The sequence below is a fragment of the Miscanthus floridulus genome, chromosome 1, assembly GCF_019320115.1.
Source record: "Miscanthus floridulus cultivar M001 chromosome 1, ASM1932011v1, whole genome shotgun sequence".
Lineage (NCBI taxonomy): Eukaryota > Viridiplantae > Streptophyta > Magnoliopsida > Poales > Poaceae > Miscanthus > Miscanthus floridulus.
In genome coordinates this window covers 31474099-31546040 of record NC_089580.1, presented here as the reverse complement: position 1 = coordinate 31546040, position 71942 = coordinate 31474099, and the positions used below count along the sequence as shown (strand labels likewise).

The following is a 71942-nucleotide window of genomic DNA, read 5'->3' as shown; positions in this document are numbered from 1 at the left end:
GGTTTATTGACACATTACATTATATTTGCTAAAAGTTGTCTCATGGAGACAATGCTGATGTCCCAAAATGTTACTAACTTGTCACCGAAGGAAGTATTGGACACACTCTCTCTTCTAGGATATAAATCATTTATGATTCACGTCGTTCAAACTTTTATAGCTTTGATCATCAAGAAGAAGAAAGCTCATAATGATTACTCCCTCCATTTAAAATTATAAGATATTTTGGCTTTTCTATATACATAATTTTTCAATGCACTTAGATATATACTATGTCTAGATACATAGTAAAAACAACGTATCTAAAAAAATCAAAATATCTTATAAATTAGAATGGAGGGTGTAATAGAGTATCATTGATGACATTAGACTCATCATGTAAAATACTCTCAAACATGTTTTTTTTTCTCAAGATATATAGTGCATTTTTACTAAAATTAATAGCCAAGGTGCCATTTAAAAAAAAATGTATCACCTTTTTAGACTATATATGCCAATGTTACAAACAAGGAATACTCGTTTTACAATACTTGGCAACTTTGATTTTACTGTTTAATATTTCACCATTCCTACGCTTCACATGCCTGAGAAAACGATTGGGATTCAGGCGACGGTTTCACACGTGCTCCATGCATGCGCCACCGTGTGTCCGTCCCCAGCGAGACATGTATTCCGGATCACAGGTATGCATGCAAGCGCAGGGCACACGCACCCAACAGTTCGGATAAGAAAACGACGGCAGGTGTATGAGAACACACAGCTACGTATGTACGTACTAGGCGGCCGGCCGGTATGGATTGTCTGTTGTCAAGTTTGTGATGATTTGTTAATTGTTTTTATGTTATAAAATATTAAAGTTTTGTCCTTGTCTTATACAATAGAAATAATTATAAATGATTAATTGTCTTTGTGCCAACAAAAAATAGATTTTGTCAGGTCTGTGGTTTTGTCTAACATGATTTTATTCTTGAACAAAAAATTACAGATTATGTCTATATAAATTGCAAAGAACAAACGCTACAATTTTAGCATAAAATATGTGCAATAAACGTCGTCTGAAAAAGCTAAAATTTCAGGCACCTGAATTTTAGCAAGCCCCTTAATATTTGACCGCTGGTCTGTTATATGAATACTTGAACAAATAGCCAGAAATACATGACATGTTTATAGTACTTTTGGCAAACCTCCGCTGTCCTGGTATAGGACAATCGTATAGGAAGTGTCTGTATGAGCTGTGCTTACCACGGGATTCAAAGTATCTACCATGAAACTTTAGGTGGTTGAAGAATGGAACAGCTTGATACAGATCATCATCTTCCGTTAGTCAAGTCAATTGGAGAAACAATTTAATTTTTTTGAAAAAAGCTTACCTTCTCCTTTTATAGTACTCTCAAATCACTCTGTATATGTGGTATTTTTGGATCCTCACCAAGGCATTGATGATTTTGCCTTCTTTTTGCCTACTTCTAAAAGCTTATGTGGAACTCAGGTAGGGATGAATATAAAAACATATTTGCATTGCATATATTGTAAAGTCAAAACAAGGATTCAAGGAGAAAGATGCCATACTATTAGATTAAGATGTGCATGTGTGTGGATATGTATATGATGGCTAACCTAATTCTACTATGCTCCTTGAAACATATATCTCTTGATTGAAACTTGGAAAACACTTTGCAAGGAAACATGGACTATCTTATTCATCTCTTTTTTTCTCTCTTCTTTTTTTAGGTGGGCATCTGAGTACCCATTGTTTTCAATATCTCGGACACTTGTATATTTTTTTAATAATTTTTCTTTGAATAACTTTTGCATAGCCACATGCCCCTTTTCTGGAATCGGAACTTTTCAAGAAAGACATTTACAATAACTTAGAGCATTTATCCTATCAAACATATTTTTGTGTCTATTCCCAGTGTAGGAGTAGTACATTTTTTTGGTGGATGAAAAACATGGTGTTGCGTACCCCCAGTGTAGGAGCAGCAGATATATGTGGCGTGCATGTGATCTTGATCTTAGGAGCATGATAAGTTTCTCAACAAGGGTCACAAGGCTTGACCAAACTCAATACAATGACAAGTAGTATATGTAGAAGGTTTTTCTAGTCTATCATATTTGGCTCTGGTGGGATATTGCTTACCTCAAAGGAGAAGTGCAGCTATTCTTTTTAACTTTTTGAAATAAAATTCTCTAATAACGAGACATCAAGAATCAAGTTCTCATTATTCTACTATATCTTATTCCACAACAACTTAAGCAACATGAGGTCCCTAACAAAAAGTTCCCAACAGTAGCATGACATTTTGAAAAAGTATTATGTGAGTTTACCCTTAAGTCATGACTGAAATAATCTTTCCTCAGGTTTTAAAGTTGTTAATTAATGGATTTTCAAATTGGTTTGAAACGGAAAGCGAAACATATAAAAACAGAGTGTATTGGGCTCATACCTGACCGTGGACGAAGTGCGAGGTGAGGTGGCACTGTGGTGGGCTAGGAGGCCCATGTAGGAGGCTGGGCAGCTCGCTCTCAGGCCCGTCTCGATCCAACTTTGGCGAGCGCGGTTCTAAGTCCATTGCTTTCTGAATTTCATGATTTTTGCTGTCGGATTTTGTCTTATTGTCGCGGTGTGTCTCCCCCACACTTGTTTTTCTGTATACCTTTATGCACAACATGTGGAGACAAACACATATCCAAAAGAAATATTGAGCAGGTAATAATACGACTTCATAATATGACTCTATAATAAGGCACTTTATTACACAGACACACATATTAAGCATAAACTTTTACTGACCTAACACAAACTTCATTATTCTAACTATCTGAGCTAAACGATAAACCTAAACACACGATAATACTTAACCTAATTACTCATGCCTTATTAAAATGACTACCTAATTCTCACTTCTTCATTTTAACGACAAAATGATTTAAAGCATTAAGATCGTGTTGTAGGCTCTAGCGATAGACATGTTGAAAGCTCTAGTTTGGTTTTGGTGAATTGATGAAACCCTAAGTGCTAACCTAGTTTATCAAGTGATCATGAGATAGGTAGCACACTCCAAGTGTTGAAGCAAATGAAGATCATAGCATGATGATAATGATGCCATGATGATGATCAAGTGCTTGGACTTGGAAAGAAGAAAGAGAAAAATAAAAAGCTCAAGGCAAATGTATAAACCATAGGAGCTATTTTGTTTTGGTGATCAAGACACTTAGAGAGTGCGATCACATTTAGGTTTGATAGCCGTACTATTAAGAGGGGTGAAACTCGTATCAGAATGCAGTTATCAAAGTGCCACTAGATGCTCTAACTCATTGCACATGCATTTAGGATCTAGTGGAGTGCTAACACCCTTAAAAATGTTTGTGAAAATATGCTAACACATGTGCACAAGGTGATACACTTGGTGGTTGGCACATTTGAGCAAGGGTGAAGAAGTTAGAGGTGAAAAGGAGTTAGTCTTGCTGGTCACAAGGTGACCGGACGTTGGTCTTAGAGGGACCGGTGCGTCCGGTCAAGTGTGGCAGTGAAGACGCCAGTGTCGGTCTCTGACCGGACGCTGGGTCTTGGACTAACCAGACGCTAAGGTCTAGTGTCCGATCGTGTTGTCGGGCAGCGTAGCAAGAAGTCACAGTGTGGCCGGACGCTGGCTGTGTCCGGTCAAGCATGACCGGACGCGTCCAGTCGAAGAAATTCATTTCTAGAACCTTACTGGAAACGACCGAATGCTGGAGGCTCAGCGTCCGGTCAGTTTGTGCGCTGTGTCCGGTCAACAAATGAATGTTGAAATCTGACGAACAGTATTTGAAGCAGGGGACATGTGGTGTGAATCACATGACCGGACGCTGAGGGCCACCGTCCGGTCGATCGGACCGGAGCGTCCGGTCACCCCATGTTGTGCCCAGTGAAGGGGTACAACGGCTCTATTTCATGGGGGCTTCTATTTAAGCCCCATGTCCGGTTGAAGCTCATACCTTTGGCCATTTTCATTGACATAGCAACCTTATGAGCTTAGCCAAAGCCCTCTCACTCATCTCCATCATTGATTCATCATCTTTGTGAGATTGGGAGAGAATCCAAGTGTATTGCTTGAGTGCTTGCATCTAGAGGCACTTGGTGTTCGTGTTTCACCGCATGATTCGCTTATTACTCTTGGTGGTTGCCACCACCTAGATGGCTTGGAGCAGCGAGGATCGTTGAGCGGAGGGTGGTGTTTGTCTCCGGCTCCGATCATGGTGATTGTGAGGGGTTCTTGACCTTTCCCCGGTGGAGAGCCAAAAGGTACTTGTCGGTGTTTTGGACCGGTGAATCCTCAACCAACTAGTGAAAGTGTACTGCGTGCCCCTGATCTCGGATGGTGATGCAAAGAGACACAAGGTTTATACTGGTTCGGGCAATAAGTGCCCTACGTCCAGTCTGAGAGAGCGATCTTGTATTCCTTGCACCGAGGTGCTTGTAGTAGGGGTTTACAAGCTGGCGAGAGAGGGAGCTTGTCCCATGTCTCTGCGTGGAGCGGCGTGGGTTTCTTGAGATGTTGATCTCAGGCAGCGGGGGAGCGTGCGTATTATAGAGTGTTGAGCGTTGCTGGAGCATGTGTGTCTGAGTCTACGTGAGTCTGTCTGTGCGTGAGCGTGTGCCTCTCCTAGAAACGGCCTCAGTCACTCACTTTTATAGTTGAAGGGGGGACAGGGGTGATACATATGTTCGCTACATGACGTTTTGTGAGTGGAGGCGGTATGTCCGAGCCCTATACTTGTCACTGTGGCGGCATGGTCGACTGGAGCGACGCGCTGGTCACGCCCAATCTTGTGTGACGTGGGGGCTCCTATGATAGCTTGACGCAGGGCATGGCGCAGACTGTGGATGACATGCCGGTCGCTGTATGTCGACAGCGTAGAGAGCCGAGGCCCCGTCGGTGCAGAGGCTGAACCATCATGGGGGGGGGGCTCGGTGGGCGTGAGTTCCGAGGCTACAGGGGTGTGGAGGCAGGTAGTCGAGGCTCGGAGGTAGCAGTTGGTCTTTTATGCTGATTCCGAGGCTACAGGGACATGGACATGATTCTCCACGCCGCACTATCCTCGGAGCAGGTGGGGTTAGGCAGCACAGTGCCGCATGGGTGTCAGTCGTGGGCATAGTGCCGAGCACAGCAGCCGGTAACCCCTGCCCCATCCTGTCTTGGATGGCATGGCGTTGATGCGACCCCCATCTCGTTGGTCACTCCGCTATGTCAAGCCGTCGTTCGGCTAATGTCGCAGGAGCAGTTGGTCGCGTTAGTTGGACGTGACGTCTCGGTCGAGGTGGTGGTGATGGGGTAGCTGCCGAGCCGGCCTTGAGCGAGGCGGAGAATCGGCACCTCGTCCGAGGCCTTATGGGCGGGGCCTCGAGCGAGGCGGAGAATCGGCACCTCATCCGAGGCCTTACAGGCGGGGCCTCGGGCGAGGCGAAGAATCGGTACCTCGTCCGAGGCCTTACGGTTGGGGTCTCGAGCGAGGCGGAGAATCGGTACCTCGTCCGAGGCCTTACGGTTGGGGTCTCGAGTGAGGCAGAGAATCGGCACCTCGTCTGAGGCCTTACGTGTGGGGCCTCGAGCGATGCGGAGAATTTGTACCTCGTCCGAGGCCTTGCGTGCGGGGCCTCGGGCGAGGCGGGATACTGTCCGAGGTGGGCCGGGTGATCCAGCCGAGCCTTGGATAAGGTGGGGGTTGGCTGGTGATTGTCTCTTGGCTTCGATTTTTACAAGGTCTAAGCGATTTTTTTGGTTCTTGCTTAGGGGACCCCTTTTTATGATACCCGACAGTAGCCCCCGAGCCTCGGGGGGAGCATGAGCGCTCTCCCTGAGGTTTTGACGAGACTTGGCTCACGATAGCTCCTGGTGGGATGGTGTTTCGTACTCGAGGCTTTGGTGGGTGCGAGCGAGCGCACCCACCGAGTGTAGCCCCCGAGGCCCTGGAGGAGTGGGTTTACTCCTCCAGGGGCTTTTTCCCTGTCGAGCGGGGGGGTTTTGTAGTGTTTGCTGAGCCCACGAGTGCAAGTTAGGGTCGCTGGGTTTTGGCGTGTATGCAGGAAGAGCCCCCGAGCCTCTGCTCGGTGCAAGAGGGCGATCAGGAGTTTCCCTGTCTTTTTTGTGTGGCCCTCATGCATCCTTTTCGTTCAGAAGGAGGGGTGGAGTATGCCAGGCTACCCTTGGTGGGCGCGAGCAGTGACACCTTTGATGAGCTGTTATCAGGTAAGTCCAAGTGGAGGCCCATGCCCCATTCGATAGGGGTCGGCTGGTGGTCCAGAGACACACTCCAAATGTACTAGAGGGCTTCTCCAGTGGGTCCCAGGGCTGTTCGACTGGCCCTGGGGGCTCAGTGCCTCCCTGCGGTGGGATCCCATTCAGAGACTTCCCTGCCGATCTTGGACATGACTTAGGGCATCCCAAGCAGTCGCTTGCTTGGGCCTTGGCCATGTATGGGCTCGCCCATAGTTATCCCTGACTCTGTTTGTCCTGGGGCGGCTATCGAGACCTTCGGGGGCCCAGCCTTCGAACCCCTGGACAGTAACGGGTTCGGTGCTTTTTATCGTGTTTGACGAGCCCCCGAATGCGAGTTCGGGTTGCTGGGCCATGGCTTGTTTGTAGGAAGAGCCCCCGAGCCTCTGCGCGGAGCAAGAGGGCGATCAGGAGTTTCCCTGTCTTTTTGGTGCGGCCCTCGCACATCCTTTTCATTCGGAAGGAGGGGTTGTTTGCCGAACCCCCGAGTGCGAGTTTGGGTCGCTGGGTCTCGGCTTGGTTGCAGGAAGTGCCCCTGAGCCTCTACGCAGAGCAAGAGGGCGATCAGGAGTTTCCCTGTCTTTTTTTGTGTGGCCCTCGCGCATCCTTTTCGTTCGAAAGGAGGGGTTATTTGTCGATCCCCCGAGTGCGAGTTTGGGTTGCTGGGTCTCGGCTTGGTTGCAGGAAGTGCCCCCGAGCCTCTGCGCAGAGCAAGAGGGCGATCGGGAGTTCCCTGTCTTTTTTGTGCAGCCCTCTCGTATCCTTTTCGTTCAGAAGGAGGGGTGGAGTATGCCAGGCTACCCTTGGTGGGCGCGAGCTGTGACATCTCTGGTGAGCTGTTATCGGGTAAGTCCAAGTGGAGGCCCATGCCCCATTCGATAGGGGTTGGCTGGTGGTCCAGAGACACAGTCCAAAAATACTAGAGGGCTTCTCTAGTGGGTCCTAGGGCCGTTCGATTGGCCCCGGGGGCTCGGTGCCTCCCTGCGGTGGGATCCCATTCAGAGACCTCCCTGTTGATCTCGGACACGACTTAGGACATCCCAAGCAGTCGCTTGCTTGGGCCTCAGCCATGTATGGGCTCACCCATAGTCATCCCTAACTCTATTTGTCCTGGGGCGGCTGTCGAGACCCTCGGGGGCCCAGCCTTCGAACCCCTAGACCGTAACGGGCTCGGTGCCCAGTTCCTTAGTCTGAAAGGAATCAGGTGGGGGATATTCCCCTCCCATCGGCTGACAACGGCGGGTGCACCTTTTGAGGCGGTTTCTTGGGGAGACAGAACGGCGCCTGCCGTTGCTCTAGTCGGACGCGACGCGATGTCTGTGGATGGGACATTACTGTGCGTGTGCAGTTAATAAGGAGAAGGTGGACGCGTGGGCGGTTTAATCGGATCCGGATTAACTACGCCAGATCTGAGGGAAACTTCCCCGGTTTCATCGCTCGTCCGTTTCACCCCCTTCCCTCATAAATACGTGATGAGCCTTGCCCCTCCCCTCCTTACATTGCATGCATACGTTCGACCTTTCAGCCCTCGAGCGGTTGCTAAGAACAGAGAGCGCCGGGGAGAAGAAGGGAGAAGGGGGGAGGAAGAGAGCGAGAGAGAGAGAGATAGCGAGAGCTCGCCTTACCGCTGTAGCCGCGTTCTCCACCGCACCCATGGCCGACAGCGCTGTTGTCGTTCAGGTGGATCCTTGGGGTCCGTCCGACGTGTCTGCGGTGACGCTGCAGTCGCTCGTCGATGATGGCCTCCTCCACCCGGTTACTGACCCCACCAGGCCGGAGTGGATTGCTCTGGGGGCCAAGCCAGAGCCGAGGCCATGCGATGGCTACATTGTGAGCTTCGTGGCCTTCCACGAGCACGGTCTCGGCCTGCCGGTGGACCGGTTCATGCGGGCGCTCCTGCACTACTACGGCGTGGAGCTCCACAACTTTAACCCCAACTCCATCGCACAGGCGGTCATCTTCGTCACAATCTGCGAGGGGTACCTGGGCATTGCCCCCCACTGGGAGCTATGGCTCCACCTCTTTCGGGCGGGGCTCACCACCAAGCCAGCGGGCACGGCGGGCACGGGGAAGACAATGAGGGCCGGCGGCTGCACTCTCCAAGTGCGCCAAGACCAGCAGCTCCTCTACATCCTGACCCAGCTCACGTCGTCCAACCGCCACTGGTACAACAGTTGGTTCTACCTCCGCAATGACGACGGCGGACTTCCCCCCTATATTGGGCGGATTGTGGAGAGCCAGCCGGAGAAGTGGAGGTACGGTGTCCCGATGGTTGATCAGCCCAAGCTGCGGCCGCTTCTGGAGGCGCTGGAGAGGCTACGTAGCCGCGGCCTTATGGTGGCTATGGTCGTGGTGGCCTTCCATCACCAGAGGGTGCTACCGCTGATGGCTCGGCGGCAGTGCCTATTCGAGATGACACCAGACGAGCCGATCGATGGCGTCTGGATGTCCGTCGTCGCCCTCTCCGATGAGGAGATTCTACGTCGGGTGAGAGAGACGGTGGAGGGGCAGCTGAGGAGCAGTGGTCTGTCCCCATTCCCGATGCGCCCGTCATAGGGGTACCTCTCTCTGGTAGGTCATGCGCTGCTACGGCCCCTGGGGCCTCCTTGTTCCTTATGGTTTCCTATTCCCTTATTTGCGTTCGCCGTTCCTACAGGGGATGAGGGATGTGCGAGCCTCCCCACCGCCCGTTCCCGAGGACGTAGAGTGGCGAGCGGTGAAAAGGGCGCATGCCGAGGCATAGAAGAAGCAGAAGGACGCCGAGGAGGCAAGGCACAAGAGGAAGAACCTTGAGCGTGACGAGCTGGAGAAACGTTGCCGGCAGCAGAGGCATGATGGTCTCCCGGTGGAACCGTCCCCGTCACCGTCGTTGTCGGATTCCTCAAGCGATGACGACGAGGGCGAGGTGGGGCAGGGCACCTTGGACCATCTCCCTGATGTTAGGGGGACGGCGCCCGGGGCATCGGCGAGCAGCCCGGCATTTCCAGGAGGAGGAGGAGAGGATGCCTCGGGGCCGGTGATCGCCCGCCCTAGGGCCGAGGCCAAGACGCCTGAGGCACGGGCGTTAGGGGAGCGCGCCGTCAGCCCGGTGGGCTCGACGGTGGAGGTGGAGCAGGCGGCGGCGGGGGCGATGCAACCACCTCCACAGAGGGTCGAGGGGGCACCGGAGTCTGGCGAGGGCCGGCCGGCACCGGCGGACACGGAGGTCGTGCCACTGCCGCCACCACTGCTATTGCAGAGGACAAGGGATGCAGTGCGGAAGCGGTTGTGTCCTCGTTTGAGGTAAGTGTTTTGTCAGTGGAGTTGCAGCATTTCCCGCTCGTTCTTTGGCCGTATGCTAACCCCGTGAGTGCTTTGTTTTCAGCCAGAAGCGTCAGATGGAAGCATCTGCCTTGGCGCCATGTAAGGCACTCAAGGTGAGCACCAGCTCCCCTGCCCAATGGGTGGTGGAGGCACAAGCTGCCATAGAGCATGGCGCGGCGTCGGCCAAGGCCGACCTGAAGGAGCCGGTCGCCCAAGGAGGGGCTGCCAAGGCAGCCACGAAGCAAGCGGGGGAGGAGGCACCTACGCCCCGCGAGGCCGAGGCCCACGTGTTAGATGAAGCTGAGGCGCCCCCCGTCGTTGAGGCCACCGAGGGTGAGGCCGAGGCCCCTAGGACCTCCAAGGCTGAAGTGACAGAGGCTGGGTCTCCCAGGACCACCGAGGCCGAGGTGGCGGAGGCTGGTGTCGGCGCGGCGAAGCCGGTGGCCCAGGATATGGAGATGGAGGCGGGGCCAGCTTCAGTACCGCCCCTAGTCCAAGACCAGCCACCGTCGCAAGGAAGCACCCAGGAGGTGGAGGTCCATTCAGTCTCCTTCAATGATACTTCCTGGGGGAAGGAGGTGGCGGACGCTGAGGTGGCCAGCACCGCGGAGCAGCTAGCTCTGACCTCTGGCGAGGGGAGCTCGGCCCTCGTTCGGGTACAACTCGAGCCCCACGGGTGGGATAGCCCGTGTGTCTTGTGGCGGAGCTGGGACGACCCTGAGGGGGAGCCTCTGTTCGCCCTCGAGGACATGGCCGAGGGGGTGCTAGAGCTCCTTCGAGCAATTCCGCCACCTGGCGGAGCGGTCGCTGCGGACAGCGCTGTCCGTCATGGCTGACGATCTACCAGGCATTGCCTCGGGGCGCGCTTTCTTTCCTTGTGCTATATCATCTTTTCTCGAGTTTTCTCATAGTGCTTGACGTTTGTTCTGCCTATCCAAGAGCTCGAGGCCTGGTCCCTTAGGAAGTCGTTGTTCCTTCGGCAGGAGAGGGGTGTCTAGGACCAGCTCCGGCAGCAGAAGGACTTGCTCACTAATGCCAACGAGCTTCTATCGACGCGTAGCATGGAGGTGGAGGACCTTCGCCTTCGTTGTGCTGACATGAAGGCCAAGGCAGCCACGGCTCGGGAGCAGGCTGCCCCTTTGGCGGCGTGAATCAAGGAGCTAGAGGAGGAGTTGACCTGGGTGGCCGGCGAGCAGGACACCTTCAGGTCCCGGGCCAAGCAAGTGGAGGTCTCTACCAAGGCCATCACCGAGCAGCTAAGGGCGGAGTAGGGCGTGCACCTGCTGACGAAAGGTGCCTTGGCGGAGGCCCTCAAGGTGGCCGAGGCTTCTCGGGCCGAGGCTTTAGCCTGGAAGAAAAAGGCTGAGGGTGAGTCCTGTTCCCCTTGTTTTATTTGTTTTTCTTGCGTTCGAGGTGGAGAAGGAGGCTTCCAGGGTGGCCGAGGCCTCTCGGGTTGAGGTCCAAAGCTAGAAAGAGAAAGCTAAGGGTGAGTCCCGTAGGCCTTCACCCCTGTTTGGCTTATTTCCTTTTGTGCTTAACCCCATCCCGCTTGTCTTGGCGCAGGGTTGGAGAAGGAGGTCTCCTGGGCTTCTGAGGCCTCCGTTGAGGTGCAGGCAGTGCTCGAGGCCGAGATCCGGGAGCACAACACGCTGCAGAGCGCCACCCATACCGCTTGCGAGGCCCTAGAGGTTGGGGGGTCGAATTGGGTAGCTCCCTCGGGAGCCGCTTGATCGCGTTGAGCGGCCGAGTCCACGAGTGGCTCCAGGGGGCGCTGCATACGAGCGTCAAGCGTGCCTTGGACGTCGTCTCCTCGCACTACGCCAGCGTCGACCTCAAGGCCGTCAGCGACGGTTACGTCATGGCTGAGGATGACGAGGAGGCCGACGAGGAGGTCATGAAGCTGATGGAGGTGGCTGAGGCCCCTAGCACGGCGCTGGCCAAGCTATTCGAAGAGGAGGTGGTTCCTCCTGCACCGACCGCCGATGCTGGTGACCCTAAGCTCTGACCTGGGCCAAAGGGGCCATGTTAATAGATTAGGATTATTATTGTACCGTAACGCTTGTGGCCGTCGAGGCCTTTTTTAAAGTACTTATGTGTCTACGCTTTTTAATCGTTTTTATTGTATTTCCGAGCCTCTGCCCTCTGTCTGGTCTTTGAACATATCACTTGCAAAAAACTTCCTTGGAGCCTAAGCTGCCCCTCGGGCAAAAGGTGGTGAGGGAGTTGCCGTAGCCCAGAGGCGTAGGCCGTCTCGTGGCTCGGCCGGCCTTTTGGCCCTGAGACAGACTTTCGGTCCTTAAGTTTTTTACAATCGATTTGTCAGAGAGCGTGAGAGAGTTTGGCATAGAAATTTTTTCGGAAAACGACTAAAAAATGGTGCCTGGGACTTAGGGGGGTCCCCCTTCTAGCCCCTGAGGGAGGCTCGGTTCTATAGAGGCAGAGCTGAGTCTTGTTTGAGCCCCGTGGTGGGCACCTCTACAGAGGCAGAGCCGAGTCTCCCTTGTAGCGTTATCATAACGTTGTTCCCCCATCGATAGGTTCGGGGGGTTTCTAAAAAAATTAGAATAACTAAAGAACACTTCTTTATTGTATTTCGAGAAACAATGTATACAATGCTTGTAAATTTAGAGGTAGAAGCGACGTAGCTGTTCTATGTTCCAAGCGTTGGTGAGGATTTCACCCTTCTCGTTGGCTAGCTTGTAGGTCCCGGGCTTCAGCACTTGGGCGACGATGTATGGTCCTTCCCACGGCGGGGTGAGCTTGTGGCGGCCCTTGTTGCTCTGCCTTAGCCTCAGCACCAGGTCGCCCACCTTCAGGTCTCGGCTTCGAATGCGTCGGGCTTGATAGCATCGCAGGACTTGCTGGTACTTGGCCGAATGTAGCAGCGCAACGTCTTGGGCTTCCTCCAGTTGGTCGAGGGCATCTTCGCGGGTGGTGCGGTTGCTTTGCTCGTTGTAAGCCTGTAGCCTTAGGGAACCGTATTCCAAGTCAGTGGGGAGGATGGCCTCGGCTCCATAGACCAAGAAGAACGGTGTGAACCCCGTGGCTCGGCTCGGGGTGTTCCTCAGACTCCAGATGACCGAAGGGAGTTCGGCAAGCCATTTTTTGCCAAATTTCTTCAACCGGTTGTATATTCTTGGCTTGAAGCCTTGTAGGATCATGCCATTGGCACGCTCTACTTGGCCGTTTGTCCTAGGGTGTCCTACGGCCGACCAGGCCACACGGATGTTGTGGTCGTCGTAGAACATCAGAAATTTTTGGCTGGTGAATTGTGTCCCATTGTCAGTGATGATGGTGTTTGGAACCCCGAACCTGTGGATGATATCAGTGAAGAACAGCACCACTTGCTCGGATTTGATTCGATTAATTGGACAAGCCTCGATCCACTTGGAGAACTTATCGATTGCTACCAGCAAATGGGTATAGCCCCCGAGGGCCTTCTACAGAGGCCCAACCATGTCGAGCCCCCACACGGTGAATGGCCATGTAATGGGGATGGTTTGGAGGGCTTGGGCTGGGAGGTCCGTCTATCGCGCATAGTACTCACATCCCTCGTAGGAGCGTACCAGCTTGGTGGCGTCAGCAACCGCCGTTGGCCAGTAGAACCCTTGGTGGAAGGCATTTTCGACGAGCGTCCGAGGCACTGCATGGTGCCCGTAGGCTCCTGCGTGCAAGTCCCAAAGTAGGGCTTGGCCTGCCTCGGTGGTGATGCATCGTTGGAGGATGCCAGATGGGCTTCACCTGTACAACTCGCCGTTGCTGAGGATGTAAGTTTTGGCTCGTCGCGCAAGCCTTTGAGCTTTGGTCCTGTCTGTAGGAAGCTCTCCTCGAACGAGGTAATCAAGGAACGGGACTCGCCAGTCCATGCCCTAGTTGGCCTTGGGAGGGTCCGCGTTGGTTTCCATGACCTCGGGCTCGGCAAAAGGGGTCTCGGTGACAGAGGGGGCCTCGGGCCCTGAGGTGGGCTTGACCGGTGGGCCCTCTTCCGCCACCGATGCATAGTCGATGGAAGGCTTGTGGAGGTCTCTGGTGAAGATGTTCGGGGGGACCGAGGCCCACGCTGACGCTATCTTTGCCAGTTCGTCCGTGGCCTCATTGAATTTTTGCGCAATGTGATTGAGTTCGAGACCGTCGAACTTGTCTTCTAGGCGATGCACCAACTTGCAGTACGCCTCCATTTTGGGGTCATGGTAGTTCGACTCCTTCATCACTTGATCGACGACGAGCTGCGAATCGCCTCGTATGTCGAGACGCCATACTCCAAGTTCAATGGCGATCTGCAAGCCGTTGATGAGGGCTTCGTACTCGGCTGCGTTGTTGGAGGTAGTGAAGTGGAGCCGAATCATGTAGCGCACATATACTCCGAGGGGTGAGATGAAGAGCAGACCCATGCCTACCCCGGTCTTCATCAGAGACCCATCAAAGTACATGGTCCAGCATTCCACTTGGATTTGAGCAGGTGGCAGTTGGGTGTCGGTCCACTCAGCCACAAAATTGGCCAAGACCTGGGATTTAATTACTTTCCGAGGCGCAAAAGACAGGGCTTCCCCCATGAGTTCTACGACCCACTTGGCTATTCTACCTGAGGCCTCCCGGTTCTGGATTATCTCTCCTAGGGAAAAAGACAACACCATGGTCACTGGGTGGGACTCAAAGTAGTGATGCAGCTTGCGTCGAGCCAAGACTATGGCATAGATCAACTTCTGGATGTGGGGGTAGCGTGTCTTAGCCTCGGAGAGCACCTCGCTGATGAAGTAAATAGGTCATTGGACGGGTAAGGCATGCCCCTCTTCCTGTCTCTCGACCACTACGGCCGCGCTGACCACTTGGGTCGTTGCGGCAACGTAGAGCAAGAGGGCCTCACCCTTGGTTGGTGGCACCAGGACGGGAGGATTGGAGAGCAGTGTCTTAAGCTTGGTGAGGGCTTCTTCGGCCTCGGGAGTCCATGAAGCGGCGCATGGCTTCAGGGTCGTGAAGCCTGGAGAAGTCTGCTCCAGCCCATGCCTCGTCCTCCTCCGAGGAGTCAGCGTGGGTGTGGGTCGAGGTCGTGGCGAAGAGGTTGAGGGCGAAGCGTTGGTGGCGTCCTGGGGGCTCCGCATGAGCGGAAGCGTAGGCAGAAGCATAGGCGGTGGTGGTATTGCCCAACCCAAAGGGGTATAGGGATGGTGCCATCGCCGGGCGCTGCTCCACCGGAGTTGATTCCTCAGGAGGTAGCGGGGCAGAGCTTGATGATGGGGCGTCGCTGCATGCCACCGGCGTCTTTCTCTTGCCCAGGCTTAAGCTGGATAGGTCCCCAACCAGGGACCCTATACTAACAACCGGGCATGGGGTACCAGTGGAGCGCAGTGCGTCGCCCTGAGCTTGTGCGGTGTCGAGGTGGTCCCACCCGTGTCGTGCCTGGCGAGCGTGACGAGAGCGGCGGCCCAGGCGCCGCCTGCGCCTAGGCTGCTGGGGCGTGATGTCGTCATCGGTCGGTGGGGTTCTGGGTGTGAGGAGTACCATATCGTACTCGCATCCTAGAGACATGAACTCTAGGCTCCCGAACCAGATCATCGTGCCGAGACGCAGTGGCCGCACGGGGTCTACCATCTGGAACTCATTGGGATGACGAAGCTGACACGTAGTACGGCCCCTACCTGGCGCGCCAACTGTCGGTGTTTTGGACCGGTGAATCCTCAACCAACTAGTGAAAGTGTACTGCGTGCCTCTGATCCCGGATGGTGATGCAAAGAGACATAAGGTTTATACTGGTTCGGGCAATAAGTGCCCTACGTCCTGTCTAAGAGAGCGATCTTGTATTCTTTGCACTGAGGTGCTTGTAGTAGGGGTTTACAAGTTGGCGAGAGAGGGAGCTTGTCCTAGGTCTCTGCGTGGAGCGGCGTGGGTTGCTTGAGATGTTGATCTTAGGCAGTGGGGGAGCGTGCATATTATAGAGTGTTGAGCGTTGCTGGAGCATGTGTGTCTGAGTCTACGTGAGTCTGTATGTGCGTGAGCGTGTGCCTCTCCTAGAAACAGCCCCGGTCACTCCCTTTTATAGTTGAAGGGGGGGACAGGGGTGATATATGTGTTCGCTACATGGCGTTTTGTGAGCGGAGGCGGTATGTCTGAGCCCTATACTTGTCACTGTGGCGGCATGGTCGACGGAGCGGTCTTGTCCTCGGTGCACTGGAGCGACGCGCCGGTCACGCCCGATCTTGTGCGACGTGGGGGCTCCTGTGATGGCTTGACGCAGGGCATGGCGTAGACTGTGGACGATGTGACGGTCGCTGTATGTCGATAGCATAGAGAGCTGAGGCCCCGTCGGTGCCGAGGCTGAACCATCATGGGGGGGCTTAGTGGGCGCGAGTTCCAAGGCTACAGGGGTGTGGAGGCAGGTAGTCGAGGCTCGGAGGGAGCAGTTGGTCTTTTATGCTGATTCCGAGGCTACAGGGACCCAGACATGACTCTCCATGTCGCACTGTCCTCGGAGCAGGTGGGGTTAGGCAGCATAGTGCTGCATGGGTGTCAGTCGTGGGCATAGTGCCGAGCACAGCGGCCGGTAACCCCTGCCCCGTCCTGTCCCGGATGGCATGGCATTGATGTGACCCCCATCTTGTTGGTCACTCCGCTATGTCGAGCCATCGTTTGGCTGATGTCGTAGGAGCGGTTGGTCACGTTAATTGGACGTGACGTCCCGATCGAGGCGGTGGTGATGGGGTAGCTACCGAGCCAGCCTCGAGCGAGGTGGAGAATCGGCACCTCGTCCGAGGCCTTACGAGCGGGGCCTCGAGCAAGGCGGAGAATCAGCACCTCGTCCGAGGCCTTACGGGCAGGGCCTCGGGCAAGGCAGAGAATTGGTACCTCATTCGAGGCCTTACAGTTGGGGCCTCGAGCGAGGCAGAGAATTGGTACCTCGTCCGAGGCCTTACGGTTGGGGCCTCGAGCGAGGCGGAGAATCGGCATCTCGTCCGAGGCCTTACGTGTGGGGCCTCGAGTGAGGTGGAGAATCTATACCTCATCCGAGGCCTTGCGTGCGGGGCCTCGGGCGAGGTGGGATACTATCCGAGGTGGGCCAGGTGATCCAGCCGAGCCTCGGATAAGGTGGGGGTTTGCTGGTGATTGTCTCTTGGCTTCGATGTTTACAAGGTCTAAGCCATTTTTTCGGTTCTTGCTTAGGGGGCCCCTTTTTATGATACCCAATAGTACTCTAGTAGATTGCTCATGGCTTATGTGATCCTTATCTTGTATTGGTTGTGGGGCACCCTATTGAGGGTTTGGCATGTGAAACAAATTAGCATGTGAACCTCCAAGTGAGTGAATCGCCACAACGAGGACTAGCTTGCCGGCAAGCAAGTGAACCTTGGTAAAAAAAATCATTGTGTTCATCATTGATTCTGAGGTGATTGGACTTCATTGTTATTCATCTTTGTGATTGATTGGTTCCTTCATCTACACGAAGGTATAACCTTCTTGATCACTCTCTTTACATTACCGCAAACTAGTTGTCAAGCTCTTTAGTGTAGCTAGTTGTGAGAGCTTGCTTGCTTGGTTGGTGTGGCTCTTTAGTTAGCCTTTGAGAGCACACTAACATAGGATAGTGTCATAGCTATTGTGTGAATAGATACTATCTAAACTAGAATTGTGGTAGGTGGCTTGCATTTTGAGTAGGCTAGCGCAACACTTGCTTTACCTCATAATTGTCTAACCATTTTGTTAAGTGTTGTTGTAGAAATTTTTATTAGGCTATTCACCCCCCTCTAGCCATTAGGACCTTTCACATGTTCTTCATCGATCCTTTGCTCTAAGGTATAAATAACATCGCTCAGATCTTCAATCTTCTTCTCTAAGAGGGCAATGGTTGTCCTTGGATGCTTCTCAACCTCTAGAATAGGTGGTGATGTTGCCTTCCTCTTGGGAGGAACAACCTTGATCTGCTTTGGCATAGCCCGGACTCCATCAATAGTGGTACGAGGGGTGATTGACTTATATTTTGCACAAGTAACATTTCCAAATTTATTGAGTCTTTAGTCTAATCAGCACCTCATGGTCCTTCGACGCAAGACGGTTGATTTCCTTTGTCACCTTGAAAAGCTTGTGGGCGTCTAGCTTTGGCTCTTGTTGGAGAGGCTTTCCTTCAAGACGTAGCAGCAGCGGTGGCGAAGCAATCAGTAGGCGGCGAATGGCTTGGGCATAGTAGGATTGATTTGAGCAAATAGGAGTGACCTCTAGAGGAACGGTGGTTAGCGCAAGCGCGTCGGGCTTCTTGTTGAGATCGGCTCCATTGGGGATGGTTTGCTTGTCGGCCATGGGAATTAGAGAGGAGGAGAGCTTGGTTGTTGTTGGAAGAAGAAAGCTTTGATGGGATGGCAATGGAGGCAGGCAGGGGCTCATTTATATAGGGGGTTTCAACTTGCAGTAGGGGTCAAGATCTATCCATAAGGGGTCTCGTAACAAGGAAAAAATAGATTGTGTTGAAAAACTACAGGATTATGAAGAGGAAAGATCTAGAAAACACGAGAGAGTGGACGGGACGCGAGGGACGCTGGCAGTGGGCTGGACGGCCTTTAGGTGGGGCCGACCGACTCCACATGTCGGGGTCTTGGGGTGATTTTTCTCATGGTGGTTTCTAACTCCTATCAAATCCCGAAAAGTATATTTTCGCGTTACGAAACGTTACGGAGGATGGCAATGGTATAAATTATGGTAAAATCAAAAAAATCAACCTCATCTAAATCCTTCGGTGGCTTTTTAGGCTCTAGAAAGATCTTAAGACGGTGACCATTTACCTTGAATAACATACCTTTGTTATTTTGGAAGTGTTACTGCTCCATGCGACGAAGTGCTTATCACCTTGAATGGTCCTTCCCATTTGCTTTGAAGTTTTTCGTGCCCGAATAATTTAACCCTAGAATTAATAAGTAATGCCTTATCTCTGGGGGTGAACTCCTTCTTCTTGATCCTCTTGTCATGCAATCTTTTCGTTCTCTCCTTGTAAATCTTGGAATTATGATATGCTTTTTCATGACATTCATCAAACTCAGAGAATTGCATCTTCCTCTTAGTTCATGCGGCTTCAAAGTCCATGTTCCATCGCTTGATAGCCCAGTGAGCTTTGAATTCTAGCTCAAAGGGTAGATGATAGGTCTTCCCATAGACCAATTGATATGGTGACATCCCAAGTGGTGTTTTATAGGCCGTTCTATAGGTCCATAATGCATCAGGTAATCAATCTTTCCATGCAGTTCCCATCTTGTTGATCGTCTTCTGCAGAATGTTCTTGATTTGTTTATTCGATGTTTCTGCTTGGCCAGTTGTCTGAGGGTGATACGGAGTAGCGACATTGTAACGGATCCCATGCCTTGACAAGTAATTGTGAAAATTCTTGTCAATGAAGTGCGTGCCTCCATCACTAATCACCATTCTTGGAACTCCAAATCTTAGAAATATTATCTCTTCAAACATCCTCCTAGAGTGTTTTACATCAGCAGTCTGCATGGCATGACTTTAACCCACTTGGAGACATAGTCAACTTCCACCAAAATGTATTCATAGTGCTTTGACTTCGGAAACGGTCCCATGTAATCGATTCTCTAGACATTGAAGAGCTTGATCTGGAGGTTGTTGGTGAGTGGCATGGCATCTCTTGAATTAATATTCTCGTGCCTCTGACACACTCCACACCTTTGGATGAAGTCCTTCGTGTCTTCATACATGGTTGGCCAAAAGAATCCACTTTGCTAGATCTTAGAATGCGTGCGGAATGCCCCATAATGTCCTCCATATGGTGATGAGTGGCATTATTCAATAATCTTGATGCCTTCCTCTGCCGATACACATCTTCTGAGCAAGCCGTCAGAGCAGACTCTGAAGAGGTACGGTTCATCCCATATGTGGAGACGACTTTCATAGATAAGCTTCCGTTTATTCTTCCCTAGGGGTACATAACCTGCAACCATAAAGTTAACAATATTTGTGTATCAGGGGTCAGATTTGGAGACCTTGTAGAGCATGTTGTCCCATAGAGAATCATTGATGGGTAGATCCTGTGAATTCCCAAACTGCATTCTAGATAAGTGATTGGCAAAAGAGTTTTCTACTCCCTTTTTATCTTGTATTTCTAAGTCAAATTCTTGGAGTAACAAAATCCATCCTATTAATTGTGGTTTAGCGTCTTTCTTAGTGAGCAAGTATTTTAAAGTAGCATGATCAGTATAAATAATCACCTTAGCTTTTACTAAGTTAGATCTAAACTTATCAATAGCAAAAACAACAGCCAAGAGTTCTTTTTCAGTTGTTGCATAATTAAGTTGAGGTCCTGTCAGAGTTTTACTAGCATAAGCATTTGCATGATGCTTTTTATCTTTAGTTTGTCCCAACACTGCCCCCACAGCATAATCACTAGCATCACACATTATTTCAAAAGGTAGCGACCAATCAGGGGTTGAATGATTGGTGCAGAGATAGTGCTTTCTTAAGAATGTTAAAAGATTTCAAACATGCATCATCAAATTCAAAGGGAATGTCCTTAGCCAAAAGATTAGTAAGAGGTCTAGCAATATATGAAAAATCGTTTATAAAGCAGCGATAAAAACCAGCATGACCAAGGAAATTATGGATCCCTCTGATATTTACTGGGGGAGGTAACTGTTCAATTACTTCAATTTTAGCTCTATCTACCTCTATCCCTCTTTCGGACACCAAGTGTCCAAGCACTATGCCTTCTCTAACCATAAAATGACATTTCTCCCAATTAAGGACTAAGTGCTTTTCTTCACATCTTTGCAAAACCTTATCTAAATTTTCAAGACAATCATTAAAAGTTTTTTCATAAACAGAAAAGTCGTCCATGAAAACTTCCATGATTTCCTCAATCATATCAGAAAATATAGACATCATGCATCTTTGAAAATAAGCTAGAGCATTACATAATCCAAAAGACATTCTACGATAAGCATAAGTTCCATATGGACATGTAAAGGTGGTTTTGCTTTGGTCATCTAGATGGATCAGAATCTGGTGGTAGCCTAAATACCCACTAAGAAAACAAAAGAAAGAGTGGTTCGCTAGTCGCTCTAATATTTCATCAATGAAGGGCAACGGAAAGTGATATTTCTTTGTTGCCTTGTTAAGTTTTCGGTAATCTATGCACATCCGCCATCCAGTGACGGTTCTTTGGGCGATTAATTCATTCTTTTTATTTTTAACAACAATCATGCCTCCCTTTTTAGGCATAACTTGAACAGGGCTTACCCACTCACTATGTGGCACAGGTGTTGATGCAAAAGTAGATCTGCAAACACAAAGGGCTAATACCCGAATCGATATCCAAAGCGTGCCAGTCGATTTGACCTGCTAATCGACAAGGATGAAGATACGAACACTTTGGTCCTGACAACAGCGATACGCCCGGAAGTCACGGCCAAGAGGTGTTCACGCGGAACTCGAGAATCGCCGAAGGTCGTACTGAAACGATGCAGCTCGCCGAATCAATGAGAACTCGTAAAAAGAAAGAAAATATGCAAATTGACGAAGTCGCCGAAAAGTAAGTAGATGCAAACAGGAGTAAAACTTGGTTTTGATATTGATTGATATATCCTTACATTGCCCCTTACTCCTATTTATACCCTGATCTAAAGAGACACAACCAAACACAATTAGGATACCAATCCCATATCTAAAGAAACACGTGACTCTTACATGAATCATACTCTAACTAATATATATAAAAAAGGAAATCAACTTCTATCTATCTCCCTGTCCGCCTCAATTACGATGGAAATCTCACCGTCCTCCTTCCCATCGGCATACTCCCTATCTCATCGGCAGTAGTCTTCAAGCCTTCCTTCATCGGCATATTCCTTGTTTCATCGGCAGTAGTCTTCAAATCTCCTCTCATCGGCATCGACAATAACACCTCTAACTTCATCGGCAACGCCCGAATCCAAACCAACCTTTCCATCGACCATCACCAGCTATCGGCAACTATCTTTACAAGCTGGCTTCCATCGGCTATCAAAGTACACAGTAACCTTCCCCTCACCGATTAATCCACCCCGATTACCATCACGTACAAAAAACGGTGTCAACACATGCCCCCCAATTTCGGAATATAAAACCATTAATGTTCCGAAATTTACTCCAGATAACACTTGCCTTTGCCCGATTATCGCAACTCATTCTCCAAGCCAAAACTTGATTTGTTATCAAATCCAATCAAATCTAATCTTGATTTACGCATTTCAGTAAATATCGCACAATCGCCAACCACTCTTGCCTTGATTATGGTTAAGATACCGAAACAATAACCCATCGGTAAGATCTTAACATGATAATGCTGCCATTTTCAGAATTAAAATATCCTGTATCGATATCCCTTCTAAGTCACGATTACTTGTCATCAACTCATCTGTACAATCCCCTGATTATCGCGCGAACAGTTACTATATCCTTCTGAACTGTCTCGACCTATATGCGCGCGACATAGAGATAAGTCCAAAATACCCTCACTCCGGGCGGCTTATAAATAGATTTCTCCGGAACCCTCATTTTCTACCTTCAGCCTCCAATCCTTGGCATTTTCTCTCTCCGGCGGCGACTCCGACGAACAACCGCGCGACCTCAACCAAGAAGAACTCTTCTCCGGTGCTAACTTCAAGTTTCCTCAAGACCATGGCCATCAACTTCAACGTCCCCGCGGTTCGCTCCACTTCCATTACCCTTTACTTTGATCTTTTCACAAATTCATTCAGTTGGTGATTTTCCCTTTTTTTCTATTCTCTGGATTCTATAACCTTAGGAACTGCGCAACAAATTAATTATCCCAACCGATCAGCCGCACGTCCAATGCCTCGGACCAATGGGCAACCCAGATCCAACCGATCTGATCAATGCAGAGGTTAACAGAATCCCCTTTAGAGCCCAAAATTTCTCTCTGAATTTGTGGAAAGACACATTCCGATCTTGGCCCAAAACCACCAAGGGGTGGAAAGACTGGTACTTGAGAGTTAATAACTCGATGCAAGTATACTGGGCAGAACGAAGATTAGACCAATGTATCAGGCTCTCTATTGCCGATATGCAGAAAAATGAATCAATGATAATTGCAGCTGCTTATTTCTGGTCAGATACAACCAATACTTTTATGTTTGGACATGGCCCAGCTACTCCTACCCTTGCCGATGTCCACATGCTTACTGGCTTGGACATCTCAACTACCGACGAAGGCTCCATCTATGGTAGAAAGCCTGAATATAGAGTGAATACCCGTAACATCGGCGGTTGGACAGGATATATTCAAGAATACCAGAAAACCGGGACACCTAGCCAGAGGGAACATGCCACATTCCTGAATATGTGGTTAGAAAAATTTATCTTCTGTGGTCGATCAGTAGGACCAACCAACGCCTTCCTCCCTGCAGCTGAACTTCTAGCTAATGGCGCAAGGTTTCCTCTTGGCCGATACCTTCTGAGCTCCACTTATCATCTTCTTCACCAAGTGTCTCAGAAGCTTCTGCTTGGCGAACCCATCGGCAACCTGGGAGGCCCGTGGTGGTTTATCAACATGTGGCTGAATGCCCATATGCACAAACGTTTGCAATGGGACTTTTTTGCTCAACAATTCCCACGAGAAATTGCTGAAGATTATGTGCTCGGGGATGATGAATCGGCAACACGCTCACCCCTCAATTTTGGTGAAGCCATAATCGTCCTCCCTGGAACAGAAGCCAACGAAGACCAAATCGGCAGATTCTTTCAAAGCTTCTATAATGGTCTTTCTCGTGATCATAGGGCCTGGGTACCTTATATCGATGAAGAAAACAGATTCCCCCTTCTTTTCAACTTTGCCGATGACACTCTGAATCAAGATAATGAGCTTATGATGGCTATCATCACTCCCAGGGCAATTCCAGTAAACACATTCGGCAGCGGGAAAAACACCAACATTACATATGAATTTTACAACCCATCGGCAGTATCCCGCCAATTGGCTTTTGGGCAACTGCCAATCAAACTCTGCTTTGCCGATGTGATCAAACCCAGGGAAACAATCACCTGCGGAACAGACTGGAACAAGGTAGTACAACTTTCTCCTGATGCCGATACCACAGATGTCGATATATCCACCTGGACACCAATATCTTTCATCACCGAGTCATACAAGCAATGGTGGCGAGAGTGGAAAGAGCAACTGTTCGCGACTTCTGTTCACACATATCGGCACATGATCGATTCTGAATATGCCATCCCTAACGACGCGGTAAGTTTCCTTTGAACTCCCTTCTGCTTTTCCTTTCATTTATCAGTAACTGATTCCCTTGTAACAGGTTAATAACCCAGCACCATCGGTGAGCAAAAGTGGGAAACCCTTCAACCTCCGGCCTGTTTCCCCAACATCGCCGATCGGCTACAACGCTCCCACCTTAGCCGCTTTGACCCACCAGAAGATTCGTACTAAGACCATCACTTCTAAGTCCAAATTGGCTACATCCAGGGCTACCCCATCGGCCGCTGCCACAACCTTGGTCAAAGCCTTTAAGGTAACAACTTTGTTTATTTTCACTTATGCCGATCACAAACTATATTAACCTTAATCATCAGGGGGTAAGAGCTGCTACGGGATCGTCATCGGCAATTCCGCCGATATCAAGCACCACTCCTTCAGAGGTAGCTTCTTGACTTTACATTTTATCTGTTAAATATCATATCTTACACTTGTTTTGCAGCAACAATTGGGTACATCGGCAAACGTACCAGATGCCCAAGCTTCACAATCAAGTGTCGATGCCCCCCAGCCAATCGTTGCCGATGTCCAAGCAAAGCGCAAAGCTTCAACAGATACTGAAGCACAGCCAAAACGACAAAGGTCTATGCCGATCCCTACATCCGCCCCAATGTCATCGGTCATCATACCTCAAGAGCCCACCACCGATGAAGTCATAGAGGATATCCCATCGGCAAGCTCAGCTGATCCACACGACATACTCCAGGTTGCTTCCTCCAGTCAAGCACAGGAAATTGCCTTGAAACAGGTAAACCGATTAACCTATCTGATTTTACAATACTCATACCTACCCCTGATTGATCTCCTTGTCTTTCTTTCAGGAACAAGATTCTCCGAACAGCCTATTTTCCTTTGCCATTGACATTTCTGACGACGATGGAGAGGAAACAAGTTCTTCCCTTGCACTAGGAACAATATCGGCAGAGACTAAATCCAAGTTGGAAACCCTCCTGAACTTGCTACAGCAAAGTACCGCCCAACTGGTAGATGACTCGGACCCCGCAAAGGCAATTTTCAAAACAATTCGTGGCCAGGTCCCTGCCGATGTTGAAGAAATACTCTTCCCAGCAGCTCACTTAGAAAGCCGTCAACTGCAATATCAACGGGCTGCTCAGCGCATTGCCGATAGAGCAGCTCAAGCTCAACTTAAAGGAGAGATGCTACAACTGAAACAAATCGCTGATGAGAAGCACAAGGGCATCGTCAACTTGCAGACTTCGGGTGCTGCACTTAAGCAGAAAATCTTGGATCTATCGGCAAGGAAGGCAGCTCTATTGGTTGAATTGAAAGAAATCGATGCAGCCTTAACTCATGCTCAACAAGAAGAAAGCCAGCTACCCAATGCCGTCAAAGCCCTTCAGCAAGAAAGAGATATCCAAGCTCGCAAAGCTTTAGCCATGAAGAAGAAACTCAAGCCTGTGGAGGGTGCTGCCGATGACGATATCAAAGAAATGGAAGAAGCCGACCAGATTCGCCTGCGTGCGATATTAGCTATCCAATCCTTGCTGAACGTGTAATCTTATTTATTGTATCGGCACTTTATAAGACATTGATACTCTTGCATAATTCCAGCCGATAGTACTGTTATCGGCACTTATACTCTTATGCATCTGTCCAGATACTAGGGTAATATTTCTTTAAATATTTTCCATTTAACGCTCTGGGAAACACAACCCCTTCGAGGGTTTCTAAAATATATGCATTACCAGGAATAGACTGATTTATCCGATATGGACCTTCCCAATTAGGAGACCACTTTCCAAACTTTGAACTTTTAGTCCCAATCGGTAAAATCAATTTCCAGACCAGATCTCCATCGGCAAACTCTTTTACTTTCACCTTCTTGTCATACCATCTAGCTACTCTTTTCTTATTTTCTTCAATACTAACTAAAGCCCTTAACCGATGACCCGCCACATCTTCCAACTCATCTTTCATAAGAGTATTATACTCATCGGCTGTCAGCTGATTTTGAGAACGTATTCGTCTAGAGCCAACCTTAATTTCCCAAGGCAACACTGCATCGTGTCCATATACTAACTGATAAGGCGTTACTTTGGTTGCACCATGGCATGACATCCGATATGACCACAAGGCTTCATTTAATACTGTATGCCACCTCCTAGGATTTTCTTCAATTTTGCGCTTAATGAGTTTGATGATCCCTTTGTTAGAAGCCTCAGCTTGACCATTAGCTTGAGCATAATATGGAGAAGAATTTAAAATTTTAATTCCCATACCCACAGCAAACTCATCAAATTCTCCTGATGTAAACATAGTGCCCTGATCGGTAGTGATAGTCTGAGGAATACCAAATCGGTAAACAATATGCTCTTTCACAAAATCAATCATATTGACCGATGTCACCTTTTTTAAAGGAATTGCTTCAACCCACTTTGTAAAATAATCGGTAGCAACCAAGATAAATTTATGTCCCTTACTCGATGGCGGATAAATCTGACCAATGAGATCAATAGCCCATCCCCGGAACGGCCATGGTTTGATTATAGGATTCATAGCCGACGCAGGCGCTCTTTGAATATTACCAAACCTTTGACACCCCTGGCATCCCTTAAAATATTTAAAACAATCTTCAAGAATAGTCGGCCAATAGTACCCATTCCTTCTGATCATCCATTTCATCTTGAAAGCCGATTGATGTGCCCCACATACTCCTTCATGAATTTCACCCATCAAGCTTTTCGATTCATCATTGTTAACACATCTGAGTAAAACTCCATCTATAGTTCGATAATATAATTCATCATCGAGGAGCACATATTTGGTAGCTTGGAACCTTATACGTCTCTCAACCTTTCTACCTGGATCCTTTAAATAATCGACAATCTCTTTCCTCCAGTCATCGGTATCAACTGCCGATGTTAGCACTTCCTGAATAGGCTGATACCCTGAAGCATGCTGAGCTAGTCGATTAGCTTCCTCATTATGCAATCGAGAGATATGTTCAAGACGAAAATCTCTAAATCCTTTCAATAATTGCAAACACCTTTCATAATACGAAATCAAGGCTTCACTTCGGCATTCATAACTTCCAGCCAATTGATTTATAACTAGCATAGAATCACCAAAGATTTCAACAACATCGGCACGTATCTCCTTCAACAATTCTAACCCTTTTATCAAGGCTTGATATTCAGCTTGATTGTTTGTTGCTGTAGCAACAATCGGCAATGAAAACTCATACTTCTTCCCTTGAGGTGAAATTAACACAATGCCGATACCTGCTCCTTCACCACATGTGGACCCATCGAAGAAAAGTGTCCAGGGAGCAATCCCCAGAGAATCCACCGTGTTACAATGCTGAGTGACAAAATCAGCCATCACTTGCCCTTTAACTGCCTTAGTTGACTTGTAGCGTAGTTCAAATTCTGATAATGCTAAAATCCACTTGCCGATCCTACCACTTAATATCGGCATCGACAACATATACTTGACCACATCGTCTTTGCATATGACCGTACATTCGGCAGATAACAAATAATGCCTTAATTTGATACAAGAAAAGTATAAGCACAGACACAATTTCTCGATAGCCGAATACCTTGTCTCAGCATCCACTAATCTTCTGCTCAAATAATAAATAACACGTTCTTTCCCTTCAAATTCTTGAATAAGAGCTGAACCGATAACTGCATCATCAGCTGACAAATATAACCTGAAAGGCTTCCCATGTTGAGGTGGAACTAGCACTGGAGGATTTGATAAATATTTCTTAATTTCATCAAGGGCTAATTGCTGTTCAACTCCCCATACAAATTCCTGATCAGCTTTCAATCTAAGTAATGGGCTGAAAGCCTTGATCTTACCCGACAGATTAGATATGAATCTTCTAATGAAATTAATCTTACCGATCAAAGATTGTAATTCAGTCTTATTGGCAGGAGCAATCACCTTGTTAATTGCATCAATAGACTTCCTACTGATTTCAATGCCCCGCTGATGCACCATAAAACCCAAGAATTGTCCTGCCGATACACCGAATGCACATTTATTAGGATTCATCTTCAATCCATGCTTCCTTGTGCACTCTAGTATCTTTCGCAGATCGGCTAAATGTGCTGTGATATCTCCAGACTTAATTACTACATCATCAATGTAGATCTCCACTAATGTGCCGATGTACTCATGAAAAATAAAGTTCATAGCCCTTTGATAAGTAGCACCGGCATTTTTCAAACCAAACGTCATGACTATCCACTCGAACAACCCCACATGTCCTGGACATCTGAAAGCAGTCTTGGGAATATCCTCCTCAGCCATGAATATTTGATTGTAACCTGCATTACCATCCATGAAGCTAATAATTTGATGTCCAGCCGCAGCATCAATCAACAAATCAGCAATCGGCATTGGATAACCATCCATTGGTGTGGCTCTGTTGAGATTCCTGAAATCAATACAAACACGAAGTTTTCCATTTTTCTTATAAACAGGAACCACATTAGAGATCCACTCTGCGTATCGACATTGCCGAATAAACTTTGCTTCAATTAATTTAGTTATTTCGGCCTTAATGTCAGGAAGTACATTAGGGTTGCATCGGCGCGCTGGCTGCTGATGTGGCCGAAATCCAGATTTGATAGGTAACCGATGTTCAACTATCGATCGGTCTAATCCAGGCATCTCAGTATAATCCCAAGCAAAACAATCTTTATATTCTTTTAATAAATCTGTTACTCGCTGCTTACACTTGGAATCTAACTTAGCACTAATAAAAGTAGGTCTTGACCTATTACCATCACCAATATCTACTTCTACTAAATCATCTGCCGATGTGAACCCTTGACCTAATTTCCCATCATCGGCAAACCTATCCATTAAAACTCCTCTTCAGAACCGACTGCTTGGATCGGTGGAATTTCATAATCAGCAACTCTAAGGAACTCTTTTTCCCAAGCTTCTCCTGATATGCATTTAGTTCGCTCATAAGTATCTGATTCTGCCGATGCGATGATATAAGAAGAATCACCAGGGACGATCTCAATCTTATCCCCAATCCACTGTACGAGGCATTGATGCATTGTAGAAGGAACACAACAATTAGCATGAATCCAATCCCTCCCTAGAAGGAGATTATATGCACCCTTGCCGTTGATAACAAAGAACGTCGTTGGCAAGGTTTTGCTGCCGATGGTCAATTCCACGCACACTGCCCCTTTAGCCGGTGACACATTGCCTTCAAAATCTTTCAACATCATATCGGTTTTGGTCAAGTCTTGATCCCCCTTACCAAGTTTCCGATACATCACATAAGGCATAATATTAATCGCAGCCCCTCCATCAATAAGTACCTTAGACACAGGCTGCCCATCAACTCTGCCCTTCACAAATAAAGCCTTAAGATGCTGTCTTTCGTCATCGGTAGGTTTCTCAAAAACGGCCATCATTGGATCTAGTGTTAACTGAGCTACTTGATCAGAGAGAACAACTTCTTCCTCATTATCAGATAGTGCCAAAAACTCCATCGGCAACATGAATACCATATTAACATCTGCCGATGGACCCTTATTTTTGTGTTTTACCTGCCACTGCTGATGACCAGGCTTTTCATTGGAGGAATTTTCCTCCTGGTATAAATCCTCCTGACGCTCACGTTGCATCCTCCTCCTCTGCGTCTTTGTCAGACCCTCTGGGCACCATCGAGGAAACTTGGTTTTCCAAACCGGCTGATAACAAGTCCTAGTTAGTTCTACGCGACGTATATTAGGGTCCCTGTAGAATATCTCCTCATCGGGAACTCTTGCGTTTGCCATCTCCTCAAGCTCCTCTTGATTCCTTGGAAAATATCCAGCACGTTTACCAAGCCTCTCATGTACACTAAATCTGCCCCCCAGCCGATCATGCACTGATGCTCTGTCTCTGATCGGTTCATTGATAGACAAACCCTGATTACCACGTTGAAACATCCTTTCTGAACGATTGACTCCGTAATAACCATTACACTCAGGGCAATTTTCAACAGTTGGCAATTTTATACCTTCTTCCCAGCAATGGATGAAGAACGGACATCTCCAATGATCTTTATGTCGATTCCACTCTTCCTGACGTCTCATTTCTTGCTGTTGCCGATATCGGTCATTACGTTGACGCCAACCCTCCTGCTGCCTTCGATGAGTAATCACAATGCCAGGTCGAGGAGGTTTTTTGGAACTACTGCTTTCCCCTAGCAAACCCTTACTCTTTGCATCATCGGTAGTTATCCGATGTTGGGGGTCTACTGACGCGTTTTTCTCAGCAGCTTCTGATGTCAATACCTTGGTCTTTCCTTTGGCATCCAACATATTTGCTGGAAAAGGGTGTTGATCAATTTTCATCGGCTTCTGGGTCTTGGAAGTACCAAACTTAATTCTCCCAGATTCAATAGCCGATTGTAACTGTTGCCTGAATACCTTGCACTCATTTGTACTGTGTGAAGTTGCATTGTGCCATTTGCAGTACAAAATCTTCTTCAACTCTTCTGCCGATGGAATCACGTGATTAGGTGACAGCTTAATTTGGCCCTCTTGAAGCAGAAGATCAAATATTTTATCGGCCTTGGTGATATCAAAGGTAAACTTTTCTGGCTCTTTTTGACCAAAGGGACATGATATCGGCTTTTTATTCTTAACCCACTCAGCTAAGCCGATAACTGGTTCTTCATCAGAGTCAGAATCTCCTACCTCTTCAACAAATGATACCTTTTTACTCCAGTTCTTTTTAGGTTCAAAAACCCTAGTGTCCTGATCAGAGATCCTTTGCACAAGATGACTGAGACTTTCAAACTCCTGAGAAGCATATCTGTCCTTAATATGTGGCAATAACCCCTGGAAAGCCAAATCGGCAAGCTGCCGATCATCCAGCACCAGGCTGTAGCACTTATTTTTTACATCTCGTAGCCTTTGTACAAAGCTTTCTACCGATTCATCATTACGCTGTCTCAATTTTACTAAATCGGTAAGCTTCTTTTCATGGATTCCAGCAAAGAAGTACTTATGGAATTGTTTTTCTAGATCAACCCAAGTAATAATAGAATTTGGTGGTAATGAAATGAACCATGTAAATGCTGATCCAGACAAAGATGATGAAAATAATCGAACTCTTAATTCATCTCTGTTAGCTGCCTCTCCACATTGAATAATGAAGCGATTGACATGTTCCATTGTTGATGTATCATCTTGCCCAGAGAATTTAGTGAAATCCGGTACCTTGTACCGATTTGGGAGAGGAATTAAATCGTATGCAGGAGGGTACGGAGTCCGATAAGAATACGTATTGACCTTGGGCTTTATCCCAAACTGATCCTTCATAATTTCTGCTATCTTATCGGCCCAAAAAGCATCAGCTTCCTGCTGACGAACTGGTTGAACTTCTACCGGAGGTACCTGCTGACATCCCTCCACATATCTTTGTGGCCCACGATCTCCAGCAATCGGCATATTTGCCGTTACTTGTGGTCCATTAGCCTGTTGGAAAGGATTCATCGGCTGAGCTGCCGATGCTTGATTCTGGAAACCAGCTTGCATATGACCTTGTTGAATCCCTGCCACCTGCTGATTTCGCTGAACTGTATGTTGAACAGGTAACTGTCCTGACCAATCATTATTAGAACTCATCGGTACAAAACTTACCGATGGCTGGTAATTTGCCGATATCGTTGGATAATTATAACTGGTTTGAGGCATGAACTGAACCCCAGTTTGACTCATAGCAGGGGCTTTCTGCTGCATCGGCAGTAAGCTCGCCGATGGACTTGAATTGAATATTTGAACCATAGGCATCTGGAAACCTCCTGGAGTTGGTTGCACAGAAGTAGTTGCGGCATATTGAGGCACTTGAGCCATCGGCGAAACGGCCGATGATATAGGCGCTCTTCCTGCTGCATCAAATACTTGAGGTAATCTAGGATTGAAAGCAGATGACTCTGGAGGCATGCCATATCCCCACCAATTAGTAGGAATCTGGTTATTCTGAGACACAGGGCCTGACATAGCTGATGCCGATAGATCTGTATTAAGCTGAACTCGCCCTCCTGGTAACACCTGATCTGATTGTATCGGTGTAGATTGTATATTAGGTGAGCCTGCCAATACTGGAGGGGAAGTAACTTCTGTACCCGCAACGGCCGAAGGAACCGATGGAGTTTTTACAGATGCTGGCTCTGGTTGATGATAGGCAGGCCCAACGTAATGTGGTGCCGCTTGTCCTTCTTTGAGAGTTCGAACCACAGCATTATGAACAGTATTGGACAACACACTGGAATGATTAATCAAAGCATGATTTACTGCAGAATTAACCATCTCTTGAAGTTTACCAGGATTGGAATCAAAGGTAACCTGCCGAGGTAACGGCAAATCTTGCTTCTGGATGACTTGTCCACTCTTGTTCAAGCTAAACGATCTCAGACAAAGCTGCTTGTATTCTTCTACAGCCTTTTCCATAGCTTGCCTCTGTTCTTCCTTGAGATCTTCTTCTGATACTGCGATGATGTTCCCTGGATCGATCTCGGAATTGAACATATTGATTGATTGGTCCCACCGAGCGTGCCAAAAGATGTGTTGATGCAAAAGTAGATCTGCAAACACAAAGGGCTAATACCCGAATCGATATCCAAAGTGTGCCAGTCGATTTGACCTGCTAATCGACAAGGATGAAGATACGAACACTTTGGTCCTGACAACAGCGATACGCCCGGAAGTCATGGCCAAGAGGTGTTCACGCGGAACTCGAGAATCGCCGAAGGTCGTACTGAAACGATGCAGCTCGCCGAATCAATGAGAACTCGTAAAAAGAAAGAAAATATGCAAATTGACGAAGTCGCCGAAAAGTAAGTAGATGCAAACAGGAGTAAAACTTGGTTTTGATATTGATTGATATATCCTTACATTGCCCCTTACTCCTATTTATACCCTGATCTAAAGAGACACAACCAAACACAATTAGGATACCAATCCCATATCTAAAGAAACACGTGACTCTTACATGAATCATACTCTAACTAATATATATAAAAAAGGAAATCAACTTCTATCTATCTCCCTGTCCGCCTCAATTACGATGGAAATCTCACCGTCTTCCTTCCCATCGGCATACTCCCTATCTCATCGGCAGTAGTCTTCAAGCCTTCCTTCATCGGCATATTCCTTGTTTCATCGGCAGTAGTCTTCAAATCTCCTCTCATCGGCATCGACAATAACACCTCTAACTTCATCGGCAACGCCCGAATCCAAACCAACCTTTCCATCGACCATCACCAGCTATCGGCAACTATCTTTACAAGCTGGCTTCCATCGGCTATCAAAGTACACAGTAACCTTCCCCTCACCGATTAATCCACCCCGATTACCATCACGTACAAAAAACGGTGTCAACAACAGGATAGATAACCTCGGTGTGCAAAAGTTTTAAAACCGCTTTCTTAACAACCTCTCTCATCGTATTATTAAGCATACACTAGGGCTCCCTAGAAGGTATAGAGTTAGGATCTATAGGGATGCAATGGGTGCAAAGAGCACGGCTAATTCCCTTAAGGTCTTGGAGCGAGTAGCCAAAGGCAGAACGATGCTTTTCCAATACAGTTAGCAGGCATAGGGATTCTTTCTAAGAGAGTTTATCACTTATGATCACACGAGAATCCTGATCATTATTAAGAAAAGCATATCTAAGACCAGAAGGTAGGGATTTAAGCTCAATGGTGGGCTTTGGTGGTTCCAACAATTCATCTAGAGGTTCAAATTCCATCGGATTTTCATCTTCTTCCTCGATGAAGAACTGGGCATCATCTTCAAAGTTAGGTTCAATCAAATAATCAAGAGATGCAATCTTAACTTCTTCTATTAGGTCTTCCTTGGGAATTGGCCCACTCTCAGCATTTAGAGAATGAGTAATAGGTATATACAGTTTAAAGTTTTTCCTAAGTCTTATATTCAACTTCCCCATTTTGCCTTCTTAGATAAGTCTTCCAATTGGTTGTCCTATCAATAGGTCAAACTCCATAATATCAAAGATATAAAAGCTCAAATAAAGTCTAGTTCTGTTGACATGGATAGGGAGGACATACAAAATTCCCAAACTCGAGAGAATGTGTCCTAAAAGACCTTTCAATAACTTTGTTGTGGGGGTTAATGGCATGTGCTCCAATAAATCAAGAGCAAAAGATGTAGACATGATATTAATACCCATAACTGGATTGTAAAGAGCATTGAAAGGAGCTTAATTAATTTGGCAACGAATGGACATAGAAGGTGAATCTAAACGAATCACATCAGAGGAAAGCTTTGATTCTTCTATCCATTCATTGCTTATAATAGACACTAGCTCTTTCAGTCTTTTTAAGGAAAGCTTCCTCAGAAGGATTTAAAGGTTCATTATTCAATGATTTCCTAGACTTCTGGGGTCTCCTCATGATATGGTAATTCGAGGTGTTTCCATATTCATCAAAAAGTTCATCTTCGAATTCCAACATAAAATCCAAAATCGAAGCTTCCTCCTTTTCCGGTGGTTCAGGATTTGGCACAGCTGAAGTTGGTGATGGGTCTAGTAAAGATTTAGGTTTAGCTATTTGGGATTCTTCCTCTAATGGTTTGTCTTCTTCTTCCTCAGGGATGTTCTCTAAAATTTCGTAAGAATGCTTCTCCCCGCATTTGCAGAGACATGCCAGAACGATCCTCCTGAGGCCATATTAAGAAGTGTTGAGGATTCCCTATCAAGACCCATATAAAAGTGTTGAAGGAGAATAGGGTCTTGAATAGCAAGGTCAGGGCCAGTATTGATAAGAGTATTAAAGCGTTTCCATGCCGTGCCTAGAGATTCTTTTTTCTTTTGTTTAAAAGATAGAACCTCTGAACGAAGTTTGACTACCCTAGAGATGAGAAAGAATTGTAAGAAAAAGCTAGAACATAGGGCTCCCCAATCTCCTTGTCTACTCCCTATAGTGAGATTGTACCAACGTTTAACCTTTCCCATCAAAGAGAAAGGAAAAAGCTTCCATCGTAAGATTTCATCTGACAACTTATTTAGGTGGGAATAGGGGTTTGATCATCTTCGCTCGAAAAGGGTTGATCCCGAACCATATTAACTAAACATGTGCGCAGTTCATAACCAGGTGTTAGGATAGGCTTTGAAGACTCTTTTGGCTAAAGTCTTGCGCTCGTGGGTGCTCCATATTAGTAAATAGGGGTGGATTCTAGATCCATGGTAAAAAGAATAAAAGAATAAAAGAAAAGATAAAAGTATAATACAAGAATAAGCTAGACTCGAAGTTAACTCAACAACCGTTCCCTAGCAATGGCGTCAGAAATGCTTGTTGGTATAAATTAATGCACACATATTAGATATTATACCATTGTAGCACTTCACCGAGAGTAACCCAGTTTTATATCGAACCCAAAGGAACAGAGGTGAGAATAACCAAATCTAACTTATCCCAACTTCACAATCAATGCTAGATAATAGGAGCGTAGAGGAGTCTACTCAGGTATTCTAGTTCTAACTTCGGTAAGCTTTGTCTTCTATTGTTCAATTCTGAGGATAATACTAGAGAAAACACAGACATAATATGTTTCATATAACAATACTGTCCTGGTAGTCCTACTAACGGAAGGTGGACTACAGATGATTCAACGAGGCTATAAGAGTCACCCTCGTGAGTAACCACCGATCTGGAAAATAGGGTACATCTATGAGTAACCGAGTTTAAGCACCACGCTTACACTACGAATACTACTTTAACCCAGGAGCTACAAGGATTAAAGTACTCAAAAGAGAGTCGCAAACCTAAAGAATAATATGAACAAGATGCTTACTTAAATTAGAAGTCGATTACCAGAGAAATCTCAGAAGCAAGCTAAAAAAGAACTTGATTCCACCAGGTACAAGCCGTAGAGAGAGCACCGACAGGCCGGGACTCCTCCAGAACTCTTCCCTCACACTCTATCTCTCTATTTCTAGAATTTGACTAGATCCTATGGAGGACTAATCTTCTCTTGATTGCTGGCTCTAATCTTGGTGGGCATATGAATTAGGGTGTCTGGCTTCTCAGCTCTCAGCATCAAATGAGCATTACCTCCAAGGGGTGCAGGCTGGATTATATAGCCCTGGGGGTCCAACGTGAGCTCTTGGATCAAACCGACTTAAACAACGGCCTAAATGCATCCTCAAAGACGGTGGGAAATCGACATAGCGATGAGGCTGACAGGTGGGACCATAGGGGGCCGAGCGGCCTGACAGTGGGGCGGGGCGGCCCCACATGTCAGCCACTCGGGCTCCGCTTTGGTGACGTGGTTTCTGGGTCCTTCTAGAGTCTTTCCACGTAGGTACCGCGACGGGATTCCGTATTTTCCTTTGACGATTAGGTCTTCCTTGGAGGTTTTCTGATTAAATCCTGCTGGAAACATAGATTCACCAAAACTCGTGGAATCTGTCAGCTTAAACCCCTAAGTCTACTTTAGTGATTCATTTATACTCTTATACATGTTTATTTGACGGATAAAATATGTATGATAACTACCGTCAACAGCATCACATGCCTAACCCGCAACCGGGTGCCGTACAACCAACACAAGATGGGGATCCACAAGCTACGAGCAATCCACTAGAGTACCTTTTGACTCTCCGCCAGGGAAAAGATCAAGAAACCCTCACAAATATAATCTTTGGTTGGGGACGGTCACAATCACCAAATCCCCTCACCAATCTCTAAATCACCAACCGTCTAGGTGACGGCAATCACCACGAGTAACAAGATCCACAATTACAATCACCACCTTTTTTTCTAGAACGTGCTTAGCACGTGTTTCATTAAGAAGAAGTTTAGAAGCATACACGCCCTACACCACATCACAGCGAGATGGCATTAGTGATGGGGTTGAACATAAACAAAAGGCGCCGCAGGGCGGTGAAACGCACACTGGTTTGATTAAATAAAAACTAATTATGCAACCAAAGTGTCGGATCAGCGCTGCCCACTAGGCATGCTCAATATCGGGCAGCACAATGCCCATGCGCGCTCCAACCATCGAGAACAGCTCACGCATGGCGGCCTGCTTTCACTCACTCACTCTTCTCCTTTGTTCATCCTTGCAAGAACCCTAAGAGAAGAACAAGCTCTCCCCTTCTCTTCTCTCACTCCCGAGCATTTATGCTCCATTCAAGTGAGAGATCGAGTTCATCTTGAGAGCTTCGAGAGCATTTTCAGCCAGGTAATGTTGACTTCTCCCGACAATCGGCAAGGCAAGTTGAGCCGGACGGAAGAAATAGAAATAGGCCCAGTATAAAAGGTCAGTAGAGGCCCCTACCTTTTGAGCCAGAAAAACTGGTTCGTATTGACCAGCCCAGCTTGTTCTGTTGAAGTCTACACGGCCAGCCCAAGCCAGCCCACCGTTGTTGAGCTACCAAAACCTAACGCGACGCAAGACGGGAATATTTACATATTAGAAAAAGTCTACTTAACCCCTTCACCTTTCATACATGGTCTACTTCACCCCGAACTATGAAACCGTCTGTTTTACCCCCTGAATTTTTCAAAACCGTCTATTTTACCCCCCGGACAGTTTTTGACAGCGGTTTTGCTACAGTAATGGTGGGTTTGCCTAAGTAACGGTGGGTTGCTACAGCAATGTTGGGTTTGAATTTTTTTTTATTTTCGGTGAATCTTTGAAAAATCACAGTAAATCATAGAAAAATCATAAAATAAAAAATCTAATTTTGTTGGACTCTACATGAGTAGATCTACATAGTGAATATATAATACGGTATGCTTTAGTATAAAATTTTTACTGTAGCCTTAGATTAATTGGAAAATCTAATTTTGTCTGTAATTAATTGGAATAATTCATAGCTGCAGCTTCTATGGTCCAATTGTGGTGAAATTTTTATGGTACGCTAATTATTGTATGCTTGAACTATAGTAAAAATTTCGTACTCATTGAACTATGTATAACTTAGTTATAGATAAATTCTAATTAATTACAGACAAAATTAAATTTTCCAATTAATCTAAAGCTACAAAAAAAATTTGTACTAAAGCATACCGTATTATATATTCACTGTGTAGATCTATTCATGTGGAGTCCAATAAAATTAGATTTTTCATTTTATGATTTTTCTATGATTTACTATGATTTTTCAAAAAATCACCGGAAATAAATTAAAAAAAGAAAATTCAAAACAACCGTTACTGTAGCAAAACCGCCGCTGAAAACCGTCCGTGAGGTAAAATAGACGGTTTTAGAAAATTTAGGAGGTAAAATAGACGGTTTCATAGTTGGAGGTGAAGTAGAACCAGTATGAAAAGTGGGGGTTAAGTAGATTTTTTGCTTTACATATTTGACGCTGATCCCCTTCTCTTCCCGGCCGCCACTACAGATCCCCTCCCTTTCGTCGGTCCCCGCCGCCGCCGCCCTCTCCGAGAGTCTCCTGTTCGGCACCCTAGATCAGGTCCGAGTCTCTCCTCTCCGTGTCACGTCATCGGCGCTGCCGTCGGTAAGTCCGAATCTCTCCTCGCCGCGTCACGTCATCGGCGCTGCCGTCGGTAAAGATGGAAGAGCAAGAGGATCGCATCAGCCTCCTCCCTGACTGCTTGGTTGGGCACATCCTCTACCTTCTCCCACCTAAGGCTGCCGCCCGCACCATGGTGCTTTCCCGCCGCTGGTCAAACGTATGGCCCTCGCTGCCGCTAGATCTCAATCTCGACTCCCCCAATTCCGATGTCGACTTTCTGAGCGCCGAGTCTATTACATCTATTCTTTCTTCCCACCGTGGGCCTATCCGCTGCTTCTGTGTGACTACAGATGCCGGCTTTGGCACCCGCGCCTGGCTTAGAACCCTAGCGCAGAAGCGCCTCGATGACACCCTAATCTTGCGGTGGGCATCCGATCTAGAGCAACCCACTCTGCCCGCCAACTTGCTGGGCAGCGCTGGGGTTAATCTACGCCATCTAGTTCTGCACTGCTGCCGGCTTGGTGGCCCTGGGAATACCCGTTCCCCTGTGCCAATCTTACCCCGCCTTGATTTTCTATACTTGTCCAATGTTCTTATCTCTGAGGCTGCTCTTCACAGCATGATTCAAGTCTGTCCTGTGATCCGCGAGCTACATCTATTTATGATCGATGGACTCCGCCTAATTTCCTTTCACTCGCACACCCTGAAAATCTTGTACGTCAGTGTGCCCCGTGTTCCTCTCGATGAATTCTCCGATCAGCACATGCCAAATCTTGAAAGGGTGACTTTTGAATTTGTCAATCTGTGGCGGATACCAGCCTTCACTATTGACTCTGGTAAAAAGGTCCGAGAGCTTGCCCTCAAGCTTCCTACGTTGGACTCACCGCACCTTAGTATTATTTCTAATCAGGTATTTGCACCAGCACCACTGTGATTCGATACATAATTGGTGATTTTCTATTCCATGAATCTCAATTTGCAAGCATACTAATGCTTCTATTGTTGCTTGATGCAGAGACGTCTATTCTTTATAACGTCACTTGTTTTTGGTATGAAATTTGCTGATGGTGAAGAATTGAGGAGAGGAGTGCACATCTTAGGCTTATTTCCGCGTTTACAACGACTTGAGATTAGGGTATTTATTTCCTTTAGATATTTATTTATGATGTGTTATTTGTTTGTTACACTCACGCTATGATTAAATAGAGGGGATATGAGTCTGTCCTAGGTCTAGTTATGCTAAGTTGGATTAAGTTTATAGATAAGAGTATTATTAACATCCACCACATTAAAGTTGGATCTGAGTTTGTACACCAGCGTTGTTTATAGTATATGGTACTTTATATTCCCTCTACTCCAAATTATGTTACAACTTAAATTTCACTCGCTAGTTTATATAAAATAAAATATACACTAATATTGCAACATTGAATTAGTTTTATTTTATTAAGTTATCCATGAAATGTGTTTTTTTTGTGCATTTATATGGTAATCTTTATATTCTGAAAAGATATATGCTTTTCTTAAAGCACTAATAGATTTTTCTTTGCTATTACTAATTTTATAATTATTTAAGAAAATTTTCTCAATGTATATCGCAGTGTTTTAACTTTGGCACACCGAATGCTCAAGATTTTGGAGATTGGGATTCACTTTTAGAGACAACCATTCTTCCGATGAAACATCTAAGACACATAATATTTAATGGTTATTGTGGCACCATTGGAGAGAATGAATTTGCAAGATATCTGATGTGTAAAGCAGAGTCGTTGACTTCTATGGAAATTAATCATGCTGTTGATTGGAGTTTACAAGATATCAATTATCAAAAAGAGTCAATATGCAGCAGGGACAAGGCGTGTCATCTTTGTTTTATGAGAAGTAAGGATTCAGATACTATGCGAAGAAACATAGCTCAATTTATGCATGGCGTGGCTTTCAATTGATTGACTTGCACGTGTTGTCCAACTGTCGATGGTTTATTATGTCTTGCAATGGTGTGTATTACAATGGTGTTTGTTGAACATCATGTCTTTGTGAGGACCTATTGACATCCAAATAATTACCAATATGGTGGCTAATGTATCTACCCAATTGTTTGGTGGCTAATATTTCTGTCTACTCAATTGTTTATGCTTCACCTGTGGTTGTCATTCTACCTATATATATATACCCAGCTCTTTAATTAAAGTTTCTAGAAATTTCTAGTCATATTTGTCGAATGATGAAGAATAGACCTGAATATGTATATATGCACTTTTTGTTTGTGTGCTTACTTTATTAGATATAGACGAGCTTTTGCAATATCTATATACACTAGATATAAAGGTGGAAGTTTCTAAACATATTTTCACAAAAAAAATTGAGTACACCTCACCGTTTGTCGTACATGCTTTAGGGTCACTCACAGAGTCACAGCCCAACCACCGCCCCGCTGTCGTGCTAAGAAGTTGAAAGGCCTGCTGGTGTAGCATGCGGTAAATCCTCCTTGTCCCATACCCAAGCTTACCGGCGCGTAATGGATGAAACTTTCTTGTCCCATACCCAAGCTTACCGGCGCGTAATGGATGAAACTTACTCTTGACGACCCCACAAAATACAGACAATTTGCGTATGTCCCGTGATGCCTTCATGCATTTGCATAACATGTTGCTTCTATTCGGGCTGCCATCTACAGACAAGTGTAGTTCCGTTGAAGCTTTAGGAATGTATGTATGGACTTGTGTCCACCAGTCTGCTAGTAGAGAATGCAAAGATAGATTTGAAAGGTTGTTAGATACGGTTAGTAGGAAGGTAACTGCACTAGCAGAGGTTATGTATAGGTGGGCACAGACTATACTAGTTCCAGCAGATAGGAACTACCCACGAGTCAGCCAAAAACTTGCTGAATATGCACCATGATTTGATGGGTGCATAGGTGCTATAGATGGTACCTACATAAAGGTTGAGGTTAATCAGGAAGCCAAAGCTGACTTCTTCAATAGGAAAGGAGAAACTTCAATTAATGTTTGCGCCATTGTGGATATGGATGGCCGCTTCACCTATGTGGGTGCCGGGAAGGCGGGAGCATGTCATGACATGGCGGTCCTAAAAGACTGTCAGGCCGATGAATGGTTCCCGCATCCACCAGCAGGTTCGTGATGACTTGCAAATATCTTTGATGCAGCATGTGTGTAGGTAGTTGGCAGGACATTGTTGGCACTAATTGTGGAATTGTTTCAATTTTTGTAGGACGCTACTACCTGGCTAACGCGGAATACACGGAGAGTCAAGGATACATGACTCCTTTCCAGAATACAAGGTACCATATAAACGACTTTAGGGACGTAGAGTTGAAGACGTTAGAACGCGATGAGAAATTTAACTACATTCACTCGAGGCTGCGAAATGTAATTGAAAGGAGATTTGGGGGGCTCAAAGAACTGTGGCATATTCTGGAATGGGTTCCTTACTTCACGAGGAAAAAGCAAGCGATGATTAGCATATCATGCTTTGCAATGGATAATTATTTGTGGCTACGTAAGTATGGACATAATGCACCGTCGTATGAGCTGTCGGAGTGGGTGGTTCTAAATAGTGGAACCCAAACAACTGCAGTAAGGGAGTGGATATCAGCTGTAGTGTGGAGTGGAATATGATTGAGGGAAGGTGATGTAATGAACCTACTTTAGTACTTGAATTTAAGTTAGGTATTTAATGAATACATTATGTGTGGGCTAAGATTTGTTAACCCTAGTGTATGTTGTAATCTTTTGTTGTATGGATTTCTATGCGAGATGTTTATTTTGTGAAGTTATGTGTGAGAGTGGGAGGAAAATGACCCAGCACCCAGATCATTCATTCATGTAGCCTATAGTTGTACATACATGTTTGCAATTTCTATGCGAGATGTAGTAGCCCTCTTGAATGCTGCTTGTTTTGCTTTAACTATGGCAAAGTTGCGACATGCTTTTTGCACAAAGCGAGGCATATTGTATCTGTTTAGATGCATCATACTGGGACAAGCATATCATGTCGTGCTTCCATTTTGGCAACTGGTGTTTGTAGATTGTCCTTCCTTTAATTTGAGCACCTTCATTTGTACATCCATCTCCTTATGTTTTTTTTGAGCTATGAAATTCTATTTCTGGTGGCAGCAGTCCATTATTCTTGTTTGAGGCATGCACATTATACTTTTACTTCTTTGTTATATTTGAGCTGTGAAGAACACTTAGACAGACATAATTATTAACCTACTATTACTTCCTTTGTACAGGTTGTTGTCATGCCTGCTTAGAAGATGTATAGTAAGGGTCGAGAACTGGATGACACAACTTGGATGCCTTCTTTTGATTTTTGATTGTTTTGTATGTATCTGTTGCTCTGAATCGAAGAAAATTCTTCGCTCCCTGTTCATTGTAGTGTTATTGACTTTTGTCTTTGATTGGACCATTGCTCAAGATTATTTGTTCATTTGTTAGGAGTTCTTAGAAGGCAGGAAGATGTTCTCAGTTGAGGCTAAAGAACAAGCTGGACTTCAATGCAAGGAGGACTGAAATACCGTGAGAAATGATTAATCCAAGTGTAGTTCATCAGTTGATTCGATCGTTTTTATAAGTATCTTACTAGTGTCAGTGCACGTTGGAACCTAAGTTATAGTTTAAAATTTATGGCTATGGCTGCATACTTTTTTTGTCAGTGTTTGGTAGTTTTGTTGGACTTAGAGAACTAAAATTGGTTGATGAGAAGAGTTTAAATTTGAAATGACTATTCAACCAATTTAAATTAGCTGGAGGCTGGCTGGCTGCTGGAAGCAGCTGCTTGGCTGGCTGATTTAGCCTCAGCTCCAGCGAGCCCATTCAAGCCTGCCGAACAGGCTGAGAGCTGCCTCGCCATTTTGGTGGACGGATAGCTACCACACACACACATATATTAGAAGTATGAGGCCGCGCCGTCTCCGCGGCCTCTGAGCATGGCCACGATAGCCTGCTCTGTTAGCCCCGTCCGATATTGTTTTTATGGCTCAGATCGCCTTGTTCCTATTTTTGACTATGAGTTTTTGTCTTCTCATGATTGGACTGAAGGAGAACAGGTTTCGTAACATGCATGTTGTTGGCTCAACCTTTTATTATATGCTTGCTCTACACATGGAGAAAGCACAAGGATAGAAAAATCTGGTATTATGCTACAGCCTAGATTCTCCACGCACTCCGCGGCCTCTGAGCATGGCCACGGTAGCTTGCTCTGTTAGCCCCGTCCGATATTGTTTTATGGCTTAGATCGCCTCGTTCCTATTTTTCACTATGAGTTTTGGTAACATGCATGTTGTTGGATCAACCTTTTATTATATGCTTGCTCTACATATAGAGAAAGCACAAGGATAAAAAATCTGGTATTGTGCTACAGGCTAGATTCTCGACGCATGCTGCCAGTGGTCTCAACCATATCCATGCAGCAGATAGCATGCATGCATCATAGAAGCTGCAACGCTACTGTGTGCGGTGACATGAATGCAGAAGCTGCAACGCTACTGTGTGAGGTGACAAGAAGCTGCAATGCTACTGTGTGAGGTGACAAGAAGCTGCAACGCTACTGTGTGAGGTAACAAGAAGCTGCAGGGGCAAGGACAGACGACTGGTGCTGCAGTGCAAAAATGAGTAGATGAGAGCACCCGCACTCCGTCAGTTCCCTCCGTTGGTCCCACGCCGTTCCATAAACTTTTGTCTTCTACTGCTACAGACATTGGACTTCACGCCTATCTGATCGATTAAATTGAAAAAAAATTTGAACTCCAGACGTCCATTTAATCTCGTACATGATATTGACCCTTTATGCCGAATATCTATGCTAGCACAACAGCACACAGCGTGCCAACCTTTTGTCTTTTCTATGTAATTATGCATGTTGCCTACTAAAGCATTTCTCATGATAGGACCCGGGAACAGGCCTCCAATGATAGTAGCACTAGCAGTAGAGAGAAACTGCTTCAGTTCTCAGGATCCTTTTTTCCAACAAGAATAAAGTGACAGATGGATACGTTTCGTGCATCATATATAGGATAATAACCATCTTGTTTGAAAGCTGGAACCATTCTAGGGTTACTTATTATTACTAGCCTGCTGCAATGTCATAGCATCGACTGTAGCACTTTCGTTTGTATCTGATAATTATTGTCCAATCATGGCCTAACTAGGCTCAAAAGATTCGTCTCGTAATTTATAATCAAACTGTGTAATTAGTTATTTTTTTATCTACATTTAATACTCCATGCATGTGTCCAAAGATTTGATGTGATGGAGAGAGTGAAAAAACTTGCAATCTAAACAAGGCCAGAATGATTTTTGGTTTTATAGGGCTGTGGCGGTATGGAATCATGACCTGGGATCCCGCAGGAGGTATAGCTGTGCTGTGACAACCCACCCAGCTTTGGTTCAGAGTGCAGTGCGCATGTATGATGTTTGGCACACAGCCACAGTGACACATACGTACACGCACACACTCCCAATCCTTGAATATCGCACACGTGAGTCAGGCAGGCACACTGTGGCCTGTGGTGACTGCCTGACTGGTGAGAGAGGAGGGAAGAAGAGGAAGCTACCTTCATGCTGCAATTTGCCGCCTTCTCACGATATCGATGAATCACTGTAATGAATATAGAGCATGCATGAAATGTCACCATCATGCACTTCCACACAAAGAAGACAAAAGGGCATCAGACGGCATGCATGTATGAAATGTCACCATCGTACTAGTGCATCATTTGTACTTTGTTGCTATTGTATTACTTGTTCCATGGGTCATTAGCGCCGATTAGTACCTTCGATATTTTGAAAAGTTGATTTCTTTGTTATTCCTAGACCAGTGCATGGGTTGAATTTGATTACTACATCGTTCTTACCAGTTTAGTACATGGATTTAAATTTTCCATTGTTCGCAGTAGATTAAATTAACCATGCATTATGTGCCCATGTGAACCTAGGTCATGTCTATTTCTTATTCGTCGTGTTCTTACCGATAGTGCGTTCCGAGATTCTCCTCTTGCCTATATAATCATGCCCTTCCTGCTGCTCCACGGCACCCCCTCATCTGTCTTTGCCTTTGTTATGTTCTTCGAGTACTGCCTACTCGAGACACTCGTGTAGGGCAGTGAAAGTTGAACTAGGAGACATTTGGTGCCAGAATATCAAGTTAGATATACTGAAACCGATGGTCCTATGAAGCATATTAAAAAAAGTAGTACCAGACACCTTCCATACATTTAATTTTGTGGCCACCTCAGGTCAAGAAACATTGCAAATTTACAGGCACAAAATCTGTCGGCCTTTAAATCGTGTTAGACCTTTTCCTTGGGAATCGGTTCAACAAGAAAATATGTCGTCTGTGCATGCTTCTTGTCACTTTTGAGTTTGGTACCTTTATCTATGGAGATGATTTTATGCTCCCTATAGGTGATCCACCAATAATGTTTCATGGAGGGGGCGCCTGCTAGCAATACAAGGAAGAAGGTTCGGAGAGAAGGCTCCTCCTCCCAGCCAGGTGCGCTCTCTTGTGGTTGCATTATATATTTGCTTATTGTGTATAAGTAGCAAATTTGCTATCAATGTTGCAGGAGTTGCTACACCATCTACTGGGAGAACTATACGGGAGAGGCAGGAGCGCCGAAGATCTATAATAAGAGCGAAGAAAGAAGGTAGTTATTGAAGTACTTCCTCCGTCCCTAAATAACTGTCGCCGTTGGTGTACGTGCCGTAAGTTTGACTTGAGTTGGAGAAAATGCGTGCAACATTAGTATCTCCAAATAAATTTGTTAAAAAACTAGATTCAAAGATCTTTCCAATGATACTAATTATGTATGATACATATTAATATTTTTAATATATATTTAGTCAAAGTTATTTATCGGAAAATGAAAACAACAGATATTTAGGGACGGAGGGGAGTGTGTTTATAATCCAAAGATATTGGTGCGCTCTTCGCAAGCCATGGACCCCTATATTATATTGGGGTACTAGCTAGGGTAGATTCTCTAGGATGACCAACTAATTATCTTACGTTGCTGTAGGTAGGGTTACAGGTTCCAGTAAGAGGGCAGCAGAGGGAGGGCAGCAGTGTCAGAGGCTAAAAGCAAGGTCAAGGAAAGAAGGTACTTGTTTGCATGTGTGTGTCTATATATTGCAAGCAGAAAAATCATATTTTCCTTGGTGGTGGTTGCAGACGACGAGATATCATACTACGGGCCTCCTGCGCACAAGTGTCGGTACTGTGGTGCGCAGTTTTGGTACCAAGAGCGTGTGAAAAGAACGTATCGAGGTGAAGGAGACCGTGTACGTTTTCATCTCTGTTGTAGGGGAGGTAAGGTGCGCTTGCCTCTTCTAAAAGATCCCCCCTCCATTTCTAGCTGGTTTGTTGAACCCAAATGGTGATACTTTCTCTAAATACTTCATCAAATCTATACGTTCATACAACTCCATGTTTGCTTTCACTTCACTTGGTGCTAAAATTGACATGGATATAAACAAGGGTCCTGGCCCGTATGTCTTTAAAATTAATGGACAGGTCCACCATCGAATTAGATCTTTACTACCAGATGAGGGTAAGTCTCCTGTATATGCACAACTTTATATTTATGACACTGATAATGAGGTTGAAAATCGAATATCAATTTTTGATAGGGATAGGGACTGTGAGGGTGAGAATGAAATTGATAGAAGAATTGTCGAGGGCTTAGTGAGGATGTTTGATGTAGCAAATGAGCTGGTGAAATCCTTTAGGGCAGCTAGGGACCTATTGGTCCAAAACAATAGTTGCCGCCAATTGCGTCTCAGGTTATTGCACGATAGATCGAAAGCTGCACCTCAGTACAATGCACCAACAGGATCCGAGATAGCTGCTTTGATAGTTGGTGACTTTTCGGAGGAGAAGAAGAGTCCTGATATAATAATTCAGGATAGAGGCGGTGGGCTTAGAAGGATTAGTAACCTTCATTCTAATTACATGGCTTTGCAGTACCCAGTTCTTTTCCCATATGGTGAGGAGGGCTTCAAACTAGGGATCAAGTATAGCCACACGGGGACCTTGCGGGTTAAATCTAGGGGTGAGGTTACAACAACGTAGCTGTGAGGCCACTACATTGTTATGCGGCGACCGATTGTTCCAGCAGTATATAGTCGATGCATTTGCTTCAGTAGAGGAGAATAGGCTTCGATTTATTATTAGAAACAATAAGAACCTAAGGTCAGAGATTTACAAGGGTATTCATGACGCACTACACAAGGGTACAAAACTACCAGGACGCAATGGCTATTTGTAGGTTCTATGGGCCTCCAGACTTGTTTATCACCTTTACTTGTAATCCCAAGTGGCAAGAAATAGACGACTCCCTTGCATTTATACCAGGCCAGAAAGCTAACGCTAGACCTGATATGGTTAGTCGGGTTTTTAAATTGAAGGTTCAGGAGCTGGTTTCGGTGCTGAAGAAGGGTACTTACTTTGGAAAATCATGAGCAGGTACGACTGCTATTTTTAACATACTCGGTATCTACTAGCATTTCTCACGCTAATTTGTAACTAGCTCTTGGTCAAATCTAGAGTATGCATGGCGAAAAAGTAGGCAGTAGTTGCATGCTCCAAGGATGCATGGGTGCATCAGACTGGCTAGCAGCATGCATGCAGAAAGTAGGCCATCATATGCCCTGCACAAGAGTTGAGGCTCACAGCTCTCCTACTAGCAGCCTGTTCGGTTGGCTGGTTCGTATCGTTGCTGGTTCGTGAAGAAGTACTGCTGGCTGGTTTCTGTGAGAGAAAAATACTGTTCCGGCTGGAAATTTACGATCGTTTACGACAAGCCACAGCCAAACGAACAGGCTGTAGCTTTTTTTGTGTGGAGGGCACAGGCATCCATGCTGAGACTAGGTGCTTGTTTAGTTGCACTTCATTTTGCAAAAAATTTCAAGATTCCCCGTCACATCGAATCTTTGGACCCATGCATGAAACATTAAATATAAATAAAAAATAAAACTAATTACACAGTTTAGACGAAATTCACGAGACGATTCTTTTAAGCCTAATTAGACTATGATTGAACACTAATTGCCAAATAACAATGAAAGTGCTGCAGTACTATTTCGCCAAAAATTTCGCCAACTAAACAAGGCCTAGGAGACACCGCCATCCTCGATAAGACTACCCACAATGTGAGTCAGAAGCGATGCTGAAACATGGAAAAGTGACTCTTGCCATCGGGTAGTGCCATTGCGTGTAGCGATGCCGAGTTCAAAAACATTGGCATCGAGGAACCTACATGCATCGGTGCTGAGGAATAAAATAGTATTTCATTGCTGGCGTTTGCTGCTTGCTCATGCATAGGAAATGAAGATGATGCTCTGACATTGGTCCCTACAAGCACATGTATGTCGATGCTGAACACTGTGATGTTGGAGTGTTTTTTCAGCATCGGCTGTGATAGTTTTCTCAGCCTCGACTACGCTGTGGGTAGTCTAAAAGTAGTAGGCAGCACTCATGGTTGCCAGACCTGCCGTCCCTTTTCTCAACGATGCATCCTGCAATGAGTACTGTGGCTTGTGGCCCTGCGTGCTATTGTATGCCACAGCTATGTGTTCCAAGTAGTTATCAGTGAATAACCTTTTAGGACAAAGCAGCTGTGTTTTCACGCCAGAAGGTTATTCAATCCTCCAAGTGTACATGAAAGCGTTCCTGCTAATGTCACTCCCGGTAATGGGCCGTCCGATGCAATTACAGAGTCTGCCATTCCTGGTGAAAGCACTCCACAGGAACTGAAGCAGATTTTTTTTATCGTTTCACAATTCACCAGAACGACGAAATTTCTATAATACCTTTTTTATTCTTTTTTTCTTCTCTTTTCTTTTCTTTTCCCAACCTTATCTACTAGGTGAATTGCACGCCCGATGCCCGACCTTATCCTATTCGCATCTCCTTCAACCACCGACGCCCGACGGCCGCTGCATCCGCATCCCCACGCCTGACGACCTCGGTGACTCGGTGGTCCGCGCCCGGTGGCTCCACGCGGCGGCCCTGCAACTAGCGGCTTCCGAGCATGAGCACGGCAGCGACCCCGGTAGCCCCGTGTGGTGGCCCTGCAACTAGCGGCTTCCGAGCGTGAGCACGGCAGCGACCCCGGCAGCCCCGCGTAGCGTCCCCACGCCCGGCACCGTAGCTCTCGCCCCCAACAACTCGCCCCTCGGCGACCCGGTGGCCCCGTGCTCGGCGGCGCCCGGACGCCCCAACGAGGGCAAATCCGCCCGTTGCCGTGCGCTGGGCCCACGGGAGCAGGCGGAGCCGATGGAAGCTACATTTTTTAGCTCCCACCCTCTCTCTCCTCTTCTCTCAGCGGATATTCCGCGACTCCGAGCGTGAAGCCATTTTCCTTGCCACCGTTTGGTTGAAGGAGAGCAAAAAAGGCTCCAGGAGCTGCCTAAGGAGCTGTACCAAATGGCCCCTACCCATTGCCTGGATACATGATCTTTCAGTATTCCTGTCTCTTCGCCTGTGTTAGTTTACCATAAAAGCATGCCGTAACCAAATAATGCATGCTATATGATTTATTCGACTATAGTATTCATTGCGCTCACAGGGATCCTATCTTTTGATGCCATATATTCTTACCGTTGCTTTCTGTTTCAGTGCTCTACACTATTGAGTTCCAGAAGCATGGTCTACCTCACATGCATATTTTGCTTTGGCTTGAAGGTAACTCGAGAGACCCACGGCCTTCGTTTATTGATTCAATAATTACTGCTGATATACCAGATAGAGTTTCAGACCCTTTGGGTTATAGCCTTGTCGACGAATTCATGGTGCATGGTCCTTGTGGGGAGCTTAACAAAAAATGTCCATGCATGAAGAACAATAAGTGCTCGAAATTTTTCCCTAAAGCTTACCAGCAAAGCACAATTGTTGGTGAGGATGGGTTCGTGCAGTATAGGCGTCCTGAATCTGGTAGTTATGTCGAGCGGTACGGGGTTAGACTTGACAGTGGATGGGTTGTTCCTTACAACTTGTCTTTGTTAAAGAGATTTAGAGCCCACATAAATGTTGAATGGTGCAACAAGACACATCTAATCAAATATTTGTTTAAGTACGTCACAAAGGGTCCAGATCGTGCTAGAGCTGTAATTGAGAGCTTTGATAATGACACTCATGCTGGCCCCTCTCAACAGCACCCTGTAGGTAATGATGGCACCACTCAGCCACAGGTAGATACTCAGAAAAAAGATGACGAAATTGATGAAGTTAGGGAGTATATTGATTGTCGTTATTTATCCTCTCATGAGGCTGTCTGGTGTATGTTCGAGTTTGATATACATTATAGGACACCCTCAGTAGAGAGGTTATCTGTGCACCTGCCTTTCATGAACAACCTTGTGTACCAGGCTAACCGCCCCTTAGCTGATATTGTAGATGACCCTCGTTCCCTGAAAACAACATTGACTGAGTGGTTTTGCGCTAATAGGGTGTACCCATCTGCCCGAGAACTAACGTATATAGAATTCCCTACTAGGTGGGTTTGGGATAAAAAGGATAGAGCTTGGTATCCCCGCAAAGGATCCAAGAAAATTGGGAGGGCTATATATATAAACCCTAGTTGTGGTGAGCTGTACTACCTACGTATGCTCTTGAATGTTGCCAAAGGTGCTACATCCTATGAGGATCTTCGAACTATCGCTAGTGTTATGTACCCAACATTTAAAGATGCCTGTCAGGCGCTTGGCCTTCTTGGAGATGACAATGAGTGGCGTGAGGCTCTTAGAGAAGCATCTGTCTGGGGATCAGCCGCTCAAATGCGCCAGCTTCTTGTTACTATAGTACTTTTTTGTTCAGTTTGCGACGCGCCCTCCTTGTTCTCTGAGTTCTATACTTATTTCACTGATGATATACATCATAAAATCAAGATGATGCTGCAACTACCATTCTATACGGTTCCAGAACAGCATATTAAAAACCATGTTTTAGTAGAGCTTGATAATTTATTTAGTAAGAATGGTGCATCGATGACCAACTATGGATTTTCGAAACCTAATCTTAGCCTTTGTAACAAGGTGAAAAATAGGCTGCTATCAGAGGAATTGGCTTATGATCCTATCAGTCTTATGCATATCCATGACAGCCTTGTGAATCGATTAAATTTTGAGCAAAAACATATATACGATGTTGTTATACAATCAGTTTATGAAAAGTCTGGCCAATGTTTTTTTGTTTATGGCTATGGTGGCACTGGAAAAACATTTCTTTGGAATGCAATCATTTCGCGGTTATGGTCTAAAAAACTTATTGTTCTTGCAGTAGCCTCTTCAGGGGTTGCTGCACTCTTGCTCCCTGGAGGACGTACTGCACATTCCTGGTTTAAAATTCCTATAGTCATTGATGAGTCATCTGTTTGTGAGATTAGAAGGGGCTCATTCCTAGCAGATTTAATAGTCCAATGCTCTTTGATAATATGGGATGAGGCCCCAATGATCCATAGACACTGTTTTGAGTCACTAGATCGCAGCATGCGTGACATTCTTGGTAAACTGGACTCTTCCAATTTTCATAAGCTCTTTGGTGGGAAAACGGTGCTACTTGGTGGAGATTTTCACCAAGTATTACCTGTTGTCGAGGGTGGGAGTAGATCAGAAACCACAGATGCATCCATAACTAACTCCTACATCTAGAAGCACATTAAGATACTAAGACTTACAGTGAACATGCACTTGCTTGCCATGGCAGACAGTGGGTTACCTATAGAGCAAGTGAAAGAATTTAATGACTGGGTGTTAAGTATTGGAGATGGTACTGCATAAGGAACTGTGCATAGTGATGATGGAGACTCTGAGTTAGTAGAAATACCACATGATGTTTTAATCCCAAGGTTAGAGTCGGCCATTGATGATATAATAAGATCCACATACCCAAACTTAGCCACATTATACTCGGATCCAGCCTACTTAAGGGAAAGAGCTATTATCTCTCCAAAAAATGACACTATCGATGAAATTAATGGACGTGTCCTCTCTTTAATCCCAGGCCATGAAAAGGTATACCTTAGCTCAGATGCATTGGTTGAGTCTTCAAAGGAACATGGTAATTTAGACTTGCTTTATCCAGTTGAGTTTCTTAATTCGCTGCAGTTCAAAGGCATTCCTCCTCATAAGCTTGCACTTAAGATTGGTTCGCCTGTGATGCTTCTACGCAATCTGAATCAAAGTGCAGGCCTCTGTAATGGTACATGTCTTATAATAACGCAATTAGGTGATCGAGTTGTGGAGGCTCAGATAATTACAGGATCACACGCTGCTGAAAAAGTTATCCTTCCTCGTATTGCCTTGCACGTATCATGTACCAAATGGCCCTTTGTACTTAGTAGGCGGCAATTTCCAATTCGTCTATGTTATGCAATGACCATAAACAAGAGTCAAGGACAAACCTTGCAGAATGTTGGCCTCTACTTGCCATGCCCAGTGTTTAGCCATGGGCAACTGTATGTTGCTATATCACGCGTAACATCTAGGAAAGGTCTTAAGGTCCTAATTGATGATGATATAGATTCAGATTGCACCGTCACCCAGAACATTGTATACAAGGAGGTGCTTCAGGCCCTGTGGTAACTATCGGCCCATGGCGCCAATCGTTAGCCTCTGTTCCGCATGTTAATGCCTATTTAAATGGTGTATGCTTACAACTTGCATCTTACTGAAGGTCGTACTCGGTCTAATGATTTCTTTGCTTATGATTAAACGACAGATGGCCGATAACATGTTGTCGGAGATTAATCCAACGAAGTACAATTGGCGTGTCAAGGTTAGAGCCGCAAGGATATGGCAGTTTTCTGGCACTTCCAAGGGGAAGGAATTTAGCTCAATGGAACTCATTCTCGTTGATGAAGAGGTGCACCAGTTAACACATCTAATTTGTTTTTGAGATATATCTGTTCTTGTTACCTTTACTCTCTATATTATTCTACAGGGCCTAGGGGTCACAGCCTGCATTGGGCAGAAAAACCTTGACAAGTTTTCTAGATCCATATCTGAAGGCCATTCCTATTATATAAGGAATTTCCAAGTCAGCAAGCAAGCACGGAAGTTTAGAGCTATACCCAGCATGTACACCATATTTTTCACGCCGTGGACCATTATTGAAGAAATCCCTCCTGAGTTGTCCGCCAGCCTGCCGCTCTATGTATTTAACTTTGTGGATTTTGGAGATTTAGATGATAAAGCAAGGCATGGGGATGGCTTAATAGGTATGCACCCTAACGAATTCTACAAAACTAAATTGTGCTTATATGCTTAGGTAGACAAACTGTGATGCGGTATACCTATTGTACTATATCTAATGACGTGTTCATTCAACAGATGTCATTGGGCAACTCACTGTTGTGCATCCGATGGTGCATTCTAGCAGTTTGAATGGCCCATCTGTAAGGCGGGAAGTGGAGCTGCGCGATCTAGAGTATGATTGCTATTTTTTCACGGTCATTTGGAAAACCCTTTATAAAGAGGTTACTAAAATAGGTTGCGTTCTTAATATCGCAGTGACCACATTTTATCGATGACTTTATGGGGTGAGCATGCAACATCTTTTGAGGACCAGTTCCTTATTGAGACTATAGGAAACGATGAGGCGGTTGTGATCATTTTTGCTGGGGTCCAAGCAAGGCTATTTTTAGGTGGTGCTAACTCGTGCTAACCATTGATATTTAGTGCTGAATCAAATTTAGAGTTCTGATCCAAGCATCCATTTTTGTTTTGCAAATAGGTTCGGCCAGCTGTCGGAGCCATGCAGCAACGAAATGGTACATAAATATTGACATCCTTGAGGTTAATGCTTTCCGTGCTAGGTATGCGTTACTCTCCTTCGTCTTGTTAAGTTCTATAGATGCATGTCTACTTGAATCTTTTCTTATTTGCTCCCCTCTTTTCTCCATAGCTTACAAGGAAGAGGCTCTGAGGTTCAACTTCTACCAGGGGGTGCTGATGCTGCAGCTGGTGGCTATGACGAGGAAAATGCTAATAGGAAGACCGTGTCCGAACTCTTGTCCTTAAACCCCCATGAAGATAATGTAATGCATGGTCCCATCTATATTTATATCCATATGTATTATAGTGTAATGGTTAACTTGTTGCCTTCCACATTGCATTAGGATGTACGCTTTACATGCCATGCAAGTATAAGGGAAATAGACGTCACAAATGGTTGGTGGTACAAAGGTTGCAGCGTATGTAAGAAGGGTTTGAAGGCAACACTCCAAGGGTTTGAATGTGTAAACTGTGCTGAGACGGAGCCTATGATCGTTCCCAGGTAAGATTCTTTATCTGCTAAGACCATGTCTCTAACCTTTATGTGGTGAACATTGGTTTTCTAATATGTTTTCTCGATGCATGCATAGCTACAAGCTAAATGTCGTCATCGAAGATGCCACTGGTCGTGGGAAAATATTTATGTTTGGAGGTGTAGCTGAGTAGGTCGTAAGGCGGACTGCTGCTGATCTTGTGGAAGAAAGTTCGCCAAACTAGATTTTATTGCCTGCCGCCCTGCGTGCTATTGTAGGCCGCAGCTATGTGTTCCAAGTAGTTATCAGTGAATAGACTTTTAGGACAGGGCAGCTGTGTTTTTAGGCCAGAAGGTTATTCAATCCTCCAAGTGTGCATGAAAGTGTTCCTGGTAATGTCACTCCCGGTAATAAAGAACCAAGTGATGGGCCGTCCGTTGCAATTACAGAGTCTGCCATTCCTGGTGAAAGCACTCCACCTCTAAATGCTCGTACCTCCACTCCCCCAAGAAATTCATCCGCCAAGGGAAAGGAGGCAACTGGTACTGTTCATGAGGACCATGGGTATGCCTTTTGTCCCTAATGTTAGCTTTGTCTTGTATATGCATGAACTACCTGTTGCAGGACCTTAGCAAGTATATCCTCTTTGGTATAAATAGGTAGATAAAATGTTATTTGTTGGAGCATTCTAATTTTATCTTCCCCGTGCAGGAACGTGCTAGGAAATAAACGACTACGATCTGCTCGCAAGGAGTTATTTCCTTCCAAAAAAGAGAAACAAAGGTTATCTAATTTACTTGGTATTGTTTCTAAGTATAAACAACATGCATGGACCATATAATGACCAACAATCCTTTCAAGTTACAGTGAGGCATGAAGCTCCATCTTTATGGTCTCCACCACCCTGTCTACTGCTATCGCTAAATAAAGAGTCTGCCTTGTCGCTTGTGCTATGGCAATGATGTATTTGTACCTAAGAGTACAATAATCCATCTAGAATTAGTAGACTGTTTGCAGTGTCCTATTTCGTCCCTTGGCTGACTGGTGCCCTGGTGTCACCTATGTATGAAGCCAATCCTAAATAAAAAGTTAACAGGGACATTTCCTATTTGATGTACTTGTCCAGTACTGTTTTGTACCACCTACGTGTGAAGTAGCTTTGAATATATAATGTTATCTTCTCCTATGAGTTTCTGGCTAGCCGTTTGTGACATTTCTAGTGCTACGTTCGTAACCTAATTATTTTGTTTTATGAGAAAACTATATTTGGCACCATTCCATAGTTTATATGCGAGACTGTTTCCAGCTTTACAAGGTACCTATTTTCGAGTTATGTTGGTGATGCCCCTAGCCTACTATCTTCTAACATTCAAATAGCAATAGACCTCCAGCATCATTATTGGGATTTAATAAAAAAAAGATCACATTCCATGCATTAGGTCCTCATAGTACAACACTAACTCCAAAGACATCATGTCCAGCATCGAATAAAATACATAGCCCATCCAAAGTGTGCTGCTATGATAGGCAGCCACTATTGACCTTGCTATTAGGAAACATAACTAGGTTGAACAAAATATACGCAAACTTAGTGATAGATTGTAGCCATCGACTGACCCTGGTTCGGTACCATTGTCGTCCTTCATTAGGGCTTTAAAATTTTTCATACCCACTGGTGGTAGCTTTCCCTAGATTAATGTCGCCTATGACATCCTCCTTGTTTGTGCCGCCTCCTGCTAGATTTGTGTTGTCCGTGCTATCCTTCATGGCACCAGTTCCTCCTAAGACAGTTCCTCCTAAGACAGGCTCTGTCCAAAAATCATCTGGAAAAAGCTCTAGTGGTTTCCTGCAGTACAAGTGCAGTGGCTTATGTAAGAAACTGAAGCCGTTATGTACTACATATATATTCAAACGATTTAGCTCCTATATCATTATGGGCTCAAAACGTGTCCCAGTGACACATATAATTAAAACATATACCACTGTTTGTACTGCATGAGTTTTGATATCATGTATTAGAAACAATTTCAAACAATCAGAACTTTATCTGGTAAACTAATACATTAATGATATTGCCCACTGAGAATATATCATAAATAAAAATTTGAGCCAATTACTCTTGGGGATTTTTTTGGGAGCTCCACTTGTATAATGATATACCTTTTGCATCCTGCGGTTGAGCTTCCATGCGTAGCTCCTTCAGACCCTGTAGAATCATGTGCACCATTAATAAATATCCTTGTGCATGTGTACCCCATACCTCGGTAGAAAAGGCAACAACAACCCACTTAGACTACATCTTAAATATAGCTTCATACCTTGATTGGCTGTGCATCTTGCCTCATCCTTGTTGTGCCCTTCACGTGAGAGTCGTGAAGGACCAATTCCCTTGGAGTATGCCTCTAGGCTGTTTGGGACATAAGGACCAGTGAAAGACATGGATTGGATTGCTCCAATAGATTCTGCAGGTTCATTAGGCACAATGTATCTTCTCTTCACACGGACACTCCTCTATTTGTTATCTGATGGTACTGGTAATCCAGATGCCAACTGTGAGGCGCTATGCTTTTGTTGTGGCTCTGAGAGATGCATACTTTGTCCAGTTTCAGCATGAATATACACGTCATGAAGCTGAGAGTTGATGCCAACTCTAACAAAAATGGGAAAAAGTTCAGGTCCAACCGTAACAATGAGTGCCCTTACATAGTCACGGTTGTCCCTAGTAGCTTCAACACATTCCATCTTTTCAAACTTACAGAAATAATCAAGAATGCCCTTTACATCATCCCAACCCCAACATTCTCTAGGCAATCCACTTATCCTCACCCAAAACCTTTGCAGCGTTCCATGTGCTCCTATGTTCTCCTCCCATCTCCTCACTACCAAAGCATTATTGGAACCAAATAATACCTGCCCAATTGCAGCCTTCTCTAAGATGCTTATGGATGGAAACTCGATGAGATAAGTTCTAGGACCTACTAGAACTGCTTTCCAAGGGTACTCAAAATTATAGACCTCCCGTAGTATGCCTTGAACAACCTCTAGAGTGGATTCCGAAGGACCCAAGGTTGATGCAATTGCACATCTCTTTAGTGTGTTTACTCTAGCCTCACAATCTTTGCTAGGCCCTAGCCAGATGAACTGAGGAAAATAAATAGAGTGCCGTTTACCTCCACGTTGAAATTTTGCTAGAGCGCTCACCAATCTAGCGCACTTAGATTGTTCCTCTTCCTTCCTTCCACCCTCCATCCTTGTAATTTTGTTGGCGCTATGGCCATTTTACTGGCCTTCAGTGACTTAAATATATGTGGGGAACGACCCTTCTACATGTCTGAGCCATGATTTGTATGCTCGAGCGGTTCAATTTCCCAGAGCAAACTATTGCCGAACAGTTAGAAGGGTACTGATAAAGGTGCCTTATATGCAATTGTTTGTACATGACCAGTTGCTACACTAGCCTATTTTACAAAGTTGCAAGGAAATTAACCAAAGGAAGATCTGCTGGCATATGGTCAAGTGCACCTCTAACCTTGTGCATGGGCCACCGAAGTGTGGAGCCTCATAGGTCAACGCTGGAACCTTAGGCGTCCAACTACCCCTACAATACCACCTCACCATCGCCCAACTGAACAATCAGAACTAGACCAAAGGGAACACACTAGACAAATAAGTGGAGTATGTAAATTTAGGCCAAAATTTTGTAAGGTATGTGGTTTCCATTGTTTGGTAAAGTAGTGTCATGAGGGGGACATCGTTAAAAAGAATCCCTATATAAAAGTTTGGCAGAAGGGCTGTCCTCTTATGAAGAATTAGTTGATTTGAACAACATCGAGAAGTTCTTATGAGTAAGGAATTCTACTTTATACCACTAATAAGGAGGAAACACAGGATAGCAAGATAAGAATAGGCATTGTTTGACCTCTGCAGTCAAGACAGCCGTATACTATTTGGCCATCTTATGGGCCAGCAATGTACCCCTTGTTTTTTTCATACATCCAGCGCACTTATGGATTCGCTAGGACATATATGTGATTATCTAGCTGCCATCAGTTTTCCATCAACTGTTTGGGTCCCTGTTCGTAAGCAGTTACCTTGTAGTTGCATGGTAGCAGTGTTAGCCCGAACAACCATGCCATTCCAAGGCAAGGTACACTAGCCTTCCCTATTCTAAATAGCGGCCTTTGCTTGCAGGCACACATCAACTATTCAACAATAGTTATATGACCGTTGGCTTGCATCCTGCCTTTCCTACACTGTTGTACGAAATGCATATATTAATAGAAGAGAGGCGATAGGGATGGATTCGGATCAGAGAAGTACGGATACGGGTGCGTACACCACTGCTTACCATACTTTAATTTAAATTCAGATACGAGTACATATATTGTTAGATACAAATGCAAAACGAATATCTCGAATTCGGATATCTACTTGATTTTGAGGATGACAGGTATCTATTACTTATCGATAGTTTAATAGTATACTAAAACCATAATGGATAGAGGGATTTAAAACATAGCTATATAACACCATGCACAAAGACAACTACAGAAAATAAAATAATTTAATAAATATTCTAATAATTAAATATATAAAATATAAGACAATTATAAATATTATATATCAATTGCTGGATTCAAATGAATAAAAATAAATTCTACAAGTATATAAACAAAATAAGATAGTAATTAATATGATTAGCCATATTAAAATTAATTAAACTTAAGATTTTTATATCGTTACTAAGATAGTACCGGCTTTGTCACATTTTGTCGAATACGAACGGGGAATCAGATAGAGAAGACTCTTCAAAAGCAAATACGGATGCATCCATTTACCATTCATATTTAGATTGAGTACGAATACGGATATCCATATTTATACTAAATGAATACGGATATCGGATCTTTCGGATATCTAGAAATCTTGACATCCACATCCATCCCTAGCCGATACCCGATACAACACCTGACAACGACATTTATTACTATAAAATATTTGTAGCACGTAATCGTTAATAAGAAGACCAGTCTAAGCAAGGAAGATTATTATTCGACTGTTTGCAGTTGTTCAATACGCCAACCCCTCCCCCCCCCAACCACACACACACAACGTTTGGCTATAGTCCTGTTTTATTTGTTCTTTAGCTTTTCAGTACTTTGCAGTGGGCGGAACTAGGGGGGCAGCAGGGCCGTGGTCCCCCCAATCCAGTAGAAATGTTTTTAATATCCCTATAACTACTGTAGTTTATAGCATATTAAGACATCATTTTACCCATTTTGTATCATAATATCATGATTTTTCGTTATCGATGCTAATTACATATATAAAACATTGAAAAAATTGGTGAAACATACCCTCATGTATGTATTTATCATACTTAGAGGTGTCATCGTATTTCTCCAGCCCTTCTTAAACAATGCTGCTGGTTCTGCCACTGGTACTTTGTGCACTACAAATTGTCCTGTAGGATGCGCCGAAACTAATTTTGGAACTACAAACATCCTTGGCTAATTGTAGTTGAATCATGCTGGGTGGAAGGGAGCCACAAAGTATCATTTAATGATATAAATAATCAGCCTCGGACCTATTCATCTTTTTCATTCTAATCCCATGTGACAAGGAATAGCTGGGTCATTTATACGAGGATAGAAACTTAATGCTAGAACTGCTATAGTTACTACTCGAGCTTTCAAACTGAAGGTTAAAGCTTGTTTCCTTGATAAAAAAGGGTACTTATTTTTGTAAGACACGTGCATGTGTGAAAGTAAAAAAATTTTGCTCTCTTTGCCTCGTGTTGCCTTAGATGACAAATCATCTACGGATAACAGATAACCATACAATACTAGCTTTTTCTGATAGTTCGTACCTATGCGTTTGGTCAACACCAGGGACATCCACAGGATTGTAGGAGTATCTAGCTTTTCCAGCGTGCGGAGCAGGCAGTAGTGGCATGCTTCTAGGATGTATGCATGCGTCAAATTGGCTACCAACATGCATGCATACGAGTATCAGGCTATCTAGCAGGTAGCAGCAAGCATGCAGAAGGTAGGCCACCACATGTGTTGCCAGAATCGATGCTCTTCTTGCTTCTTCGTGTCGAGCATCTTGATAAAAGTAGCAGTCAACATCATCCTTCTGCTCAGTCATGCATGTTATTATTGCAGACCAGTTTTGATTCCCTTTCCTTTACCTGTCACCTAGGTACACGTCCTTTGCATTTCCATGCTTCTTCGTGTCCATTAGTTCATTCTAAATGAGGGTTATTTACAAATTATAGGGGAATCTATCAATGCATCGTATATGATATATTTTGATGACACATGTATAAGTTTCATCCATAGAATTTTCTACATCCATAAATGTGGGGGTATTAACCCCTATACCCTTACGGCTAAGCTTGGGCTGGCCCGGATCGATGGGTTCAGTCCACCCGAAAGGTGACGTGCGGCCCAGTTAACCTGATCGGAGTCCCGCACAAGGAATCAAGACGGATTTGGCGACCAAGCAGGATCCTGGTCGGTTAGAATAGGAATCCTTATCCGGCCAGATATGGCAATTGTAACTGACTAGGATTAGTTTCCAGATCTGTAACCCTGCCCCCCGGACTATATAAGGCGGGCAGGGGACCCCTCTAAAAAATATCTCTCATTGACATACAGCAATACAAATCAGACGCAGGACGTAGGTATTACGCCTTCTTGGCGGCCGAACCTGGATAAAACCTCGTGTCTGTCTTGCGTCACCGTCTTGTTTGGGGCTTGCGCATCTGTCTGCCGATAATCTACTACCTTGGGCATACCCCTAGGTAGACTGCCGACCATATTTCGTCGACAGTGGCGCGCCAGGTAGGGGGTATGCGTACTGCTCTCCAAGCAAACAAGATGGTCATCATCTCCGGCTCCATGGCTACGCCCAACGGCCTCACGTTCACCGTCGGCCAGATCACCTGGACCACTAGCTCCGATGACTCCATCGCCATGGCCACGGAGGAGGCATGGATTCAGCCTGCGCCGACGACTACTTCACCTGCATCGGCTACGGCTCCGACCACGGTGAACATGGCTCCGACCACGGTGAACACGGCTCCGACCACGGTGAACACGGCTCCGACCATGGGACATCTGGCTCCGACCACGCCTACAGCCACGCCAACAACCCGTCGTCTGCTTCCCTGCTACAGAGGGAAGCAGATCGACAACACCGACCTGCTCGACTCCGTTGATCGGGTCGGCATCCAACTCGCTGAAACCCTGGCTTTGGTAAGTACGATTCAAACCCAACCTAACGAGCAGGTAACAGCTCTCCACGACAGATCTATCCGACCAGCTTGGACCAGTCGTCCTGTGCGACTTGGAACAGATCTTGTGGTCGTATCAACTCCTGAGGGGCGTTTCGCTCATCGCCGGCTAGACATCGCGACGGGTCTCTGACTCTGCGAGTACGAAGCCCCGACGGAGAACCACCAGGTCCAGCCCTACGGCCTGCAAAACGCTGCCTCCAGCTACGCGTACAACCTGCGACACCGCTCGGATCTATGTCCTGTACACCGACCTCGGCCGAAGCCATGCAACATCGTCAACATGCTCCGGATTGAAGATTATCAGGAAGGATCCGTCCACACAGTCCGAGAAGGTGACTCTAGCTCCTCATCCGGCATCGCGTCCAACGCATCTGTCCACACCAAGCTTCAGCGTCACGAAGATGAAGGCGTCAAATACGATCTGGATCTACCAGACGACGCCCCGGGTTTCCCCCAATTTCCGTCTTTCCCGCCAAGACGAGGGGATTTGATCCATGTTGTCAGCAACGACGAGCCGCCAGCAGTTGGCGAAACAGAACAAGAAAAGACTGCACGCGAAGCACGCAATATTGACCGGTTTAATCGCCGGCAAACCGAAGCTGAAGCAGACCAGGAGGCACGACGCATAAGGGTCCAACCGCGTGACCTCAACAATGCTTTCGACAGGGTGGGGGATAAACAAGTCTTCAAGACCCCAAGCGCCAACGTAGCCGTCGCCATGGCGACAATGCAGCGGCTGCCCAACACTCCCGAGACTCAAGTAATCCGTGATGACATACAAGCTTATCTGATGGCTGCTATGGCTCAGACCGTAGAGATGAACCAAGCCCGGGCTCCATCCGTTTCTGTCGAATCAAGCCACAGCCGCCAATACTCAAGTCGCTCACAGCCACTCAACCTACGTGGCTCGCGCAATAACGACCCATCAGACAACCGTCAAGGCGGAAACGGTGGTCATGATGGTGGTCGGGACGACAACCGCCGCCGGGAGGATAACCGCCACGACGTTCGAGGCGACAACCGCCGAGATAACCGCGACAATCGCCGTGATAACCACGGTCGCAGGGCTAATCCAGATGGCAATCGAGATCGCCGCGATGGCAATAACGATCTCCGCCATTACCTCGGTGGACGTGATCTGCGTGCTCGCATCAACCAGAGAGCCGACGATCGTGCATCCCATGAAAGCTATCGCCGTATGGAGTACGACACCGCCCACGGTCCGCCGGGTCTGAAGCAGTTCACTCCACACCTGCGCCAAGTCATATGGCCCAAGAATTTCAAGCTCGAGAAGCTTCAGAAGTACGACGGCAAGGAAAACCCCGAATTATGGGTCATGCTCTACGAAACCACGTGCCGCTCAGCCATGGCTGACGAGCACGTCATGTCTAACTACTTCCCAGTCGCTGTTGGTCATGCAGGTCACCAATGGCTGGTTAGCTTGCCAGCGAACTATTTTGACTCTTGGCAAGAGCTCAGGCAGGCCTTCATCGACAACTTCATCGCTACTTGTGAACAACCCGGCAACAAGTACGATCTGCAGCGGATCCGAGATCGAAAGGATGAACCACTGCGCGAGTACGTTCGGCGTTTCTTGGAGATGCGCATCAAGGTCCCATCAATATCCGACAACGAAGCAATCGAGGCTTTCGTCACCGGCCTCCGCTTCCACGACGCCCTAAGAGACAAGCTCCTCCGGAAGAGACCCGAATCGGTCACAGCGCTTTTGGCCACCGCTAAGAAATATGCGGACGCTGACGACGCTAAAAAGATAATCGTTGAAGAAGCAGCAAGGGTTCCACGCTCCGACCACCCCCCACACCGCGACGATTACCGTGGCAATCGTGGTCGGAACGACAATTTTGACCGCCACAACCAGCGCAACGACTCCCGCGACCACCGTGATCAACGTAATCAGCGGCGCAACCGCCGCGACGATTACAGGAGCAAGCGCGTTCGGGAAGACGACGGCGAGGTCAATACTGTGAAAAAGGGCAGCGGACGTCGAAACTACGAGGACGACTACGCCAAAGCATTGAAGGGACCCTGCCAGCTCCATCCTAAATCAAACCACACTATGGAGAATTGCCGCGTCCTCAAGACTATCTACACGCGTCAACAGGCTCCGGATACGTCCGACAAGCCTAACGACGCGGGGGAACAGCGCAACGAGGACAACGACGACGACGATGCGGATCCTCGTCATAAATACGTCAAGCCAACTGATCGTGTGCACACCATCATCGGCGGCAAGGTGTCCACTGAGACCAAACGAGAACGCAAGCTGCTCGCCCGCGCTTGCTTGAACGTAGCAAACACCGACAACCTTCTCACCGATCCGCGGCTTCCTCCGTGGTCTCACCGTGAAATCTACTTCAGCAGGAAGGACCAATGGGCTGCCATACCCGAGCCAGGGCATTTTCCCCTGGTCCTCGATCCTTGTATCAACAAGGTTCAATTCGACAAGGTACTGATCGACGGCGGCAGCTCCATTGATATACTGTTCAAGAACAGCCTGCCTGCTCTGAAAATAGCCCAGGCGGACCTGAAGCCGTACGAGGCACAGTTCTGGGGCGTTCTCCCCAGACAGAGCTCCACACCTCTCGGGCAGATCACGCTACCTGTGCAGTTTGGGACTCCGGACCACTTCCGCACCGACTACGTCAACTTCGTGGTCACTGATTTCGACGGCACCTACCATGCTATTCTTGGTCGACCGTCGCTCACCAAGTTCATGGCCATACCTCATTACAGGTATCTGGTGCTCAAGATGCCTACTGAGAAAGGAGTTTTAACCCTCAGGGGCAACGTATACGCAGCTTATACCTGCGAGGACGACAGCTTCAAAATAGCAGAGGCCCACGACCTCTCTATTCGCATGGCCGAGACCATGCTCGACGCTAAGAAGACCACGGCCGACCACTTGGAGATCCCAGAGCTCGAGGTTCTGTGCAAGAACATCAGGTCCAAGGAGCACAAGACGATCCAGCTGGTCGAGGGCGATCCCAGCAAAACGGCCCTCATCGGGGCCGACCTGGATCCCAAATAGGAAGACGCGCTCGTCAGGTTCTTGAGGGGCAACATGGATGTGTTTGCATGGAAACCTTCCGACATGCCCGGTGTACCTCGGGACTTGATTGAGCACTCCTTAAATGTCAACAGCAAAGCCAAACCAATCAAGCAGAAGCTACGACGTTTCGCTCGCGACAAAAAGGAGGCGATTAGGGTAGAAGTTACATGGCTTTTGGCAGCCGGATTTATCAAAGAAGTGTATCATCCGGAATGGTTAGCCAACCCGGTTCTTGTACGCAAAAAGAATAATGAATGGAGAATGTGCGTTGATTACACTGATCTCAACAAACACTGCCCTAAGGACCCCTTTGGCTTGCCTCACATAGACGAGGTCGTAGATTCAACCGCCGGTTGCGAGCTGCTTTCCTTTCTCGATTGCTACTCTGGTTATCACCAGATCGCTCTCAAAAAGGACGACCAGATCAGGACATCTTTCATCATGCCTTTCGGCGCCTACTGCTACACGACTATGTCGTTCGGGCTCAAAAACGCCGGTGCTACCTACCAACGCGCTATACAGGCCTGCCTCAACGACAAGATAAAAGACGGCCTCGTCGAGGCTTACGTCGACGATGTAGTTGTCAAAACCAAGGAAGCACATACCCTTGTTGACAATCTGGAACGCACCTTCGCAGCCCTTAATATGTTCCAATGGAAATTAAACCCAAAGAAGTGCATCTTTGGTGTCCCTTCTGGCATACTGCTCGGCAACGTCGTCAGTTACGACGGCATACGCCCTAACCCGGAGAAAGTCAAAGCTGTCTTAGACATGAAGCCCCCAAAAAAGGTGAAGGATGTCCAGAAGCTCACCGGCTGCATGGCTGCTCTAAGCCGTTTCATATCAAGATTAGGAGAAAAAGGACTACCATTCTTCAAACTGCTCAAATCGTCCGAGAAGTTCGAGTGGTCGGAGGAAGCAGACGCTGCCTTCACGCAGCTGAAACAATACCTCACGTCACCTCCGGTACTTACTGCTCCCAGAGAAGACGAAACTCTCCTACTTTACATTGCGGCAACCGATCGGGTGGTTTCCACTACAATGGTGGTCGAGCGCGACGAGCCAGGCCACGCCTACAAGGTACAGCGGCCAATCTATTTCATTAGTGAGGTACTCAACGAATCCAAGACTAGGTACCCACAGATTCAGAAACTGCTCTATGCCATACTGATAACATCCTGAAAGTTGAGACATTACTTCAACGGATATCGTGTGGTGGCCATGACCGAGTATCCTTTGGGGGACATCATTCGCAATAAGGATGCGAACGGGCGCATCGTCAAATGGGCAATGGAGCTATGCCCCTTTTCCTTGGAATTTGCAAGCCGTACTACAATCAAGTCTCAGGCACTCGTCGATTTCATCGTCGAGTGGACAGACTTAAGCACGCCTGCCTCTCCGGGATCCGACGAATATTGGACGATGTACTTCGACGGTTCTCTCAACATTGACGGTGCGGGAGCAGGAGTTCTTTTCGTATCACCATCCAAGGAGCAGCTCCGGTACGTCCTCAGGATTTATTTCCCAGCATCTAATAATGCCGCCGAGTATGAAGCATGCCTGCATGGTCTACGCATTGCGGTTGAGCTTGGAGTTAAACGTCTCTATGTTTACAGAGATTCGGCTCTGGTCATCAACCAACTCAACAAGGACTGGGACACGACCAGTGAAAAGATGGACGCATATTGCAAATCGATAAGAAAGCTGGAAGGCAGGTTCTATGGCATCGAGTACATACACGTGGTCCGAGACAAGAACCAGGCAGCGGATGTGTTGTCAAAGTTAGGATCATCCCGAGCCAAAATCCCACATGGCGTATTCGTCCAAGACCTGCTCACGCCTTCCATTGAAGACGAGGATTCAACGACCGACAAAGTTTCAGACCAGCAATTGGTGGCTACGGTTCCGGCGCCGAGCTCAACCGAGCCGCTTCCGACCACTCATGAGCCGGACTAGAGAACACCTTTCATCAAGTACTTAACAGACGGTAGCGGTTATATCGATCGAACAGAAAATGAATGCCTGATGCGTCGTAGTAAGCAGTATCTGCTCGTTGATGGCAAGTTATGGCGCAAAAACGCTAAGGAGGAAATCTTGATGAAGTGTATAACCCAGGAGGAAGGCAAGCATCTCCTAGACCAAATTCACTCTGGCTCCTGCGGCAACCACGCGGCCTCAAGAACACTGGTCGGTAAGGCTTTCCGAGCAGGGTTCTATTGGCCGTCAGCAGTGGCCGATGCAGAGAAGCTAGTCCGCCGCTGTGAAGGTTGTCAGTTCTTCTCCAAGAGAATCCATGTACCAGCACATGAGATCCAGACGATTCCAGCCTCTTGGCCCTTTGCATGCTGGGGACTGGACATGATCGGGCCTTTCAAACCAGCTCTTGGGAAATTTACATGCGTCTTCGTGCTAATTGATAAGTTTTCTAAGTGGATAGAATACATGCCTCTGGTACAGGCATCCTCAGAGAAAGCTGTCACATTCCTCGACCAGGTCATCCACCGTTTCGGCGTGCCCAACAGCATCATTACTAATCTGGGTACTCAGTTCACCGGGACCGCTTTTTGGGACTTCTGCGATGAAAGGAGCATAGTTGTAAAATACGTCTCGGTGGCGCATCCCAGAGCTAATGGACAAGTCGAGCGGGCAAATGGCATGATCTTGGATGCATTGAAGAAGAGGATGTACAGAGAAAACGATAAAGCTCTTGGAAGATGGCTCAAGGAGTTACCAGCCATTGTCTGGGGCCTCCGAACTCAGCCCAGTCGTAACACCGGCGTCTCACCATACTTTATGGTTTACGGCGCTGAGGCAGTCCTCCCACCAGATATAGCTTTCAGATCAGCACGGGTAGAGAACTTCGACGAAGGCAAGGTCGACGAAGTACGGGAGCTAGAAGTCAACAGCGCAGAAGAGAAAAGGCTTGATTCTTGCGTAAGCACGGCCAAATACCTTGCTATTTTGCGCAGGTACTACAACAAGAACGTTAAAGAGCGTTTCTTCATGGTCGGGGATTTAGTCCTGAAGTGGAAGACGAACCAGGCTGGTGTCCACAAACTCGCAACCCCATGGGAGGGACCCTTCATGGTCAAGGAAGTCACACGTCCAACGTCTTACAGGTTAGCTCATCTAGACGGCACGGACGTACCGAACTCATGGCACATCGACAAGCTTAGACGCTTCTATGCTTAACTACTGAGATATGTACTCTACTTGTATTTTCGATTTACTTTACTAAAGCAACTATGATTTCTCCGACCACTCTAATGTGTCACTCCGAATTTTATGGTTATTCTAACTAAAGCCAGTACAAGCCGACCACCACTCCTTCTACGGTTTTTAGAGCAGGCCCTGTCTCCGGTTCCTCCCAACACATGCACGGGATCCGCTCTCTACGTTGCGGGTGATTGGCAGGTCCCCCCTGGTTTGACTTGCCTGCGTCCACGTGTGCACAGGTCATAATACCTCACACTCCGACCACATGCCAGACTAGGGCCGCACAAACTTTTCAGGGTGACGTGTTGAGCAAAACGGTACAACTAAACAGAACGTTAACACGTTCCCACTTAGTTACACCAACAAAAAATTTCAAGCTTAAAGTGCGTTTTGCATAAAACAAACAAGCTTATAATGATATACAGTTACGTTATTACAAGCTTGCCTGAAAAGGCTCAAGTTTACAATAACACAACTATGTCCTCCTTCTACAGCTTTAAGCCTATTACATTGGCTGGTCGGGGCGCATGGCATTTACTGCTCGTCGCCTCTGATACCCTACTCGAGTCTCCGGGACTCTAGAGCTAGTCAAGCTGAAGGGGATGGCCCCGCCGGTGCCTGGCTGGTTGAGACCGCAGGCTTCGTTGGTTGGCTTGCAGCTGACGGCATTTCCAGCTGGCTTGTCGATGGCATACCCTGCACAGGTGCTGTCCCACCTCCGCACAGGTTAATATCACCAATTATCTTTGACGACAAGTCCAGCTGGGCCGTCCGAAGCTCTTCGGCCTTGTCTGGGTCTATCTCCTTTGGGTACCCAGCCTCCAAGCGTTTGAGATCGATCAGGGGGTAGTGAGCACGCACCATGCTTAGCACATGGGCACCTGTGTACTCACCCGCCTCCTTCATGAAGTCTTGGAACCATCCCCATGCTTGCTTGCATCTCTCGACCAGTTCGAGTTGAGGTGTCCTTAGCTCTTGCTCTGTGAGCGCCGGGTCGATAAGGTCGAGGACGGGCACAATGCCAGTTGCCATTTCTTGGCACCGCTTGCTCCACGTGTCCCGCTCCTCGGTGGCCTTAAGGCATTGTGCTTTCCAGTCGTCACGCTCCTTGATCACGGCTTCAAGGTGCCTCTTGGCATTGGCTTTCAAAACTGAAAACAGTACAAGACATCAAACGTGATGACACGACAAGGCAATGTGGGCAATTGAATGAGAAAGGTGGTCTGGAGTGCTTACTTTTCAGGTCGTCCTTCATTCTGTTAGTGTGGTCTTGGAGTTCCGACTGGCGGCGTGCCAGTTTCTCGTTGTCCTCCTTCAGGCGACCACATTCTGCAAGCGCATGGCTGTTCTCCCCCTGAAGGCGGGTCACTTCAGCTTCTAAACCTGCATTACAGCTATTACTATCAAGAACAAAATAACACAAGTTCCGCACTTGCTATGATACGGTGAACACTTACCTGTTTTCTCCTGCTCTTTGTTTTCGAGCTGGCCGACCAGGTTTTGGTTCTGTGCTTTTTGGTCTGTCCTCTCCTGGTCGGCGGCTTCAAGTTGGCACCATAGGCGTTCTACTTCAGCCGTCAGCTTCTTATTGGTCATCATGATTCCTTCTATCTGGTCGAAGCACCTTTTTCGGTATCTTGCAGTTTTCATCAAGTCCTGCACACAGACAAACTATGTCAGACAGTTCGACTACACAACAGGGTCAAGGACTAAAACCAAATATACCTGGACTTCAGTCACCAGACGCTTGGCCGCCCGTTCGACTCTTAAGTCTCTTCAACCTCTGGGATTTCCTCGTGCATGACCCATTCGTCGTTCCGATAGCGCGACACATATACATGTTGTCGCCTATCTTGGGGATGGCCCAGGACTTCTTCCACTTCATCCTCTTCAGCCTCCTGTTCGGGAGGCGGCACTGGTCTGGAGTTCGCAGACTCCACGACCACCAGGGCTTTCCCACGAGCCGTCGTGTCGGCCACCATGTCCCGGGCAACTTCTGGCTGCTGCTCCTCGGCTAGATCCAGCTCCCTTGGCGCCGTGGTATCCGCCTCATCAGGGTTCGTGCTTGGAGCACTTGTATGCTGCTCGGGGATTGGCGTCTGGTCGTCCACCTGCTTCCCAGGCGGAGTCCCTACCATGGGCTCCTCCACGGCTGGTTGCTGAGCAGTTTGTCCAGCTGTTGTTGGTAAGGACGTTCCGCACCCAGCTAGCTGGTCGGGGCTTTCGGTGGACGCCGATCTAATACATTCAGAGACAAATTCAGAAGATAATAGCATCCAATGCAAAATGCAAAGCTTACATCAAAAGTATAGATACTTACAGTTTTGACTTGCGGAAGGATGTGAGGAAGGAACGTCTCCTCGACCGCCCCTGCTCCGCTTGCTCGGCAGTTTCCACCGGGACTTGTTCATCCTCCGGTACGGGCGTCGGAATATGATGCGGCATGTTCTCTTCGTCTGTGCTCTGTGTTGCAGTGGTCGGTGCTATGACCACTGCTGGCACAGAGAAGCCACCCTGCTCCGACGGTCCCACCTGCTTTCTCCTCTTTCGGGGGACGAGCCGGAAGATGTCCGCATCCTCTGCTTCGTCGTCCGACGGGGGGAAGATGGCTTGACGTCGTTTGCTAGCAGCCGGACGCTTGCCAGCGGCTCTGGTCGAGGCGTCCTCTACGGTCTCGAGTACCACCCAGTGAACGTCGTCGGTCCTGGCGCTGGTCTGGGCGGCTGGCCCAGTAGCTTGTGGCCATTCTACACCGGGGGGAGGCGACACAAACACTCCTGCCCGGTCACGGCCATTACACTGAGACACAAAATGAAGGAAAAGACAGTTATTTTCTTGATGCAACACGACTCTACAGTTAAAAGGAGGCGTCATTTACCTTTGGGGGAGGGCGAGCCAGCTTGAAGGCGTGTTCGATGGCGTTCAGTGCAACATAATTGGGATCGGCCAGGTTGAACAGCTCTCCAATCCTGGCCTTGATTTCCATCTTGTCGAGCGGCTCCTTCCTGGTCCTCGTCGGATCAGCGCCTCCTTGGTACTCGAAGCCGGGGTGAATCCTTTTCTGGCAGGGCTGAATTCTTCGGCTGATGAAGTTGCCGACAACGCTCGGGCCATCAAGCTTTCCCCACGGGATCATCCCGAGCAGTTCGGCGATCTGCTCCAAGTTCTCGGGCCTCTCCGACCAGCTGCTTTTCTTCTCTGGAATCAGTCCCACATCGCACAGAGTGATGGTGTTCGGCTCTTCACAGATGTAGAACCACTTCTTGTACCACTCGTCCAATGAGGTGTTCCAGGGGCAGTGCAGGTATTGAGCCTTCATGTCGTCACGCAGGTTCAGGTAAACGCCCCCCGCGATCTTCGAGCCACCACTTCCTTTCTTCCGAAGACAGAATAGGTGGCGAAAGAGGTCGAAATGGGGCTGGAAGCCACCATAAGCCTCGCAGAGATGGATAAAGGTGGAAACAAGAAGAATCGAGTTGGGATGCAGATTGCAAATCCCAATCTCGTAGTACAAGCAGAGACCCTGAAGGAAAGGGTGCACTGGAATCCCAAAACCCCGTTTGAAGAAATCTTCAAAGACCACAATCTCACCTAGTTGTGGATCGGGGAAGCTTTCTCCTTCCGGTGCACGCCATCCCGCAAGTGCCTTGTTGTGGAGCACTCCCATGGCGACGAGGTCCTCGATGGTCTGCTCGTTGCTCCGCGACTTCCACCATTCTTTCGCCATGACCCCGCCTTTCTTCTGGGCGTCTCTCTTCGCCATTAGTTTGTCCTTACTAAGTGGGTGGATGCGGGAGACCGAGGGGATTGGTGATGATTTTTGGGGGAAT

General features: G+C 46.6%; 3 protein-coding genes and 1 long non-coding RNA gene across 4 annotated transcripts; all 4 read left to right on the top strand.

The window, feature by feature from the left end:
- Positions 1–23868: 23868 nt before the first annotated feature.
- LOC136477640 (uncharacterized) lies at positions 23869–24454 on the top strand. Its single transcript, XR_010764067.1, has 3 exons — positions 23869–24076; positions 24138–24203; positions 24263–24454. It is a non-coding gene; the product is annotated as an uncharacterized lncRNA (long non-coding RNA).
- A 13718-nt stretch (positions 24455–38172) lies between these two features.
- LOC136477639 (F-box/FBD/LRR-repeat protein At1g16930-like) lies at positions 38173–40541 on the top strand. The gene is made up of 3 exons (XM_066475855.1): positions 38173–39166; positions 39272–39391; positions 39858–40541. Exons 1-3 carry the CDS (start codon positions 38354–38356, stop codon positions 40200–40202), a joined length of 1278 nt encoding a protein of 425 aa, XP_066331952.1. The 5' UTR covers positions 38173–38353; the 3' UTR covers positions 40203–40541.
- Positions 40542–46704: 6163 nt separating this feature from the next.
- Positions 46705–52966, top strand: LOC136453998 (uncharacterized). Its single transcript, XM_066454550.1, has 5 exons — positions 46705–47263; positions 49897–49962; positions 50023–50710; positions 52763–52855; positions 52951–52966. Exons 1-5 carry the CDS (start codon positions 46705–46707, stop codon positions 52964–52966), a joined length of 1422 nt encoding a protein of 473 aa, XP_066310647.1.
- Positions 52967–52995: 29 nt separating this feature from the next.
- On the top strand, positions 52996–55106 carry LOC136453988 (uncharacterized). Its single transcript, XM_066454544.1, is given in 8 exon segments — positions 52996–53139; positions 53218–53494; positions 53607–53703; positions 53787–53920; positions 54010–54091; positions 54181–54313; positions 54395–54552; positions 54641–55106. Coding segments are annotated over 8 exon segments (1491 nt in total).
- The last annotated feature ends 16836 nt before the right edge of the window (positions 55107–71942 follow it).

What these genes read in the sequence shown, in the direction of transcription:
- LOC136453998 (XM_066454550.1), top strand. Translation starts at nt 46,705, where the DNA reads ATGTTTGCTTTCACTTCACTTGGTGCTAAAATTGACATGGATATAAAC. An exon ending in TATTTTGCTTTGGCTTGAAG is followed by an intron (nt 49,963 to 50,022) that starts GTAACTCGAGAG and finishes CTGATATACCAG; the next exon opens with ATAGAGTTTCAGACCCTTTG. An exon ending in AAAACAACATTGACTGAGTG is followed by an intron (nt 50,711 to 52,762) that starts GTTTTGCGCTAA and finishes CGTAACATCTAG; the next exon opens with GAAAGGTCTTAAGGTCCTAA.
- LOC136477639 (XM_066475855.1), top strand. Translation starts at nt 38,354, where the DNA reads ATGGAAGAGCAAGAGGATCGCATCAGCCTCCTCCCTGACTGCTTGGTT. An exon ending in TTAGTATTATTTCTAATCAG is followed by an intron (nt 39,167 to 39,271) that starts GTATTTGCACCA and finishes TGCTTGATGCAG; the next exon opens with AGACGTCTATTCTTTATAAC. An exon ending in TACAACGACTTGAGATTAGG is followed by an intron (nt 39,392 to 39,857) that starts GTATTTATTTCC and finishes TGTATATCGCAG; the next exon opens with TGTTTTAACTTTGGCACACC.